The sequence below is a fragment of the Galendromus occidentalis genome, unplaced genomic scaffold (assembly GCF_000255335.2).
Source record: "Galendromus occidentalis unplaced genomic scaffold, Mocc_1.1 scf7180000077233, whole genome shotgun sequence".
NCBI classification, from domain to species: Eukaryota; Metazoa; Arthropoda; class Arachnida; order Mesostigmata; family Phytoseiidae; genus Galendromus; species Galendromus occidentalis.
The window spans coordinates 159,541-231,186 of record NW_003805221.1 but is presented as its reverse complement, the minus strand read 5'-3'; the positions used below and the strand labels follow the sequence as shown (position 1 = coordinate 231,186).

Below are 71,646 nucleotides of genomic sequence, written 5' to 3'. Positions count from 1 at the left end.
TAGCCTCATCATCTGACGAGCAGGCAATATACGCTCCCTTCTTTTTCAAGGCACTTGTTCCGTATCAGATCGCTGATGAGTTACACGAGAGACGCTCCTCAACGCCGGGCCCACTCGAGGCACTATAATACTCATTTCCTCAGATCCGACTGGGTGAGCATTCGTGATTGTGCATCGAAGCAATCCGATCTCGGTCGAGGTAAAGTTCACAGAGCCCCGTTTCGCTACCCGACCTGATCTGGCTCGTCTTACGCGGAGGGGGACAAGATGGAAATCGAGCCTCGTATCTTTGATTCTCTGAAGGACAAAATCCGGATCTCTCGAGAGCCTCGAAGAGGACTCGGGAGGAGGAAGAGGAACTCCCTCCGGTACAGAATACTCGGTGATAGACCCCGCTTATCCCTCACAGAAGCTTCGCCTCCTACTTCGCCTCGTATCGCTCTGGGTGAACCCGAATGGGCACGGAAGGACAACTAACGACCAACTCTGGGTCAGAAGCCATTTTTCCTGAAGAGGCCGTGGACCTAGCGGAACTGAATTCAGACGACGGAGACGACGAGGAAAAATCCGTTGAAGCTTGGAGAATAGCACTTACGCTTTAGGGGATTATGGATGCAATGGATTTGGAGAGGTTTCGGACCCATGTACAAACAAATCGAGCGCGCTTCCGAGGAACACAAAGTGAACTCCACAGACAGGAGAGCGAAGCGAGTCGAACGCGCTGAGAACTCGACAGTCCGTTGGTATCCATTTCAGCGTCGGCGCTATGCGGCAGGTCTGTCTTATCCTCCCTCCAACCAAGTCTGTCCGGCGACTTTTTCCTGCCCTTAAGGGCACGGGACACAGCAGACGACGCTGGACAAAGACTCGTTCCACTCGAAGACGCATCGAAATGTTCCGTGATATCCGCCCGAACTTGTAGATGCCCGCTTAGCCAGCGAAGCGGCTCGGAAGCGCCGGAAGCGAGACCCGTGCAGCTCATATAGGATAGGCGGACGAGAGGCTCGATTTCCATCGTGTCCCCTGCCATCATCGAACGAAAAGAAGAGGATCTTCCGTTAATGAGGTGCCGTACCGCCAACTCATCCAGGCGGAAAATATATCCTCCTCGCAGACTTCTTCTTGTTTCCATCTGAGTCCGTATCTTATTATGCAGATTCATCGCCACTGCAGGTTCTGCAGTCTCATGACGACTGGAAGTACTTTGGAACGAGAATAACTCCTTGTGCCCGAAATATTGGTGACTCCCCCGCGATGAGCTGCCACGAGCAATAAGAGAAGTCTTTGACGCACACGGACGATTTAGGGAGTTCCGCTAAAGACATTTAGGGCTAAAGACCGAGTCGATTCCCGGGACACGCGTCTCCTCGGCTCGATTGGAACTATTGATCCCAGATGAGCTTTTCGGCTCCGCAGATGCTTCCACGCTCGGATAAACCAATCGTATTTGGGTGTTTCGGCCATGAAGGCAGCGGGATTGGTTATTACTCTCTAATTGCCGGTCATCAACCTGGTTCAACGAATTGATTTCTACTCCCGCAGCGAAACACCTAGTGTATCTTCCCGAGGCGGCTCGCGTTCTGCCTTCTCCTTGGGTGGAGAGGGGACCTGTTGTAGCTTTCTGGGCCCTCAGTTTCCCTCCTCGGCGTGAGTTAGCATTACGTTCCAAGACTTGTTTTCTACTCTAGCTCCAGACCTTGCCGAGGTTAATTGCTTTAAGCCGACAAGTCTCTCCGTGTGAAATGATGACTAATAAATAAGCTCTCCCCTGACAGTGCAAGCGCTGTTGTTGTTTCTGGCGCATTCGCCGTCTCCACAGTGCGTTCACGGATTCAACAGCCGACTTCTATCCACAATGTAGGAAACTAGTGTGAGAGCAGCAAGTAACACTCGAGTAGGCAAGTCAGCCAGCATTTCGCCAATCCGTCCTCCTTTGAAACTTAAGCTCGTTTGTACGAGACCCTCAGGAAAACGGTTGCCGCCACTGCGATGCACTCTTCTCTCCCTAGGAACAGAACGAAAAGTCAACCTGCGCAGAAATCCTGCTCGGCGACAACCACTTAGAATCCATTCTGCCCTCAAGTCAACTGGACTAAGGAGCCGGGAAGGCGACCGGGATCTGTCCGTCCGAAGGGTTGGATGGATTTTCGGGCCAACCACAATTCCGGCGCTCCAGGAAGCGAAACGCGGTCCGGCTAGTCGGCCACAGGGCTAGGTCTCTCGGCGACAATGCCTGCCAGAGCTGCCCCGTCTCGTCAGCAGGTGTGTCCGATATTGACATGAGTAGGGGAGCCGAGACAGAAAGCGCTGGATGTAGAAAACTCGCGACAGGATCACCCAAGGTATTAGTAAAGTCGTCGATTAGAAGGAGGGGGATTCCTGGATCGAAAGCTCCTCGAACGACCATGAGCATGATGATAACGTAGGCTAGGGACATCCCGGGGAGCCAGGCGCGAATCAGCGGCAGGAGCGATCCGTTGGATTCTCATCCCGAGAGCGGTACCGCATCAATGCTGTGAGACCATACAATATTCGCTCCATACTCTATATGATGAGTGCGAACTTCCGATTCCCGCGTCCACGAGACGTGGAAAAAAAGTCGAGCACCTCATTGACACTTCGACCACGAGACTCAATCGTCGATCGTTGCCCAAGTCGGCTCGACTCTTCCGGAAGCGAAGAGCCCAGGGAAACGGGGCCCGACGGGTTGTCGATCCGTAGAGTACAAGAATATCATTTTCCTAATGAGACCGTCGATTTCAATATGTCCGAGAATGATCATGTCTGTATCAGGGTCCCGCAAGCAATAAAGCCTTATGGTCGGATCGAGGGCGTTGCCATGATCCGCAGTCCGCTCTCCACATCACGATTAGTGCGAGCCGAAATGGAGAGCACCGCCTCGAATTTCATGAATCTTCGCCGCCTTTCCATCGATGGATGGGAATGAGGAGGGTTGTGCTGAGCGGCTCATGACGACTAATGCCGAACTTCCCAGCTTTTCGGTATGCCTCCATTAAAAAATGGAGATACTCAAGGAGACACTCAAGTCGTTGGTCGCATGGCGGCGATATGGAGAGAACGATGTCTGGAAGAACTTCCCCGCGAGCGCTGTAGCGATGAGGATCGTCCCGGACACACATTCATGTTTGCACGGAGAAATTCATTCGTGTATTGAGGTCGCTCCGACCGCGGCGACGGAATTCCCGCCTAATATCGGACAAGCCAAAGCGGCGACACATCGTGAGGATCGCTGAGTATCAAGAAACACATTCCGGCTTCCACAGTTCAATTTTCTTTTTCTTTTCTTCTTAGCCGCCAGCAAATGGCCCCGAATATTGACTTGGGACTCCGACAGCATTCAAGTCGGAAGTTGATCATGCCCTCTGTCTGAGCTCCTGGGTACAGGCGACAGCTGAGATTTCCATTTCTCATAGAAGATCTGCGTATTCAGGTATCGTATAAAAACGTCGCGGTCCTCCATTTTATCTTCGACGTCGACGAGCTTCCCCGTCGAGCTGAAGAGAATAGAGACCAGGCACGAAGACGACGATGATGTATTGTTTTTCGGATCATTGCTTGTTGTTTGTGCGCGAGATGCGAAGGGGAAGAGAATATGGAACAATGGGAGCTCAGAAACACGAACGGACATCGCGGAAGCAGCGGGACAAGATACAGGCATGCAGAAGGAAAGGTTGAGGTGGCCGAGAAGAGGACCCGGGGCATCACCGGATGCAGAAACCTCATCGGGAGAGAGAATCTTGCAGAACAATTTGCACCGGCGGAGAAAATCAAACATAATGTACAGAAAATTTACATCGATGCACCATTCCCATCTTCCGGCAAGTTAGCCTGATGACGCTAAACCTACTATGGGCGACTTGGGTGGTGGCGAATTATGCATGTGATGACGGGGACTCCAGGGGGAGAACCCCCACTGAAGTTCAGCCGGGCGAGGGAGTCGCAGGTCCCCAGTTCCGCACCGATGCGGTCTTACAGAGACATCAATTTTTCACAGGGTATCCTCTCCCTCGAAAAACAGAGTCATCAACGCGAATAATCATGGGATAAACGGTCAAAAGAGCATGAAATTCGAGAATTCTCCTTCTGCGTCGCCTCGTCTCATCGAAAATTCCCAGACTTGCCAGGTGTGCATATGGGTTATGTCCGGCCCCTCAGAGATGCGTTGGATCTTGTTGTCGGGCTCCGCCGTCAGTTTTCGTTGCTGTATATTGACGGCGCTGTCCCAACACTGTCTCATATCTCACAGCCCATAACAGCAAGGCCCTCATCGTACACGGAGAACCTTTCTGCCTCATGAGCTACATTGGCGTAAACGACATCGCAGACCAAATCGACGGATGGACGATATTACCGGACGACCGGTCATTGCGGCTCTTTCGGCTTGTGTCAAGAGGGAACGTCTTCTGCGGAGGAGGAAACCTCGCGTAGTTCCCCGTAAGAGTAATTCCCGCATCTCGTTGTCGATCCGCAGGCCATACATGGAAAAATAGCCCAGCAATCCTGCTGATAACGCATGCTAGTTTCACTGTCGGGAGAGCAAACATTCGTTGAGGGTCGGCATCTTTCTTCTCTGCTGGCAGCTAGCCGACAGCGCGAGCTCGAACCTCAACGCCGACTTTGTTGGCGCAAGCTGCGCTGCAGATCCTTCCGCTGTCGCGACTCAAAGAGATCAGACTCGAAGCAACCTGGAGCTTTCTGTATCTACATACACGGTCTTACGCAGAAAGTGAGCGCTTCAGATTATTCGGGAGCCCAGGTTGAGTTCCTGAGTTTACTTCGGCTCCAGAGTGGAAAGAAGACGATAAAATGAGGTCGACACGATGCGAGAGCTCTGGAAAATTAGTTAACCCCTGTTTGTGACCTTCCAAGACGTACGGAGCCAGAATCTCCACGACTGGGATTGGTTGGGGAAGCCGTACGGCTTTACTCCAATCAGATAAGAGCGGGCAGCAACGAGCCAGCCTTCCTTATCGCTATCCGCACGTACTTAGGAACTTCTTGGCGAGGACGAAAGATATCCAGGCGAGTGGTAATGCGAGCGAGAGTCACCAGATATTCGTAGCAGGGAATTTTAAGGCAATAAATACAGTTTAAAGATCATGTACAAGAAGATCAAGAGCTCCGATTCGGGACTCGTAGTTGCACATTATCGACAAGCCTAAGCGGCCTGACGAGAAAAAAAAGAGTTCCTCGTAAACTCAGCAGCTGTAGGCTTCTCTGTAGAAAACGTGACTCGGCGAGCCGATCGAGTGCGATAGTCTCCGAGAATGGAGCGCGAACTAGGAAAAAAGAGGATTACAACCACGGCAATGTCTTCAATGACTCCCTATGACCGCGTGGGAAGTCGTATAAGCCCCGACGACGGCGATCCAGGCTGGTAACAAATTTAACACATCGGCGATCCCCTCTAGAATCCACGTGATGATGGTTTTCGGGGTCAGTCGAGCGAGGTTATAGACTGTTCGCGATGCTGTTTGCCATTCCGATGATCAGAAGTCAAATTTCAATGGCCTGGAAATGAACGCTGAGCGGTCCGGTTACAAGCCATTGAGCAAGACTTTGACTGCACGAATCCATCATGAAGCGGCTTCCGATGGTTATTGAGCGATTGTTACCGAGCGATATCCGAGGGCCTTCTTCAGAACTCGCGAGAATCGGCGCCGGCGCGACATACCGATCAAGGAGGCGTAGGTATCGGTAATCGTAATGAGGTCGATGTATGTATTTGGCGCGCTCACATCGGATTCGAACTTCTCGGACCGAGTCTGTCACAGACTTCCATTGTTTCACGGGGAGGAGCCGGACGCTGCCACGGAGTCGAATAGTCAGAGTAGGATCACTCACTGTCAGATTGTCCGATCGGTGACCGGGCCCCTGGGTTTTTCGTCGTCCCTGGTGCCCTCCGATCCACCCGGGGCGAGATCTCTGCGATCACTTTCTTTTTCCGAGGTTTGCGAGCCGAGGACCTTGACAAGTCCGTTCCGACGCGTTCGCTGTCTCCGCACAGAATCGCTAAATGAGCGATGAAGCAGATATACCGTACTCGGGCGTTCCGATCACGTTCCAGATCAGCCCCAGGGGAGAGACGCGTCTGTATCGGAAGGGACCAGTGTCTTCTCTGATTACGATTCTTTTGTTTACCCTCTGTATTTCTCCGGTCTCAACAGCGCTAACCTTGTCCACGTCCCTTAGAAGAGACTGCCGATGTTTCAAGCGGAGGGGAGGACGGGAAAGTGTCTCCCTGATTGATGGTACACGTCTGGACTTCGAGCCCAACTTCTGATAAAGCTACACTCTTCTCAGACAGATTTCCGCAGTGAACAAGCTGGTGTTTTTTCGCAAGCCCCCACCTTAATTCGTTAGCTCACCGTGATTCCGACACAAAGAATTGCACCCTTGGAGTTTTCTGCTCGCAAATCACCCTCGGTACAGGCGGAATGATAGCGGAGGCAGAGCCTGAATGGAATTTCCTTGAGGCCCACATCCAGCGCAACATAAAAATGAAGAGAAACGAAGGATGCGGCCGGGAGCCTTGCTCCACTTCATGGCCTTGAGGCCGATTTCGTCGAGGAGCGATATGAGGCTCTAGGAGAGAAATGAGCGAAAGATATATTGTTTCATTGAACGACCCGACCGGAAGCTACAGTGTACAGACAGCCCCGCTCTGATCGGATTGCGATATCTGGCGCGGAGAGTGCCGGCATTATTCTGACGCGATAGGTCAGCCTGAATATCACATTCAAAAACTGCAGCGCCTCGCTGAAATCGGGTGAATCGTTCCATCGTGGAAGTCAAATGTGCTATGCCGAGTCCGGAGGTCCACAGATGGAAAATGCGGCACCCCGGGCACGGAAAGTACATGTGTCGGACAACGGCGTACCGCGGAAGGATTACTTTTCGAATAATTATCGTTTCTGATGCGATGGAGACTGATCCCGGATGTCCTAGTGAAGATAACCTTCCTCTGCCTCCTTCGTCAAAGGCAGTGATTGGAATGAGATACTGAAGCAAGCACCGGAACCGCTTGATATTTGCGTCCAATTTGCAAAATGGAGACCACCCGTTATCACAAAATCAGCATTAGAAGCAGCGCAGGCGGCGACGACACAGCCGACGCGTCGGTGACCTTGCGACGCTGTCTCCGGCGCAATGAAGGATGAAAAAGGTCGAGACAAAGCTGTAGCCTGGAAAGGCCGAGTCTTTGTCTAATCTACGGCGACAGTGACGACCTAGCAAAGATACGCTCACGAAGCAGTCAATATTGAAGAGTTGCGGCGTCTGATCGTACTCCAGAGGAAGGCCGTAATGGAGGTCCGTTGGGGAAATTTATCTTTCCCCTTTCATGACCTCGTAGGGGTCCCCTCTGGCCCAGAGCAGGATTTAGGCCCCTAGTTTTCATATTCCGTCTACATTCGGTTTTCATGATCAACGCGACTCTGCATCCGAAGTCCGGTGAAAGGGCCCTCGTAAATATCGGCCGCGTGACAAGAATACTCGTAAAAGGTCCATATCATTGACCCATCGGATCCCCAGCGGTTGCCTCCGATAGAAAAACTTGATTGGCCGGAGACTTCTGAGGCCTCTCGCCGGAAACAGCTGGACGTTTGTTGTCAACCCTGCGCCGACTGTCGTGGATTCACTGTACCGCGATTGCCCTCCATTCGGGAGGCTGCGTTTCAATAGACTTGAAACCTTGAGTCGTTAATTCTTCGACCGCTGCTTGATGCCATCCTGTTGTGTATGGCAGACGAGGCTGTCTGACGTTGAAAGCCCTTGAATAGGAACGATGAGGCATGTTCTAGTTTCTTCCCTTCCTGAGCAGACTGGCCGTACAGCGAGGCTCCTTTCAACGCCAATCACTCGCTCCAACCACTGTCCTCCACAAAAACTCTTCTACTCAGCGGGACCACTCGTTTTTCCGGTTGCGAGGGAGCGAGTGGATGAGGATTTTTGAAATCTCGCGCCAACAAGAGCCTCTCGGGGGAAGCATTCGTGCGGTGAGCTTCCGCTATGTGTGCACGTCGAGAGCCGCACTGATCCCCAATCCCGATGATTGAGTGGTCTATTCCGGAAGATGTCTCCTAATCTTCTTTCAAGAGTCGGGATCCTTCATACGTCTCCGCGCACATCTGAGGTACAAGTCCGGGGAGGAGCTCCGCCGAGAATGATTACGGGGTGCTGCACAGACACACTTAGCACTTCGCCGTGACCTCGATGGATACGGTAGGAATAACAAGGCCAGCTGATAGATATATTATTCGACAGTCGAAGCATGAATTTGCGTCCGGAGTGAGTTCGCACCGCATCCCAAATCACCTTTTCCGGACTCCGCAGTCTCGCCAGACTGGATTCTTGGACTTGATACCGCAGTTGAAACCGTGATCGAAAAAAAAGACCGCATTCAGCTCAAAACGAGGCAGCTTAAACTCCGCGGAGGGTCCAAAGAGCTTCGGGAGCTTGGTTGCGTGGGACGAAAATAAAGAAAAAAACTTTCCGCTTACGTCGTATTTCGTGTCGAGCAGACCGAGCCACTTCGATGGGAGAACCAAGGATCGGATTCCGCCCGGGTCGGAAATACCGCCATCGTTGTGGACTATTTCTCCAGCTGGAGAGGCGAATGAAGCAGACTTCGCGAAGGCTGGAATGATCCGGAAGATGAGGCCAAGAAGGAGCGGCTCATCCTAGATTGTCTCGCCGATCCTTTCCTTCGATCGATTCCCAAATCGAGTTCGAGCCTTTCGAAAGCTCGCGAGTATGGAAGGAGGCAGTGTAAAGTACTTAAGGATCGCCCCATGAGGAGCGAGACGCCGCGCCGTCGAGACTGTGACCGCCGCAAGATGAGAGACCTCTGAGAAGACAGTTAGTCGATCGTGATCGAAGTGCTTCGACAATGTTGGATAGATTTTTGGTAGATGATGACCATCTTCGATCGTTTCATGGAGCCGCGGTTCGGCTCACCCCGTCCACATGGCTAGCATCGCATCACCGCAAAACCCGCGGTCATTCAGCTGAGCTTCATTAGGGCTCTTCACAGAGGCGACAGTATCCTCTTCCCCGAGCGTTCATGAACTGAATGAAGGAGTAGAAAACGCGTTACCGGGGGTTCCTCCGCGGCTCTTGAACGATTTTCCCATCAGCTTACGACGAAGGAGGGACTTGAGCGCGCTGCAGTATTAGGGAAAATTTTCGCGATGCCGCCAATATCGCCGAGCGATTGGTTTTCCTGTGCACTGTCCGCAGCTCGGAGAATTCATTCCTCATTTCTCCCCACCGCGTATCGGATCGCGTCCGACGTAAAGTTCGATTTGTCGTGAGACGTCTAGAGTCAACTAGCTTTGTGAGCAACTAGAGTCAACAATCTCGTATTGACTCGGTACGGAAATGAATTCAATCCTTCTGGGGAGCCCGCTGTAGAGATGTGATTGGATTCGAAATTGGGAAAGTATTCCAATCAGAATACCCAAGGTATCCAACTGCACGGGGTATTTCGAGGTTCGGACAAAGGATCAGAGGAACATCTATCATAGAGCTCTCTTCGGAGGACGTCCGTCCGCCGACGCGGAGATCAGTCGGTAATTCCGTTGCCTGCAGACACGGTCGGGTACTTTCTGATAGCGTTGAAGCCGGAGAAGTTGGTCGAACACTTAATGGGATAATGAAGAATATTCCGCAGCACTCATGTACGGGTACTTACTCGGAATGTCAGTTCACATGGCCTGGCACGGACGCGATTGCGAGTTGCTCAGCGGTTGCTCAACAAGTTAAAAAAAGTTTGCAGTATTGTCAAATTCAGCCAATCATGTCTTTCCTAGACACAGCCTACTCCACAAGTGTGGAGAGCTCCGGCAGCCGCCAAACTTTATACCCTAGGACGGCAGCGCCTCTGGTGGATGCGGCTGGAATGAATGAGCGAGCGAGCGAGCAGGCAAGCTTGCACGGAAGTCGAAGTCTTTTTTTCCCCTCTCCTCTGCAGATCATTCAGACCACACCTTGATTTGATTGCGATGCGCCAGTGTTTTTAAGATAGGAAAATGGGACTCCACCTCCGCTGAGGAACTGAGCGCCTTCGCACGGAAGACTCTGATACGATCGAATCCGACACCTTCCGTTGCGTGGGATATAGGAACGCGATTTCGGAGGTTTGACTGAATGGCTTTGGCCATCGAAGTCAATATGCCATCGGAGCATCGAAGTCAATATCGTTGGCAGAGATCAAGTCGCCCAAGAAGACACATGGCGATCTTTCTGAATAATCTCGGGATCCGAGAACGGCTGAGGGGGGGGGCGGGTTCTCTTCACTCAACCAGCAGAATCAGAGGGCTTGCTCCTTGCTCCTGAACGGCGTTGTTCGCATTGTCTGCACGATGAATAGAAATGGGTCTACCAAATCTCTTACAGTTGCTTTACATTGCACGCATGCGTGGTTCGAGATTCAACCGGACGGAAATGACAACTTGTTTCTCCCTTCCAGTGGAGGGAATTCAATGTCTTCTTGTTGCGTGTAATTCTCGGCAGCACCACGTGTCTCGCCCGGAAAGGAGGGCAGTAGAATCCGAGCTTTGACGTTCGCAGGGAAATTAGTTTCTTCCGCCTTGTGATGCAAGTATGCTTTCATACGCAAAGACAGGAATGTCACCTGGGCGGGCATCCTATCGCGTTCCGCGGATTGCTCTCCCGTTCTGCCAGGTCTTTGTTTCTTGCTCTGGAGGTCGAACCAATTTGGCGGATGATTAGTCGTCCGACGTGGATCCCCGCCCTTCGGCAAATTGAGAATAAAACAGAATTGGAGGTTCGCTCCACGTCGTAAGAAAAAATGAAGATGACAACTCAATGAGTCATGCTGTTTTTCATCAAGCGACTCACGTTCGTTTTCGCACCTTGACACTCGGGCTAGACGGAGAGGCTCGTCTTTTGATCTTTCAAAGGAATCTGATCGACTCCGTCGAGATGTTTGCCGTAGGGAGACGTCGCACAGTGGTCGGAAACCACGGAAAATCATAACTTCTGAACGGCTAAACCGATTTCGCTGAAATTTTTATGGTGGGTTATTGGGCCTAAAACGCAACTTTTGAGGATATAACTGGGTCTGGGTTTGACCCCGGTGACCCCGAGAATCGAAATTTTTCCACTAAATCGGCGATTGCGACTAAACGGCGGAACCGATTTTGGATATCTTGGTGGCGTTGGAAAGCTGAGTGAATTTCGCATCTTTTTGTCTCTTGAGAGTTTGACCTATGACCTTTCGTAAGCGAGCTAGCGGCCGATTCTTAGAAGCGCCGATATCTCCACGAAAAATGCTTCGTTTTTTTCTCGCAAAAAAACGATTTGGTGTGGAATTGGATGATCTACCCGTTTCTGACGATATTACAATCATTTAGTAACGACGGAAAAAAATGTTTTTTTTCAAGTCAAAAATCACGTTTTTTTGCAGTTTTTTCACGAAAATGCCCCACCCCTCTAGGTCCGTAGACCCACCAACATATTTTTATGATGCCCCCCACGCCCCCGCATCCCATGAAGGTCATGTTGGGCACCCCTTCCGGGATTATCTACCTTTAAATCCGGAAAAACCCTTTAAATGGCAATTTTTCATAGAGAAAAAATTCTTGAAATTAATTTCAGGGCTAAAAATTCGCTGGATCGGCTTTATTCTTGTGAAAACCGCGCAAATCAACTCAGAACTTCGAATTCGCCGCCAGCGACGCCATCTTTGGTGCCGCCGCGGCGGCTACATAAACACCGCGCGGGACAATCGATTCGCCATACGTGTTAGTGCTTGTGCTGTTCAACGGCCGAAAACTCTTGCGATGAAGTCGTACATGCTTGTGATACCCTACGGGGATCTTATGGACTTCTTCCTATCTAATCAATTCGACCTGGACCTCATCATGGAAGATATCCAGCATCGGTCCCACATGATTCATCAAGACGATTTCAAGGAGTTCCGGGCTCATTGAGCAAGTTCACTTGCCGAACTTCTCGAAGAGGTGGACTTCTTCCGGTTGCTTCTGCATCGACCGGTTGCTTTCCAGCTGTTTGTGAAGTTCTGCTCGTGTTCTTGCTCGATGTGCTCTGAGCTCCTTGAAATCGTCTTGATGAATCATGTGGGACCGATGCTGGATATCTTCCATGATGAGGTCCAGGTCGAATTGATTAGATAGGAAGAAGTCCATAAGATCCCCGTAGGGTATCACAAGCATGTACGACTTCATCGCAAGAGTTTCCGGCCCTTGAACTGCACAAGCACTAACACGTGTGGCGAATCGACTGTCCCGCGCGTTGTTCATGAGGCCGCCGAATGGCGCCAAAGATGGCGTCGCTGGCGGCACCAAAGATGGCGTCGCTGGCGGCGAATTCGAAGTTCTGAGTTGATTTGCGCGGTTTTCTACAAGAATAAAGCCGATCCAGCGAATTTTTAGCCCTGAAATTAATTTCAAGAATTTTTTCTCTATGAAAAATTGCCATTTAAAGGGTTTTTCCGGATTTAAAGGTAGATAATCCCGGAAGGGGTGCCCAACATGACCTTCATGGGATGCGGGGGCGTGGGGGGCATCATAAAAATATGTTGGTGGGTCTACGGACCTAGGAGGGGTGGGGCATTTTCGTGAAAAAACTGCAAAAAAACGTGATTTTTGACTTGAAAAAAAAATATTTTTTTCCGTCGTTACTAAATGATTGTAATATCGTCAGAAACGGGTAGATCATCCAATTCCACACCAAATCGTTTTTTTGCGAGAAAAAACGAAGCATTTTTCGTGGAGATATCGGCGCTTCTAAGAATCGGCCGCTAGCTCGCTTACGAAAGGTCATAGGTCAAACTCTCAAGAGACAAAAAGATGCGAAATTCACTCAGCTTTCCAACGCCACCAAGATATCCAAAATCGGTTCCGCCGTTTAGTCGCAATCGCCGATTTAGTGGAAAAATTTCGATTCTCGGGGTCACCGGGGTCAAACCCAGACCCAGTTATATCCTCAAAAGTTGCGTTTTAGGCCCAATAACCCACCATAAAAATTTCAGCGAAATCGGTCCAGCCGTTCAGAAGTTATGATTTTCCGTGGTTTCCGACCACTGTGCGTCGGAGCCGCGTGCGTACGTGCGCGTGGACTTGCCGTTTTACTCCTTTGTACCATCGTTCTTCTGATGGGGAGTACAATAACGCTCCGATCTGCATTTGTACTTTTTGGAGAAGCCAGGAAGGAGACTTCGCAAGAATGGTATCTGCAGTCGTTTTGTTCCCTTCCGTTTTCGGTCGAGCGGCGGCTGTCCTCGTTCACTGGTGAGCGCAGGGGAACTCGAGCGAAGAGTATACTACTTGCGGCCGAGGTCTCTTCGTCCTCATTCGAGTCGACTGCTGTATTTTCGAGTCTTCCATGAATATTCTTCTCGACGGCGCTCTCTAAGGCATTCAGACTTAATCAAGATTCTGAATGTAGCGCTACAATAATTACGATTTCGACTACCTACTCGACGTATGTACACAGTCGAGTACGAGATTTTGCTCAAGTCCCTCCCGAGAGGGCTCAGTATTTGATGGAAAGAACATTCGTGAACTCCGGCCGCGGGCTGAAGAATTGTACCGGGCTCTCTACGTTTTGGTCTCCTGATCATGACGCGGTGAACCAATCCAATCAGCAGAAGCGTCTTGTTCTCTCCCTGAATACACAGTTCCACACAAGCGTGCGTTTACAGAGCTCCGCCACAGTGATGGTAGAGTTCATCGTGATGATGACGAAAATGATCGAGCGATATCGGAGCGACGCCTCGGCGGAACCCGGCTCATCAGTAGTCAGGAATAGAGCACTCTAGTTTTCCATCTCACGTTTGTTGAGCCGCGCGCCGTTGCTGAGGGTCGAATGTCTGATGGACGGGATGTTAAGAGAACTCGAGTATCCGATTGACGTTCCGTCATGGATTCAATCCCGATTAGCCTGTGATGATCCGCACCGGTCGATCATAGAACGCTTCACGGATGTACGATACCCAGCGGAAAGCTTTCTCTTTCCGAATGAGAGACGCTTTGATTTGGAAACAAGCTTGCACCAGCCCTCCATCTGGGAGACGCTAAAAGGGTAATCGTCGGAAGCTCCCAAGCTCGGGGCCCAGCGATATCTGGGTCGATGGATCCACTCTCCCTGCACTCACTCCTACATTTCGAAGCCCGCTCTCCGGGCTCTCGCTCGTTCTCCTCCAGAATGTGAGTTAGGTAGTGAATCATCAGGACTTCTCCCTTCGACATCGAATCAAAGTCGCTCCTGCGCTGGAGACCGCAAATCTTTGCTGCTGAAACGGTTCGAGAGTCGAGTTAGAGAGTCCGTCTCTCGATTCATCAGACTATTCTCGATGGCTCGCCGGTCTCTCAAGAATCCTTTCGGCTCTGACGATGTCCCGACAGCCTCATCGACGGAGGCCGTGAGGTCTGTGCAAGTGTTATCCATTTGAAGCGATATGACGCGCGAGATCGCAATCTGTTTGTTTACGCCTCTTGAAAGTGCCTGACCTGCATCAGGGATCGAATCTGTTCGTAGGCAAGGACCGGCCGAGCTTCATGCCGATGAGCGTTATACGACCCGAATCTAGATAGTACACCAGTCGACCAAGCGGTACCTCTGAGTTCTCGGAAGTTTGAAGCACGTCCAGCCGCGCAGAAGGTCGACCTTGGAGTAATACCACTCCCCGGCTGAGACATCCTTTGATCGGAGCTGGTTCGAGCTGGCTCGAGTATTAGGATTCGGACTCGATCCGGGGAGGACGGGGCAAACCTCCATCCCTCTGCGCTCAAAGGCATCTGTCTCCGATTGCAGTGGAGCGTAGTTAGCATGCGGGAATCCGCATGACCGTCCAGTCCATATACGCATGGAGATCAATGGACGCGAATACGCATGGAAATCAATCAATTCAATGGACATTCATGAGTGTAGGTACATATCTCGGAGAAGGTTTATGCACTCGTTTGCATTTGTGGAGGTCTGCAGAAACTCGCTGACGAAAGTTCAGCTCTTCCTCCCCGAGGTTTCCCAAGGCCGGCAAATAAAGTCGGCAGTGAGGAACCCCGAGCGACTCGTGGAAGCAATCAAGGAAGGGAACTCGCTCCGATTGAAACCACCCAGCAAATCGAGCTCGAGCTCTCCCTGAGCTCGAATTTCCGATCCAAGAGAACCCACATCGCTCTGGAGTCGCGACTTCCGCTCGAGGCTCCGAGAACACTGGTGCGACGTCGGCCGCTGCGAGGTCTGCGAGAATCGCATGGGAGATTCGGCGCACGGCTTTCCCGGGAGCGATTCTTCTTAAAATTCAAGGAATCATCGTTCCAACATTCCTGACTGCAACGCGCTCCCTCGGGTGCTCCGTGTAAGCGCTCAGCCTCCTTCCCGTCCTTCATGTGTCGAGATTCAGATTCCGGGGAATATGCGCGTCTCGATAAGCTCTCTTCTCAGACGACCGTCATGTCTAGGTGGTCGGGACGAGAATTCCGGGATCCTTAATAAGATTGTGTATTCATACTTACATGACTCGTCCGAATTCCAAGTTCATCCTTCGGGGAGAGCGTGGTTTTTGCAGAGAAGTGTGTCTCCAAGGGGAGCGACAGCATCGTGATCCTCCAGCGTGATGTGAGCCCGCTTCCCTAGCGACTCAAGTTTTTAGCGACTTCATGTTGGCCTTGACTTCACAATAATTAGCTCATCATTGGGTCGGGTAAGGAGAAGGGACTCTTCCCCAAGTTTTTTGCTCCATGGAGACCGAGAAAACAAACCCAAGCGAAGGATAATTCTTCCCCGAATGGTGGAGAAGCTGGGAGGCTCAATCCTCCCGGCCACGCAGACAGGAGCCGCAGAACGTTTCCACCTCATTCGAGGAGCAGCATCTCTGAAACTGTTTCGCAGTTCGATCTGTCGCCGAAAACCATTTGTGGTAATGCACGGAGAGGGAGTAAGTAGAAACTCGTTCGTGCCTGAGTGTGCACATCCACTTGGAGTACCCCAGCGTGAGTTCGCCCACCCTATGAAAAAGCGCGGCCTCGTACGTATGTGACAATGAATGGCCGTCCCTGCGGTATGTCGTAGACATCTGGAGGAGAATAATTCGCTTCGCGCACGGAACAGGCTTTCTCGTTCTGCGGAGAACCATCAAGCGTCGAACCTTCGCCCGGGACGATTCCGCGGACATTCCGTGAGGTGGAGACAATTACTTGTCTTCATTGAGATTCTAGAACGAGAGCAACGCAATTGACGATCTATAGATCGACAGGGGCGCAGAGAATCCGATCGCTCTGGGTTCCACCGTTGAGGAGCAGAGTTGGGACCTTATTAGGATTGACGAGTCGCAATTCCTCGATGACAGGTGTGAGCTCCGGCTCTGGGAGTCATTCCATTCTGAAATTGCGAGTTTCTCGCTGGTTCATAATATCATTTTAGACAAGCAAAGCTAGCTTACTCCAGCCGGGGCAAGTTCGAGCCTCCGGATCAGGCTCTCATTGCTGCATGCTTATCTATAGCGGAGCCATTCGCGATTGCTCCTCGATGACAAATGCAAATTAATGATCGCCCCGAAGGAAAACTCTCGATAGATACGGGAGCAAGGAGAAAAAACTCAGATTGTCGGTCTCATTGTCTGCGAACACTTTTAATTACAACAGCAATGAACGAGACAGGGATTATTATGGCGCACCATGTTTGAGCTCTTGGAAAATTCCCAGCGAAGATCAGTCGAAATCGCGAGGCGCGAGGCTCAGTAATGAATCCAGACAGGAAGAGCAAAGACCTGGACTCAGGAAACCTGGCAAACGCCGACTGATGAGCCGTGAAAACTTATCGCTAAGGATAGCAAGAGCAGTAGAGATCTAGGCCAGCTAGGATCAGTCGCGGATCGGAGCCCGCTCTGTTTATTGCAGCAATAGGACCGTCACAGCGTACTTGTCAGCGTAAGCACGAACACTGGATTCGACTCCCGGGCTGCCGCATTCTGATGATCTCTTCACGGCGTTCCGGCTCTCGCGGTATTCGATCACTTGTAAGTCGAGTTATATTTTCTTCGCCGTCGCTCAGAGCGCCTGCATCGACACCCGCTCCGTGTGTAGTCTGACGATTTTCTTTGGAGCCCCTCAGTGGTCGTGTAGTTTACGGATCCGTGACATTTTCACCTGCGTTCAGATGATGATGTCTGCTGTGATATATGAGCAGCGAATAATCGAGCATTCCTTGAGATGCGAGGATTCTGTACAAGAGTTATGAATCAGTTCACACTCGAAAGATTCCACAAGCTTGAATGGGACGAGGGATGAATGTGGACTCGCGTAAACTTGAGGACGTCCATCGGAAAATCAAGAGGGGAATTTCGCTCTGATTTCTATGAGTAGTCACGATTCCGGCCAACGCTACTCGATGCACCAGTAGCTGAAATGAATGAGATATCCTTCGTCCAGATTCATGAGAATAGATGCGGGACTTTTTACGCGCACTACGGATTGATAGCTTAGCTCTCGTTCATCGTTCGGTACGCTTAGTTGCTTGTCTCGCAGGAACCCATTCGAGCTGGGGGCCGCGACAAGTCGTTAGCCCCCGTCCAACGCTCTATTGATCAAGTTCGGCACGAAGTGACATCAGATGCGCAGTAACACACTGAAGGCGGGCTTGACGCAACCCTCTCGGCGGCACGGCCAAAAAAGTTGCCCCGTCTTAGAATTAGGAAATTGATTCAGCCCTGTATTCTTGATCCGCTTATTGATCTCGGGTCAGGCTGAAACTTCTCAGAGATTGACCGCAGAGCAAAAGTTTATTAGGGAGAAACCTTATTCGGACCGATGCAAACATCAGGGACACTGATACAGACAAGTTCTAACGAGCGTTCCCTCTGCTTTAGCGCGGAGCGTCGAGCGTCTCCTGTATGTCGTCTGCGATTATAGCTCGCCATCCGATTTTAGCCGGGTCGTGTGTCGCGTCACCATTGAATTCAGGCTTGACCTGAGATACGAGGGGTCGTGGATTGCTCAGAGCGGCGCGCGTATTTCGGCGAAAACAGTGGTAGATAAAATTAAGAGGGCCATCCCACCCGGAGTCAAGCCATCGGGAACGGTGACATTGGGAGTCTTCTGCTCCGGAGAGAAATGCTAAGGAGTTTCGAAAGGAGCTAATGGAGATCGTGATGTCTTCGTTTAACATTGAGAGAAAATCAGTGTGGGAGTCGCTGGAGATCATTCATTAGAAACTGAGTGATGCAAATTGAGTCATGAAGAGCCTTTGAAAGAAGCCCCCGCCGCCCGCTCTTTATTAGCACATTCTCGTTACGATTGATAAACGACTTGGCGTTCTCAACGCTGCCGCCGATAGATGCTTTCACAACGAGACTCTAAGGCTCTAGAGTTTACTCGGGGAGCTCCCCGCTGGTGGACCTTTCAGATCATTGATCTACACTGTCCGATGAGTCTGATACGCTTATAGAAGCTGATCTCGTGAAATGGAGTCTTTGCAATAGACGATTCGAAGCTGTCGACGGCACCGATCCGAGTGACAAATATGAGACGCGTACTTGAGGTGCCCCGATCGTGTCTTTCCCCCACTCTCGCTCCTTGTCGCTGAGTCGGAAACCGAAAATGACCCTCGAGGGCCTAGAGTTTAGGCCCTCGAGGATGCAGTGGGCGAGGGCTCTGGAGGATTACATTCCGGCTTTTCCCCGGAGCATTGGCTAAGGCTTTCGGCGGAGAGTCGAACCGAGGTACGGCGAGGCGAATCCTGGTGCCAATATTCTCCGATATTATATAGTTTTTGGTATCTTATACGCTTATAGATCTGAATACCCACATTATTGTGAGCAGTCTCTGAAGAGCTGTTGGCATCTCGATGAGAAGAATTATATGGCCCGGAATTATTGCGCCGACGAGGGAGAAACGTGAGGTCTAGGACCGTCCTCCTCCCGAATTCAGATCGAGGATTTTTCACCGGAGAGGAAAAAACCTACATTGATCGTTTCTCTCTGATCGAACTGACGTTCGAACCTGCCCGGAAGGTTCAGCCGCGGTGCACCACAAAAGCGGTTTGCTAACTCAGTTGGCCCTATTTTAGAGGTCGTCTGACAGGGAAACGATTCGAGTCGGTCCCTGCACTATATGGTCCAGTTACTCAGGTTACCCCTTATGGTCCCCTTAGAGGGTAGTCCGCTTCCACAGGTTTCACCGTATGTGTATGCTGGATTGTTCGAGTCTCGTCCGGGAACCTCCTTATGTGGAAAAAATTATCCGGAGTGAAGTGGTGATCCATCTATCTATCGATGAGTTCCGGAGTCAAGAGCAAGCATTTCCTGGGAGATGAGGAAAGTCATTGGGGAGGCACTGACAATGAGAGAATTTGCCTCAGACTTGAACGGTTTGCAGTCCGAAAGAGAGAGTCCGATTCCGTACTCCTCTCAGTCCTTCTCCCGCAGGTGGAATCAGACCGAAACAAGGACGGGTATTTTTGATCGCTCCCGTTCCTAGGTGAATAATTCCCACTCGGGGTAGACATAAGGGCCGCGGAATTCCGGATGGCACGGACCAAACACGATTCGGTAAGGCTCCCCATAGATCCGCTCCCCTCCCTGCTGGAGAGAAAAAGATCTCGAAAATATAGGATACAACAAAGCTGGGATGACTCGCAGCTCCCACCACGCACGGCTCGAGGACACCACACAAAGATAGTAGACTCGGAGAATCGTATCGAAACCCGGATGCCTCTCTGTGAATCGCCTGACGACCCGAAGAGATAGGGACAGCCTGTGTGAGCCTAAAAATGCCGCTAGCCGCCCTTCAATCATCCTCGCTGGAGAACGAGATCTTCGGGAAACGTATGAATGGGGAGAAGAACGGCCGCTGGCCGAAGGATCCTCGGACTGAAGCCTCGAATTTCATCAGTTCTATGATGTTCGCATCATCCGCGCTGATGGAAGGCTGTCTCGCAGTCCGGCGGCGCGGCGGGTTCACAGCGCGGCAACTTGTAAGCTGTCCTCCTCGATGAGCGGCCCGGGGCAACTCCGGAGCGCTCTCGATACTTCGATCCCAGCTCATGGACTCGCCATATCCGCTTCGAGAATAAGAAACTGCGCCGTGCGGGTGTCTGAACAGTAGAGCATCTGATATATCGGTCTAATGAACGCTCCGCTTCTTCCGGACAATCTCCGTCCGGCAGAATATTCTACGATCTATCGATCCGGACTGGTGATCTTTCGAAAACGGATCTTTTCCGATTTTATTCTTCGAGTGGAGCAGCTCGTTATCCGGGAGGTGGTTAGCGATGCCCATCCTCAGAGTGTATTTCAATAAATCGCAAATTCAAAAAGTCGAGCTCCAGAGCCTGTCTGATGCGCAGCGGCTGAGTGAGAGATCCCCGAGACAAAACCAGATCCTGTAGCGGACATTCGAGAGACAATCTGAAACTTGAACAGAAAAGGACCAAATGATCAGAGCTCGAACATTTCGAACGAATCCATTTGCGACAGAAAGGATTCTTAGATAGCCGTAATTCATGCGCTGTTCGAATGATTCATCATTGAGGGAATCCGATATCACGCCCACACCATTTCTAGTGCATCAGTTGAGTGAAACCCCCGCCGGTGTCGCGAGTTGGCAGCGTCGAGACAGCGTAGATTCATGACAATTTTCGTCCTTGATGACATTCAGCCAAATCGACTGCGAAGGAACAGCATTCCCGATGGGCGAAGCAAAGACGGAGACTCCGACGGTCCTCTATAGAGTGACATCCAGAAGTCCCCTTGAATGAAAAGCGTCAGACGCTTAGCTCTCCATCTAACCCTGCTCCGCTTCATCTCGATATCCCCGAGCCCGGGGAAGATCCATACAATCTGTTATCTGCGAGAGATAAGAGGGACCGTTCATCGGTTCCCCGCGGGTTAATCATTGAGTGACACTGGGGGAGCGTCCCAACTATCCATCTGACAGGTATGCTACTCGAACTCCAGAGCTATACCACCGTACGACCCTTCAACTGCTCTATCGGATCTTGTTGTCTCGAGCTGTCACGCTACCCTGAACCGTTTACGCCTACTGAAAAGCACGATTAAATGCAACTGGGTCAGTGCGTTTCATCCGCGGCCGTCGCGGCTCCTAATCACGTCGCGAGAGTTAGATCGCATTTTATATGAACTCGTTGCCTGGGGCGTGAAGGTGTGACTGACGGAGATCACTTGAGTGCGACTATAGCGCAAATGATCTTATCCCCGGTTTTCGCCCACTCTCTTGCAAACTATTCCGTCTGTGGGCGGAAACTCTCAAATGGCATGGAGGTCGGATCAGGCCCCGATTACACACAGGTTCCGCTGCCAGCTCGAGAAATACAGACCGCCAGCTGGCAGAGAATCTCCCCATCAGGCCGATTCCGACGTAGTCTCGCCTAGTAATTCACCGAGATCCGGAGCCGATGGAACGTCAATCATGTGCCATCCTAAATCCGTGCCAGACTACAACGAACGGATGGCATCCGCGCAACATGTCGGTCTGCGATGAGAAGGGGTCGCAACAGCTGTTTTCGAACGGAAATGCACCAACCTCAGAACTCCTCCGTGGAAATAGATCCTGCAATGGATGTCGATTGATGAGCGATCCCCGTGGTGGTCATTGCCCGTGTCCTTGGCGAGCCGCAACCTCGCGGTAATCAGAAATCGGGCACCAAACTTTAGAGATATGTTCAGCGCTCGGGCGATCTGATCCGCCTCTGGAACATATGAGCTAACGCTAGAGTCTATAACATCGGAGCGGGTCCACCTCGAGATCTGAACCATTCGGTCCGTCTGGAACTCATTGGTCAGGCCGGGTTACAATCGATCGGATATAATGCACGATCACTGATCCCAGGCAGAAACGAATATCTTACTCACTAAGCTCATGCCGTTCTCGATTCGGAGGAATCAACAGAGGAAGAGCTCTTCCGGCATTTATCAAGCTGGCGTACAGGGAATCCCTCTTTAGCTAGATCTGGGATGGAATAACATTCAAGACAAAGTCCTAAGTTTGATTTTCGAATTTTTATTGAATATTTTCATTTTTGTCTCCTGGAGCCGCCGCATTCCTGTGGACGGTGCTGTTCGACACTGTACATGTTGATGTATACATACATTTGCACAGTCTGTACAGATGAATTGCTTTCCAAATGTAAGAACAATACGATGTATCGCGAAAGGATGGATAATGTACAATGGAATCGAATATCTCCATAAGATGCCGATCAGAGCAACCCTGTATGGTATTTGGCACTCACTTGTCGCTGGGGCTGCCACTGACGGCAAAACTACAGTTTAGATGTCAATGATTATAATACTGCTCACTCAGTGTCAGTCAGAGTTGCCGCTTGAGTCACGTCGATGACGCGCAGATGAGAATGTATTGATGTATAAATGGATGATGATGATGATTATTAGCGTGAACGATCGGTCAGGAGCTGCCATCCGCCACGTTCCACATCACGGAAACCAATTGACGTGAATAATACGTCTCGCAACCTCGTCTCGGTCTGAAGAGGAATTCACTAGGCACCTATGACACGGTATCCGAGACCTCCAGGCCGAGTAACAAAACCTTCGCCGATTTCACGACGGTCCGAATCGGCTCCAGAGGACGAGTGTAAATAGCCGAGGAGGAAACCAAGTCGCAACCACAGCTTCTTTGTGGTTCACGCCGAGGACCCTGACGACCGAGAGAGTCGACAGAATGAGAGGTACAACATGGAGCAGATTTTCTGCTCAGAAAACCTGCGCATGTTACAAAGCCTTAGCGAATATTACACGTTTCAATGATCACAACGACCGGCTCAGAGTTCCAGCTCCTTGCAGGAAGCTCCGAGCGGGGGAAAAGCTTTGAGGGAGAGTAACGAAGGAAACCGACCTCGTCTAAGACTCCGTCGGCTTTTGAAACCGCGACATGTAGAAAGCACAGTCGGAACAATAGGTAGTTTCGGGAGGAACCGCCTGAACGTGGCACAAATTGCACATTTCCGAACTGGTTTCGGTGGCCGCAACCGGTTCAGTCGCTGCTTGCTCGGTCGAGCTCTCAATCGAGGAATTCAGTTGATCTTGAACTCTCTCCTTGTGTTGTTTGAGCACTCTTTCCAACAGGGGATTAGGAACGAAATCGTCGACGACCTCTTCAGCGCACGAGACCAACTCGACCTGATCGCTAAATGTGACACTCTTCTTTTTCGAGCTGCTACCCGTGCTGCTCGTTGAGATGCTCCTCGTTTTGGCTTGGTCTTTCACCGGGGCGGTTTCTTTTCTGCATTTGGCGGAAACCGCTGAGTCCATGCAGTCTTTGAGAGACGTAATTGAGCCGATACTGGAGACTGATTGCAGATGCGCTCTCGCCAGAGGCGGTGTTGCGAGAATATCGGTCGCAGGAGGAGGCAGGTTCGAAAACTCCTCATCGATACTCGACGATACGGAGGCTCGCTGTTTTTTCATTAGTTCCCGCCGTTGGAGAGCTGTTTCGTAATCCGGCGGTCGCGAGGGTCTGCGGAGTCCATCAGATCCGGTGCTCCCCGTCGAAGACGTGGAACGAATCGAGCTGGAACGGGTGAATGTTGCCGACGGAGGCGCGGTGGGAGGAGGAATCGGAGCGTTCGCCGACTGACTAGAGGCTTGAGTGGCGGGAGGAGGTGGGGGCAGAAGTGGTTTCGCCAAAATATCCTCTCCGGGGGCAGGACAGAAATCGATCTCATCGCAGCCATTGACTGGAGGGATCGAGAGGATTTTCTCAAACTTAGAAGCGAGCTTCTTCACGGTTTTGAGCGTGGTGTCCGGGTCCGCCGATTGCGAAGGAGCCTGCAGATAGAGAGGGAATGAGATTTGCAATCACTGTCACTCGACCCAGCACGAGCCTGAGATCGAAGCTCAACGCTCGAACTCTCGGATCGGAACAAGAGCTGGAAACTATAGATCAATCTACGATATGGAAGCCGAGACACTCACCGTTGGACAATGGTTCGCCTTATTGCTAGTGGCTTCCTGGCTCCTCTTCTCGTGAAGTTGAGCACGCTTCCGCTGGAGTTCTCCAAGGAAAGCTTCGCGCTGCTCCTCGGTTCGGGGCTCCTCCACCTTCAGCTCTTTACGCACAACATTCAGAGCCGCGTATTCGGGATCTTCGTAAACGTCGATTTCTTTCTTCTCTTCGACCTTGGGCAGAGCGGGCAACGAATTGAACTTATTTCCATTAACGTCCGGAAGAACCGCGACTTTCGGACAGTTGACTTTCACCAGTTGCGGTCGATTCGGTCGGCTGGTGGTTTGGTGGAAGCCTCGCAGTGGTGAGATCTGAGCCGCTTTGGCCTTCTCCGAGATTTTCGTTGATGATTCGTTACAGGATTCCGGTGCAGAAATAGCTCCGGAATCCTCGGCGTCTCGGAGGTCGGGCAGCGATCGATTTTTCCGTCTCATGAAGCCTCCCATGAGCTTTCGTTTGATCTTGTGAACCTTTTTTGCGTCCTTCGAATTAGGTCCTTCCTCACGACTCTCGTCTCCGCTCCGAGCTGCTATGCCGGCGGGGTTGCTGTTGCTTCTCATGAGAGGCGACAGTTTCTTCTCTTGTTCTCCTTCGGCGTCGAGGAATTCTCTGACACTGAAATTTTTCGGTGGAACTCTCGGAACGGCTTCGGACCCCACACCGTGGTATTCCTCGGTGTCGACAAGTCGTTTCCGCACGGATTTCTTCGGGAGCGTCGCGTAGACGGCCACCGACGATTCCATGGGATCGGAAAGCATGCTATCGGGAGGAGGGGGCAACAGTTCGCGGCTGTTCTGTCGGCTGTGGTTAGAGCTCCGCCGACTGTCCTTCGAGCCCTGACGGCTATGGATGATCTCCAAATCGCGCTGTCTCTTCTTGCTCTCCATCTCGATCTCCTTGATCCTTCTGTAGAGCATGTTGGATCTCATCACGCACGACGAATGCTTCATTCGAGCCGCGATCAGTGTCTGCCCGTTCCCGTAGGGAGCCTCCATCGAGACCCGAGCTTTGGAAGCGGCGCAGTCACTGAGGAAGGCCGAAACCTCGAGATCGCCCGTCTGTTCTTTTTCGTAGGATCTCCTGATGAGCCAGTCGCTCTGAGCCCACAGTTTCTCGTATTCGGCCGGGCCTCTCTGAGCGAGAATTTCTTCGACAAACGGATCCAACAGGGCCCTCTGTGCCACTTGTTTTGGTACGTGTGTCATTTTCGAAATGTCCACATGCAATTGAGATTCCTCTTGGATTCCGCCAAGGGGTTTGTGCGGTGAGCCGGGCGGACCCGGATAAGAGTCAGTACTGCTGATCGAGTACGAATCGTAACCTTTATCGACGACAGAAGAAGCAGCGCCCGCTGCAGAAGTCACGCCGTTGGGGAAGCATTCCGTCGGATGGGGCATGATCGGTCTCTGGAGACGCTTCACGTTCGGCAACGCATAGGGATTGTCGAGCGAAGTTGAACTCGAGCTGGAACTAGAGTTCCGTTCTCCCGACCAGTTACCGCTGTCTCGACGTCTGCCCTCCTGGAGTTGCTCGAGCATCTTCTCTCTGAGAGAGTTTTCGAACGACTCCAACGAGCTCGAGCTCGTTCGTACGCCTCCCTGTTGCGGGATCATGTGATGCGGGTTGTGGGTGGCGTTGACGATGGCCAGTCTCTGATGTCTTTGATGCATTCTCTGTTTCGTGAGGACATTTTCGACAGTTTGTCGATTGATATACTCCTGACACATGAACTCGTCGTCGTAGTGGGGTTTACCGATCAGGCCATTGACGTTGTTCCCGCCCAGAACCGCACCTTTCGATGGCAACAGCATCGGGCCGTCGGCGACCACGCTACTGTCCGAATAGGTTCGCGGTCGGTAAACCTTCATGGTGACGTTGGCTGGAATTTCGCCAGTTTTGTGCCAATTGTTCTGAATCCACTGCTGCGCATTAGCGTAGTGCGACATCGCCGTCGGAACTTCGGTGTTTGCCGCGATGAACTTGTTCAGTTCCGACGGGTGCTTGAGCCCGTTCGAACAATGGAGGACGGCTTTCGGCGCGCCGACAGTCTGCACGGGGCTGCCATTCGGATTGGCGTACAACAGCAACAGGGGTTGGAAATGACCTTTGCGACACTTCTCCACAACTTGCTGCCAATGAGGCCCGATCTGTAGGAAAACAAAAGCGAATCGGTTAGTTTCATCGTGGCCGCTATTTATTCTGTACCGTTCCCGGCCTTCTCCCCGACCCTGCAACTTGTCTCCGGAGCGCCCCGCCCCCTCCCCCAGTCTCAATTTATTTCCCACGCGCGACCTTCGGGTCGGACGCGAGCGTCGAAGCCTACGTACCTCTCGAACAGTCGCATCGTCAAAGTAGATCCAGACTCGGAGCTTGGTGTGGAAGAAGAAGGTGGAATAATGCTTCCCGTAATAAGTTACGATTCCGACGAGGTTGTGAGTTGTACTTTGAGCCCACTGCTGGTCGACGACCGCGAAGAACATTTCGGTCATGGCTAAAGTAGTACCGATCGTATCCAGAACGTTAACTATGTGATCAACAGTCGGCTTCTCCGAGTCCCAAACCAGGCCGAGCGATACGATGTCAGGTTTATTTATTAGCGAACGGCGGATCTGGATTTTCGCACCGCAGGAACTCTGAAAATGTTTGAGCTCGTCAGCAATTATCTCATCACTTCTTTTGGCCGGGCGGCTTCCCGCAACGATCTTTAACGTCGTCCAATGACGGCAGATCCCTCGGCGCGCTGACTGACCGGCCGGCCCGTACGAAGCTCATGGGAACGAGCAGCCATCAGAGCTGGTGGCAATGCGGTCAGACGTCGGAGAATCCATGACGACTGTTTGGGGAACAACTCACCGGACAGTCGCGAATGTCGCCCATTCCACCTGCTTTGTAGAGGAGCTCTCCAAACGAGACGGTTTTCTCTTTATTGGCCTGTGCGCACAGAGCCGACGCCGAAACGTAGTGCACCATCTGAGTGAATGGCAGCGGTTCCGAAGTCGCTCCGCACATATGACATATCGTCTGTTCGACCAGGGTCATAGCAAACTTCTGATGCGGGATACAATGTCTCACAACGCAGATTTCCTCGAGGTCGTGGCTCGCCAGATGGTAGTGGATTCGGAGGAGCATGTTCTCCTGCAAGGCGGAAAACACGGGGAAATGAATTGGAGGGGCTCCGCTTTGCATCTACCGCCGGCGCTGGTAGCAAACATGCCGTGGGTACGACAGTCGACGAAACCATAGATCTCGAAAGTTCAAGAGAAAGACACTCACGAAACACTCGGCGGCATCGTCCATGAAACCAAGCTGGAATCGCCTCTGATCGAAGAACGTCTCCGCCAGGGCCCTCCGTAGAGCGTCGGGAGGCAACGCTGACTCCTGGCTGTATTGGAACTGTGCGAAGAGTTCTTTCAATGCGCAGAAAATGCACGATTCTGCCATGCAGACATGACCGACGAGATCGCGAAAGCTCCGTCGGAAAATGTCGAGATGCCACAACACCTGAAATGAAGAGCGAGCGCTTCAGTACGGAAACGGGTAGAGTGCGGAATTACCTATTCCCATGTGACGTGTGACGCACGGTCGCGATCGGAGCCCGGAGACCCGGGATTGGTATATTCTGTCACGCGTTGGAGTGAAGGAATTCGAGCACCTGCCGGAACTCGTCCATCCGATCCCTGATGCATTCGGAAAATAAACAAAACATCCACCGAAAAATAGGATTCTCAGCTGTTGCTGTTCTCGTTGAATTGTTTGTCCATTGTTCGGTGAATGTGTTTCATCGTTTCTTTCTATGTTTCTCATGCTTCAGTCAGATTCTGGTTTTTCTCGATCCAAATGTCGTTTCTTCTCCCCGCCTCTGTCTCGGAGCCACCCTCCGACATTGGAACTAGTACTTATTTGTCGGTTGAGCCGCACCGCCAAGAGCAATGCAGGTACTAACAATTATTCAATCGATCGCTGTGTTTCTTCCTCATCTGTTTTTTTTCGTCTCCCGTCTTCCCTCGAATGGAATCGGTTCGGCGTTCCGATCGTTCAGCTCTCGCCAAATGAACCTCGCGACTAACTTCGTACAGCCGTCATTTCTTCAGATCGCCGGCCGGGCCTCAAAGCAACAACGTTCATCGGCAATTACAACTGGTTCAGCTGAATACCTACTTAGTTAGGTAGAGGATTCGTGGAAGCTGGATCGTATTTCGAAGAGTTCGATCCGACCGTCTTCATCGCCGATGCCGCCGCCGTTGCCGCTACGGCCTCCTCCCAACGGCCGTCCGCGCGTGAACTCATCCTTGATTTACATCCGCAAGGACCACGAGCTCATCGGAACATCACGTCAAAAACGACAGCTCGATGTCAATTACCGATAATAATGCATTTGCATCCAACATGAGGAACGCTTGCGAGTCGAACCGGTGAACGACATACGTACAAGGTGTACTTCACCACCGAGCACCATGAACGATCGCCACGGCGACGTAAACGTCCCTCGTATTGCGCAGAATGCTCTACGATGCGAAATCGCGGAATGAAATATTTCGCTCGAAACGATAGCTGTCGTCGTAACAGCAGCCACGACACAGGTTTGGGAGCTGGATTACACTACGTTCTGGGTGATGATCGACATTAACTTCATAGAAACAGCTGTTCGTCGGAGAAAAAGACGGACTGATAATGTCGAGCCCTCCGGAATTCCTGTCCGATATCAGACGGCAGATTTGTATCTATGTTCTTCACATGGCCGGCTACCGTCAAAGAAATGTATCTTCAAGAGCATGTCGAGGGGAGCCGTTTCGGAATGCCAATCGTCAGGGAGCACGAACCTAAACGTCGCCTTCTCAACGAGAACCGCTATTAACGGATTTGCGACAACGAGACGGCGACGTCTGCGGCAAAAGCGACAGAGCCCACCGCAATGCTTCTCAGTCAGCGAAATTGACGGGGGCCCGCTGAGTGAGTTAACAACTTTTGGCTGTCCGCGCAGTGAAGCCCGTCTGTCCGCTCATCTATGAATTATTAGCGGGGATAAATTACAGAAATGAGCCGCATTCTGTTTGGCCTAATGTCCGAGGAGCTCGCCCTACCCTCAAAGTTACTTTTCTTTCGTTCTGCTGCCAGCCGGCTAGTCGGCGGAGCCATCGCTCAACCCCCTCGTCGAGCAAAGCTTTCCCCGGAACGCCGTTTGTCCCGACGACCACGTTCCAAATGTACACGGAGGACGATGGAGCTCCCTGCGGACTAACTTCCGTGTCGTGCGAGCTACGATGTTTCGGCTCTTGTTTTTCTGCATTGAAAACGGAACATACTCGATAGGAACATCAGAAGCTCGACGAGCTCAACCGATTGTAGGACGGCCGGCAATACAATGCCGCTGCCACATTCATCGCTCTGAAAGTTCGTCTGCATACGCGTGTTGGTTGGCAACAGAGTAAGCGAAAAAAAAAGTGATAGCGCTCGCTTCAGCGAAATTCGCTCGCTCGGAAAGAACGCGAGCCGTGCTGGTAGTAGCGGATCAGAATTCGACACCGAAGAATCGGGAGTCGACTCGGTCGAGACTCGGATTCCTCGTGTTAGAACTGTTAGTGCGTCTGATGGTGATGAAGGAAGGCGGTGATAGGAGCAGCCTGGACGTACGCAGACGTGAAAGAACGTACGAAGCGAACGCACGCAGCTATCTCTCTCTCTGAGGGGCAGCTGAAGTCGACTGGGGTTCAAAACCTTTTCGATGGGAAAATCGAACAGCTGGCTTCTGAACCCCGGCTCGAAAAAAATACTCTCATTCTACGAACTGGTAGCGCTCGGCTGAATCGAACAGCACCTCCTCGACTGGGGCATGTAGGCGAGATATTCGAACTGGGAACAGAGAGAATATCCGTCTACAACTTCGCCAAGCATATTCCTCGATCAGCAATACTTGCCTTTCAGATAATGAAAATGAGAGGAATATGTACATGGAACATCACGGAAGTATACCCCGAGACGAAACGCTTTTTCTGTGTCAGAACGTAGAAAGATGCTCGATCAATTCCAGCCGGCTTAACTAGATCGTGACCTTCGATCGTGACTCTAACATGCCTCGTCTCCCGCAGAAGCTCCGTCTCGAAGCGCCGTAGAAGGTTCGGGGAACAAAACAAGGGTAAGAAAACCAAAGTGCGCAGCCACTCTCTGTTCACCGGAAACGAAAAATATTTCCGATTTAATTATTCCATGAATGACCTAGGTAATTGAACATTTGCTCCCTCGGGGGAGAAATGGGCTCCTCCTCAGCCCATCATGTCAAGATGGCTCCCGAAACGCTGAATGCACATAATCACGACCATGAGAAGTACCGCTTCAAATGGGCATTTAATATCTGTTTCCAAAGCTAATGAATCGATCCTCATCGATAATTATCAAGAGTCCTGTCAAATTATCGACCCAGTTCGCGTCCAAAGTCCGGATATCTTGGTGTTTGGCTCGGTTGCCGCCAGAAGGCGCCACTTCTCACCACGGATCTTGGCCCGCTAAAGGGGGCGCTACGGTCAGCGCCGAAGAATCGCGACTTCACCTTTTCTTTCTGTCATGGACCCCCTCTTGCTTCGCTTCGGAGAGCATGCCACGGAAACGAGTCGGATAAATGCACGAAAGTCTTTCCTGAATCGCAAGCAATCAATTATCTTGAAAAATACGGAAGGTTAGGCGTTTTCGGCACCCGCAGCTCGCTATTGAGCGCTCTTGCCGAAGCAGACTCCCTGAAACGCATCGAAGCCACCCAACCCCCCCTAGAGCGGACGTCGATCCGAAGCGTACGACCGGTCGCTCGGTCGACGCCGAAGAAAGACGCTGCAACCGAGATTTGGTCGTGTCGGACATTCGAAGCCTCTTCGGTTGTGGAGAATAATATTTCTTTCGTCCGCGCAGCGAGCTAACGAAGCAATACGATAAACAACGAAATGAAAAGCAAAATTTCACAGAGGCAGGACAAAGGAGCCGAAGCTATCATGGCGCTCCGCAGATGTCGCAAATGTCACCTGGACTGCGATCCCTTGAGCGAATCGCAAATAAGTCTGATCATCATAAAATCCGTTGTTTTTCGGTTTCTCTTTGCGAATAATGATCGAGTTCTTTCTCATCAATTCGAATCCGAGAGGCAAGCATCACGGATTCATATGTCTGATGAGACACTCGGCAGTCAGGCCATGCTGACGAAGTCGCAATCCTGCTCCGACAGTCGTGTCGTCTAGTCACAGTGACATTTTCCGCCTCATCAGATCTTGCTCAGAGAGCTCATCTAGATTTCTCGGGTCGCACGGTGCCCCGGAGGCTGGCTCCCGGTGAGCAATACGCGATGATCGCCGCGATGTTTCCTCAAACCTGCTGCTCCCGGAGGAGGTGCGGCTCCGGGACATGCGCCCGGCAGATCGCTCAGGAACTTTGTCAACATCCCCTTCCCGATTTCCCAAGATGGCGACTCCCGCGAGAGCCAAGCCTATTGGAAGTCTAATAGGAAGCTTGTGGCATTAGAGGTACTAAGCCGAGGGGGTCGCGGATTTCGAAAGAATTTCACAGAACGACTGTCCGAGCTGATCGGATCTGTTTCCGGAGTTTTTCAAAGATAATTCCGAGGAACCTTGTCATGGCCGAAACAATCAATAATTGAATCTAACGATGGGAGACTTTCCGTTTAATCTTCGTAAGAGCGCCCTCTCCGTCAGCACAGCGAGGAGCACACGAGCCTTAACACGGTCGGGTTTTCCCTACGCTTCGTTTTTTCCACTGACTGAGGACCCCTTGTGAACAATTTGCAGAAGTTTCCAGTCGGCGCAGCGACGCTCAATGAGAATCAAGGACCACGCTAAAAGAGCAAGAAAAAAAGTGCGATAATCCAGAAGTGTCGTCAACATGTCGACGGCAGCGGCAAGCCGTCGCGACCCGGTTGGCTTCTTCATCTTTCGCTTGAGGGTCACTGCGCTAATTGAACGCTTGCCGGCTAGCCGGCCACCGAAGAGTCGCGACTCGCGGCCACTCACACACGTCGACTCTGACAGCCGGGCGCCCGGCACATATATAAAAAAATATATAAACATACATAGCCAGCGCTAGAAATGCTCACACTTTGTGATACAGAGAACCTTACGGTTTACACGTTTACCTCGGACGGATGTGGCGACATACGAATGAGATATCTGAACATTCGGCAGGTGAATACTGAGTCCTCGCGATAGTTCAGATATTTCCAGAACCTGCTACTGCCCGTAGCCTTTTCAATGAAATGTCTCGTAGCGAATACGGATCCGAAACAGAGCGCGTATACTTGGATCAGCGGATTTCATTAAGACGTAGCCTCGGGCTCATCGAGAACTCGCAAATGTCTGTCCCATCCTAGGGACGAGATCGCGATCCGGAAAGACGATGCGAAGGGCTAACGAATCCCAATCATGCAGAGAAACATCGAACACCTGTCGCTTTCCTTTACTTGTCGCCTCCCGTCTCCTGACCATGTCGAATACGGGTCACAACATTCATTCCTGACAATAATATCATTCGATCAAAGCAATCCTGATAGTCACCGCCGCCATTCAGCTCTCTCAGGCGTAATCTGTCGAATGTTGTTGGATCGGAATTCCAATCATGCGAAAGGTTCGGTGTTATTTCGTTGTCCGCTGCTTCCACGAAGCCTTCCGATGCCAGTTGGCTTTACACCAATGATTCTATGTCACAGCGGGGATAACGTCCTTCGAACTAAATCCTTGGATGATTCCCCGCTGGATGACTTAACGCGCTGGCGATGATGACGTCTAGCCGATCATGTGGATCCTCATGCGGCAGCCGCCCGTTCCGGCGACGGAACTGCACACCGAACGGCCCCTCCCCAAGAGACAAGAAGAAGAGAATCGTCAAAAAAATATATACGGGGGAATTGTCAAAAAATGAAAGGCGGAATCGTTGGCGGTCGCGGTAGCGATGCTGGGAAGCGCCACGGTTTGTGCCGACCACAAAACTCGCCCCAACGTCAATTCGACAAACTGAGGCTTCAGTGACGTCGGAGACGAAAACTCAAATCCCACGCGTCATTCGACCAAATGTGTCTCTCGAGCGGCACGAGTCGGAAATGAAGAGTTGGAAGCCTGGCTCCGATCTACCCAAAGTTCGGAACGAAAGCCAGATGAGCGAAGACCTCTCTCGACTCTTGAAAGCTTTACGAGGAAAACCCTCCAAGAGGAATGGGCAATGACGGATGCCGCGACGACATGGGAGCTATCTGTCGTCGGGAGCGTCTTTCTGCATTTGCGGCCGAGCCGACGTCTGAGCGACCACCAAAAGCCTCATTTCGCCCTTCATCCGCCCTCTCAGAAAGTAGGAGAGATAAGCCCCATTTATTAGATAACGGGTCAAATTTGTCAGGAGGCAGCGACCACAAAGCGCCTCAAGGTTCGTCATTGTCACTGTCGGAGTCAGGGACTGCATAGCTGCTCCGGGCTGAGACGAGACCAGCTTGTTAAGGATCACAGATCACGTGGCTGGCGTTTTCTATCGCCGGGCCAAAGGAAGTCCAACTCCACAAACCCGGGGCTTCTTCTGGGTTTCGCGTCCTCGGGGCGATACAGGGAACGAACGTATCCGGCCGGACCGAGAGCCTGAACATTGCGCCGGCCGATAGCCGGATTCGAACTCTGCCTCCTCCATCGTCGATGCGCCCATTCGCTTCTCGCTGGACACGTCAGCCATAGGACGATTTCCGCGGTCCTTGGAAACGATTGCCTTTCCTCGCGACGTTTCTTCCCCATCGCTGCCTCTGGCCGTTGTCGTCGACGTTGCCTCATCGCGATCAGCTCGCCGATCTACTGGCTCATCGTCAAACGTCTTGACCGTCCAATGGTCCGTTAAATTACTTCTGGGCGTTAAGAGAACGACCTGCTCGGATCGTAAAGCGATAATTTCCTCCGTAGATACAAAATTTGATAAATTTACATCGCTCTTCAAATCCCTTCCACTTGCCATGCGTGACAGCTGCGCCTCGAGCGCCGCATGGGAACGGTGTCATAAAGTAGATTGACATACACAGCAGTTGAAGATTTTCGAGGAGAACATCAAATCTCGGAAACGTTCTCAATGGTCGAAATTCTCGCTCGGCATCGTCGGAGACTCATATGAGCCATAGCTCATTCCAAACCAACATAAAACGGCAACGAAACAGGCACAAACTGCATGTCGTTTGAGGTTGGCCATCGATCGAACGATGCGGAGAGCTCGACTACCCGTCGACTTGGGAACGTAAAGTGGATGTTCCGCGCGAACCGATGAAGCGCACAGAGCGACGCGCAGACGTGAAAGGAAAAAACAAACATAAAAAAAAGAGAAACACTTTCGTCTTTGATACATGGCTCAGGCCTTTTCTGTGAAGTGAGATTGGGGGGAGCCAGAGGTATTCTGAGAATAATCTGATGCAAGAAACGAGGTAGCTCCGAGCGAAAGTTGCTCTAATTACGGTGATGGGTGAAATCACTGAGCCGAGGAAGATGCCAGCAGAAGAACGTGGCGGGAAAACTCACCGCGAAGCACCTCCGTCGACGGGTGAACCAAGCATCGCGAGCGCGAACTCTCGTTAAAAGGGCGAATGACAATCGAATCTGTTGATGAATCAGGGAAACTCCGAGATTTCATGGAATTCCTTAGATACGTGGGAAGAGAAATCGGGAATCGGCAGGAAATCCCAAACCGAATTGACGCGCAACAACAAAGGGCGGCACGGTCGAGTTACGGAAGCGGGTCCTTCAATTCCACGGTCCGCTAGCTCCGTTCGGCAGGAGCGAATTCGAATATTCACTCCACGACAGACATAGTGCTTCCGATTGATCTACGGGTATGCTTACAGGGGAGTAATCTCCTCTCGCAATTATAACGTTTGGAAAAACGAGGAAAGCTAGACAAGGATTGAATTTTTCACCGAGAATGTGATAGAAATCTCGCACAGCGAAACATAATTATGAAGATATTGATGACCGCCCAGCCGAAGAAATCGATGGCGTCCAGAACTGATGAAGATGTTTCTGCACCTGATCGTCCGTTCTGATCTATCGTCAGTCGAGATGTCATTCCTTTCGCCAAGACCACGAAAGAATATCGTGTTTTCCTCATTGCATTTATCGAAACAAGGATCGATACTTGTTCCATACCCCTGTCCATTCACGTTTTTATTGCAGTTATTTTGATGCTAGAAAAAATCACAGATGATAGCACTATATCTTATGCATCGGGCCATCGAGACTAATTACTGGCCTCGACGGATAAAATGAGGGCCGTGTCCTATGTCTGGGAAAAATTCCCCCTAAAAAAATTATACCGTTCTCCGATAATTTCTGGCGTATAGCATGATGTTTCAGAATCAGGGTATCGGAAGAACGCACAAGCCTCCGCGTCATGGTCGCCGAGCCCTGATCTACCCAAAAAGCTCATCGCGAAAAAATCTGCGTCAAAACTTGAAAAACAAGCTCGCCATCCCGACGAGTAAGCACAGTAGCCGCTACGGGGAGCGGGCGGTAGCCGGGGGATGACTCGGAGAGAGAACGATGACTGGACGAATCATTTGCGTCTACCGCATTCGCCTTGCTGATTCTTCTCTTCTCGTTTTCAAGAGATGAAGGGCCACCGAAAGCAGACAATGTCACGAATCGGCGGTGTGCCTCTCAAAGTGCGCTCAGGCTCACAGAGAGGGAAACTTGAAGTCCTGGGTACGGCAGTATCTTCAGAGTAGACGAAGTATGGAGTGAAGAATCGACACCATGAATCCAACCCTTGCCCTGTCCATAGCACCGCTCTAGACTGGAATCGCGGGATGGAGTTCGATTTTAGATCTACGACGGTCATCTTCAGGATGTTCATGAAGTTGCCATCGGCGATATCCAGTCTCCCGGACGCCGAGGTGAGGAAGGACCTGTTAGAGACTGTCGAGAGAATCTCCCCGACTGCATCTTCCTTTCCCCCTCTCAGCCCCACCTTAATGTGATGAGGGAAACGCTGGCTCAAATTAGTTCGACACTCATTTGTTCCATATGGGAGATGACATCGTCCACTGGGAAGCCGAACAGGTTCCCTCTCTTTATATCTCTACTCGAGTGTTTTGAGAAAATGCTCAATGTTCGTCTCGATACAAAAACAAGAGCGACTCAAAGTAGTATGTGAGGGGCCTTAGTCGCTGAACGTGACCTTTTGAGATGGATGCACCCTTGTGTGCTCGATCTTCGAGGCCATTATTCTGTTGAATTTATAGCATCGACTAAAACTTTCGACGCGTTCATTTAAGCGCTCTCAGCATAAATCTCGCCAGATCCTTTCAATTTTCGATCGGAGTTCCCCCGGCTGCCTTGATTCGAGTCCCGTCGTCATCGTGATCAACATCGCTTCGGAGAACGTCCCAGTCCTCTCGTCGGTCGCTTTTCTCGATGTTTCTTTGTTTTTTCTCTTCCATTCTCTCTCGCTCTTCCATTTGTTTATCTGAACGTCGAACATTGAGCCTCGGTCGCGCCGAACGGCCAGAAGGCAAACAGTAGCCGGTCTGCCGAACCTGAGATTACAGTTTGAAATCTTCGAGGGGGCATCGCTTCGAAAAATGATGCCATCCTACGACGCGAGTTCTTTCTCCTTTGAACGAAAGAATCTTCGAAAATCGCTCTTTATTGATGTAAGCTGATTAGACTACCATTGGATCGCAACGGAATGAAGCAACAGCATACAGAGACGAGCGGAGGGAAACGTATCCGAGGGGCGGAGGGGGAGAGAGAGGATCGGAGGGGGACCCGTGCTCAAAGATATTACGTTTGGGGATTAACTGAACGAACGGAAATAGAAGACATACTTTAGGCTATTCATCCGACAGGTGTCTCCGAAAATCCTTCGATCGAGAAACAGAACCTCAGTCGGGAAGGAATTTCGGCTTTGTGCGCTTTCAATGATGCTTGAGCGTCATCAGGGGACTAATAAAAGGAAGAGCTTCGGCAGGTAATAAATGAAGAATGCTCTTGCGTGTGTCCTCTTTTCCAACGCCTCCTGTATTTACTAGCTTTCGTTTTCGGAAGCCTACCGGTTTGATGATGGACGCACACACACTGTGCGCACATTAAGTCTCATCGACAACAGAAACAGAAGCTTCGAAATGAAGGAATGCACTGAGCAATCGGTGCCAGTAAACTCCTATGTTATGAACGAAATTGTCCCGAGCTGCCGATGTAATTGGGCGTAGCCAGCCGAGGCATTAAGGGGCACTAACTCGCCATCCTATCCACCGGGAGAAAGCAACCAGGGTTTCTCGCGGAACCGCTACCTGCCCCAATAATTAGTCTCTGCCCGGCCGAAGGGTTCCACAGTTCGAATTGTCGGCGAACCATCGCCGTGCTGGTCTTGCTCTCGCTCGATCTGCCTCATTCGGTTCTCAGAGTTGCTCTCAAATCAGAAATCGAACCACGAACTCATTCGTCCGACAGGGGACTGACGACTGGGCGCTTCATGAAAATCCTCCCGGCGGCAGATAAATTCTCAAAAATCGATATCGAAGCCGTTTTCCCCATGTTTCCTCTTTTAAAATCCGGTACGGGACAGAGGATCGAAGGATGAACAGAAAATGCATCGAGCAGACATCGGAATATCGAACAGCTTCTGGCAAGCCGAGTGAGAGAGAGCGAGAGAGAAGCATTTGTCAGGGAACAATGCAATGCGCCACAGTTAACTAATGGAGGCCCCCGGCTTGGACATTCTCGGGGTCGATACGCGGCCCCCCAGGACGGAATGAAGCGATCTGAAAATGTCATCTGAAATGGTCAATGTTTCTTGCGGTCGTCGTCGTCTTACGTACGACCGAAAACGCGAACGACCAGCGAGACGGCACAAAGAATAGAAGAGAAAAACCATCGGAGGGAAGAAGCTCCGGCCAGTAACCAGCCAATCCGATAGATGGGCAGGCAGGCAGACCGATCATCCGGCGGACCGACCGACCGACTGAGGTAGAGCCCCCTGGCTTGCTGAGAAACAATGCATTGTTGTCTGAGGGATTCATTCCGACGGTCTCTTCGATCACGGCAGAATAGAAAAAGCGGAGCAAGCTGATCTTACTTTCCAAACCCCCGAGGAACGCGTCGAGAACGCCATCGCGGTGCCGTAGCGCCGTCGCTAGCTGCTTCGGGCACTCGACGACTGTCCTCTCATTCGAGCCGTGGTCTGGCTAGGATTCGAGCTCGGAGGCACAGAGGGCACCGGCGAATTAGAAATCCTCCCGAGGAATCGCAAAAATTGAGAGGACAGCCGACGTGAGGGATCGGAGGCGGCGAATGGCACGATTGGTCGCGAGAAGAGATATAATAGAGGAATAAAAACTGAAGGGGAGAAGCAAACGCCAAAGACTTCTGAAGCCGTCGATCGGAAGATGGAACGATGGGCTTTTCGCCCTTTACCAACCAGCAGCAGAAGTCACAAAAGAGAAGCTCATCTGTATCGGTTCTCTGTTTTTCCCACTCGGCTCTGTCCCCGATACGATTTTTCCATCGATGCAAGGTGAAAAAAATCAATCCGCACCAGAAGACCGTCGTATCGCTGGAAGTTTTTGTTCCCATCCCGCAAAGAGGATCCCGCGTGAGGCTCACTTCCCCGCTTGTATCCTCTCCGCTACCTCGGGTGCTGCTCTGACGACTCTATTCAGCGGAGTATCCGGGCGCTGATTCCTCTGACGCCAGGCTTCTCGGTCCTCTGGCCACGGCGGGGTTCGCCCCCAAAGCCCCAGGATGTCCGTCGACGAGTTCTCTGATTCGACATTGTAGGACACTCGGGCGCGAAGACAATGTCATTTTGTAGAGATGGATCGGACGGCTTGTGTGACTAGCGTACGGCCCAGTGACCACTAGACGTCCTTATTCGTTTTTTCCTTCCCGGCTCCATTCCCGCGCAGCGCTCTGCTCGCTCACTGTTTCGCCTTACTTTCCGTCCCTCGATCCCTTCTTCTCATCAACGTCCTCCGGATCGTCATCATCACCATCATTATTGTGAAGATTGTTATCCTCGGCCCTGCTCCTCTGATTGGCAGACTCGGCGTGCTCCTGAATGTCCTCATCTCCATCAATGTCTCCTTCATCGTTGTCGGTACCGCGGCCATTTCTGAGTGTTCGCACGAGCAACCACGTGTCGGCTTCCAGGGCCCGAAACCGCGGCTGCGGAACTTTCTCCGTCGGTCCCGTAATGATGTCCTGGCTTTATGGAATCGTCCCAAAACAAAGAGGGAGATCGGGCCGTCTCGCTCCTCGAGAGGACCGTCAACTCCTCAGGGCACGTCCATTCAGGAAAATCTGGGAGCTGAATATTTCCCATTCGACAGGAAGTTGAGATGCAATTCTCTGATTCGATTCCGAGCGCGTCCGATCGAGTGTGCGAGCGATCGAGTCAAGAGAGGAGTGACCCGAAAGAAGAATTCCCCAGTTCGCCTCGCCGGCCGACGCTCATTTCGGTGGTTTTGTCTTTTCCATCATTTCTCGCCATCCACGATCGGAAAGATCTCCGCGAACGAGCGAATGGTGAAGCGAAACAAGCAGCCCGGCTGGCCGGTTCTTCAGTCAGTCGGTGAGCTCGCCAGCCCTCCGGGCGCTTGGCTGACCCACTTGCAATACGTCTGGGCCGCGAGGTCTACCCTATCGAAGGAGACGTCGACGACGACGACGACGACCAGCACCGCCACGACCAAGATGACTATGATGGAGGAAAAAGCTGAAGAAGAACCGTGGCAGTCACCGCCGTCGTCGCAACAGCAGCAACTCTGACTACGGGCCACACATCGAAAAGAAGGAGAGGATGATTCTTGGCTTTGGCTTCCCGCGTCGTTTTTAGTTAGGACTCATGTCGCACCTCCATGAACGTATCGAGCGATGAGATTCCAGACAGTGATCTGGACCAACTGTGGGAACTTCACAAAACTCGGAACGGATATAAAAACACGCAAATAAACAAAGACAACACACACGGCAATGCCTCCGCTCACTCAGTGAGATCGGACAAATCGCTTCGACCGTTGGTCGATCGCTTCGTTCAGTTATTAACCTCATTTTTCCCTCCAAAACAGTGATAGCACTAACACTTCGCGAGGAAGCTTCGGACACCAGAACACCTGACTGTGATAAACAGCATCTGGAATCGATCTCATTCTCTCTTCACTCGGACGGAGGAATGTGTGAAGTCATCCGATGAAGCTTTCCGAGAGGATTTTTCCGAAACATTCTTCTCGCGGAGAAGCGGTATAAGTCACACACGATGGAGGGCGCGCAAACGTCTTGAAGTGCGTCGTGAATTGATGTCAGAGTGGTTTGTCGTATTTTTTCGGGGCGGAGAAAATTCCTCTTCCTCGGGCAAGAACTAGAAGTCTGCGAAGACTGTTTCGTGGTGCATCTGAACGCCGCGCCGTCATTGGCGACAGCATCGGTGCAGTCCGTCACTGAATGCCAGTTCCCGATTCCGGAAAGACAACGGTGACACCGACTGTTGCACCGGTTCTGAGACCAGCAACGATACCGATAGTAGTACCGATGCTAGGAGTACTGGTAGCGTCTGGTCGCCGGAAAATAATGAGCGCCAGCGTGGAATGTGATCACTAGACGGCGTTCCAACCATTAGTGGCGGTTGGCGGTTATTCATTCAAGTTTCGTGCTCGCTGCGCAGCTTCCGAGGATTCACCTCGGGTCAGCTGATCGACTCCGTAAGCCAGAAGCAATAAGTAGAAGCGGATTGAAAGGAACGGAGAGAAATAAAATCTCTCGCGGAGCCGTGGCTTCAGCCAGAAGCCAGGAGGATAGCAACGACTGCGGCCGCCGGGAGGAAAATCCGAGTCTGGGACGGTGGAGATAAGTGCACAGAGTTCACCTCCACTGGCCGCCTCAGTTGCTCAGTTTGGACTTTTCGGAAGTTTCGCTCAGGACTTTAAACCTCGAACGAGCTTCACGTGGCTGTTTGAGGTCGCCATCATCGATATGATCCTACGAATACGGAGTACGAAAACGATTCGACAGCACTCAAGCATTCGTCTCGAGCCCCAAGTGGTCAGTGATCTATGATAATTGATCAACAATCAGCGAACGAGAGCTAGGATTCCTCTACTGGACGAGATACGTTCAATTTCTTGACAGAGCCTAAAATGAACGCACGATTCCACTCGTCGAGAGGGAAACGTGATAGATTTCGTGTTTTCCGATGTACGCCGATTGTTTGACGATTGAAGTAGAGAACTCTGGCTTTTGCAAGGGTTTCTTTGAAGCCGAACTGGAACAAGAACAAAAGCCAGCTATGCCAGCTGAATATCTCGCGACTCCGATATTCGCGCATCGGTCGAGCATGGATTGAATAGTTCCACGTCGCACGCAACGTCGCTCATCCGCAACATCTTGAACTTGATCAAGCGATCGTTTTTCTTTCGGCTCGAGGGTCCATGTTTCGAGTCGCGCGACAGAGCAACATACGATATGGAGCCTCGGGGATCATGAAGGCTGAGTGACTCCTCTCTCTCTGAGAAGAGCCTTCCCGCCGGAAATCCATCACTCTCATTGCTTGGAACCTCGAACTTGTTCCGCGTCGGGTGAGGCGATCAGGATTGGACATGAACCGCTTCGTAGAGGGCTTGCTTCTCATTTCAGGCTCGTCTTGTCGAGTTTCGAGTTCGACCGACCCTGTTTCTATCAGCGTCTGTCCTGATTTTCTCCGCCATTCCCAATCCGATATTCCGCTTCTCCGGAATCCTGAGCTCTCCGAATTTGTGGGATTTGCGTAGGGAACACCGGTGGACTTGGCCGAGAAAGGGAGAATTTCCCCGGATTTCTCAATTTTTCCGTTGAAAAAGTGATTTCAGTCATTGGTTTCGGGAGAGAATCTCACCGTTCACAACAATTCCTGCCCGCTTCCAGGATCGTTCGAGCCTAGCACGAGCACAGTTGTCGCAACTCGAGACGTATTCTCACGAAGCATGAGCAGGCTGGCGTCATCAGCGGACACTATTTCTAATCGTAAACGATCCTTACCTGGACGGCCGAATTGAGGAAACAATTGTTCTGGCCGGGACCATTTAGCAATCCCTTCGTTCGCGTGATAGACATGGTACAGCGTGGCGTCATCATGTGTTTAAGGGCCATCTGTTGAGTCTGTTGCATGTCGTGGAGGCCTGCGGGCCCCGGAAGTCCTCCGGGCCCTGTTTTCGCGAGGCCTAAGGACATCGTCTCCTCACAGTGCACTGGACCCTATCGCGGGATTCTGAAAGGAGAAGGAGTCTCGAGCTATTAAAAATGAATTTCTCATCGGCTCGACTACATTCCTTGTTTGATTTTTTCTCGTTCGCGAAAATCAGGATCATCGAATGGAAAGTACGCCGCGGTCCCGATCGGCGAAGGTAAATCGATAGCGATGGACATTCGAACGCTGCCCTCGTCAACTGAATTCACTTTCTTGATAAGATTACAGTTCTCGCTTTCTGGAGACCTTCCCCGGAACGGACAGACGCTTGGACAGACGCCGGACGTCTGACTGACATTGATTGGGTGCAGAATACGTGCTGCGGGCGGTGACGCCGGCGTCTCTTCGATACGAACGTGTTAATGAAGGGATCGAGGCAAATGATGAGATAAAAAGCGCACGAGGAGTCGCTGTAGCCGAAAGTTGTGCGGCCCGGAACGCAGCACGGATTTTACAAGTGGAGCCCTCTATATACGGACCGGTCGCCCCAAACGCTGTCAGAGTAGCTGGCAATAAAAAATACAACCCAACGAGAAGATGTTCAACCGCAGAACTTCGACCGAAGGTTGTGTGGCTGACGCAGAAGCCGAACCGTTGTCTTCTACGGCGTAAAACGCCGAACCCACAGGGCCCACACAGGACGCTGAGAGCCTATTCATAGGCCTCTTGGTTACGTCAAGCCGACTTTAATACATGTTCACTGCTCCCCTTTTCTGAGATAGCGTCTAACGTTGAAATATCATCATCACTGTCGTTGTTGTCATCTTTGAAAAGGGGAAGGCACGGAGCATCAGCAGCAACAATAATCGGATCTGAACGAAAACTCCGTGGCACAGGGCACGGCGTCAATCGCTCGGAGACTCCGTCGTCGGTGCGCCGACCTGCTGCCGGACAAGATATCTGCGCGAACATTCACTCAAGCACACGGAGCTTTTATCCGCCAATTTATTAAATGGGCGAGAAGAACAGCGCGTGCCGGGGAACAGGTTTCGCTTTGCACTCTGTTCCAGCTGCCATTCTTTACGTGGACCGTAAATCCCAGAAGCCGTCGCATCGAGACGCCGCACGGTTTTAAGACGAGGTGACGAACGCTGGCTCGCTGACAAATCTCGCCGAGGAAATTCGACGCACAAATTTCACTTGTCGAGTATTTTATCCCGACGAAGAGCTCTTGACACTTGGCCTGAAACTTCAACAATCCCCGGCTGGCTCGCTTGCCAGAATGGGCAGCGTCTGGGCGGTGGAGAAGTTTGACAATCCATCTCCTAGACGACAGGTCCCCGCCGTAAGGAGAAAAATCAACTTCCAGAGGCCAGTGACGCTGTCTCATCGTTCTCCCGCGGTCATGTTCTCCCCGAGTTCCCCCCACGAGGAACCCGATTGTCTTCAGTGACATGGATCACATCGGCCACGTAAAAGTCCAATAATACCTGTCCGAACCTAGGTATTTGAAAACCTGTTCGACCTGACTGTCGTCGACAACCACCCCTGAAGCGTTGCTCGGCAGGAAGCTATATCGATCCAGAGGAACTGCGCGCCATAGAGCGCGACGCACGCCGACGCGCAGGCCGACGAGCTAGACGTCGATTGACAGGCTGAGCGAGCGGACGTGACGTCGAAACACAAAGACGCGAATTAGTCGATGGAATGTCGTTCGGATGATTGAGGCGTCCTAGTCAGGTGGAATTTCAGGACTGAAAATTCCCTCCGCTCAACCGAGAACAAGCGATGGCATTCACACTCAGTCAGACATGGGCTTCTACTACAACGCGAGTTGTCCTACATCGCGAGAGAGTGGGAGGTAGACGAGCCAGTGCCACCTGCGGTCTCGACAACGCTTACGACCTCAAATTATCTAGATAGATACTAAAGGCAATGATGTAGCTATTCGCGCTCCGTCGCGTCGGATGGATACTCCACGAAATCGAAACTAGAGAGGGATCAGAGCAGGGATCGAAGGGAACGAAGGACACGACAGGATCAGTCAGGGCGCTCCCCGAACCACTCCCAGAATGGGTGGAGTTCGAAAGTTTCCTTAAGCTCTGAAACAGCCTCTTTCGGGTTTTCTTTTGTCTTTCATACCGACATCGATCGACGCAGGATGACTTCGAACGATTCCTACTGTATTCTGCCATTGGAGACGCTTGCAAGCTCGTCGACACGGAGACCGCCGTCCAGGTCCAATTCGGATCATCCGTACCCGAGCACCTCGAAGACTGAAATCATATCAGCAGCTGCAGGCATAGCTCCGAACATCAAAGAGTGAGATATCCTTCAAAAGCTGTGGATGTTCCCTCATATATCGACGAATCGGGCGTATGATTCCGAGAAGTAAGTCCTCCACCACTTTGCTTCGAAAGCTTTGCGAGAAGGGAACGCCTTCGAATTTGCGAGTTATCCCACAGTTCTACAACACAAGGACAGATTGCATCGCTCCGGGACGACGACTCGAGAACATCGGTAAATATCTGTAGAGGGGGCCGCGCGCATTTGTCAAAACATAAGAGTTTGATCACGAGATTAGCCAGCCAACAGATCTGTTCAGAGAGGATTGAGTTTGCTCAGCAACCGGCTCGTCACGACGCTATTTGCAGTAGGGACTTCCCGCAGGAACAGGTGTCCTAAGCTGTCAACATCGATCGAGAGAGTCAATCTCAACAGACACTTCCCTTAGGCGGATCCTCATTTCCCTCCCGATCCCAGAGGATGGAAAGCCGTTCGCGACCCCTGCTTCGGATGACATCTGTGCCCATAAGCATCCAATACAAACAGGAAGCATACTCTCTCGGGAGTACATTCCGCTCCCTTCCCTACGTGTTTATATAGGTAGGTAGGGTAATTGCTCCTCGAAGCTGTCTGCGATTGAGTTCCATGCTTTAAAAGCATTCTCGTACGGGATTTCCGTGAGTTCGGGCTGAAGTCAATTGATCCCGATCGGAGGAACCAACATCGAAAAGGCAATCAGCATCAGAGACTCCTACGAACAGCCTGCTCGCTAACTGGTCGGTCCCGCTCCAGCATCTGACAGCGCCGAGTCAGCCCTACTCAGGACAGATGGCAAATCGAAGTTCCTACTCTTCCCTGACAGGGACGACTCTTTCTTCTTTGTCGACTCCGTTGAAAAGCCATCTAGCCAGGCGTCGACCGGCTTGCCTGGTCGGCTTTCGCCCGTCTGCGCGCTTGCCCGCCTGCCTGTACGGAAGTATCTGGTCGGCGGCGGAAAGGCGAAGATTGTCGGACTGGTGTCGGTCGCGGGACCATTGAATAGATCGCTGCTGCGCCGAACACACAGAATGAATTCCACAACAACACCCCCTCCCACAAATTCCCTCCTGATTTCCTGGCTCCCGTCCACGAATCGTCCGTTGCTTCTCTCAATCCACCGACCGGTCCTCGGTCGTTGTCATTCCTCGAGTAGTCAACCATCTACCTATCCTGGAGTCCCGGAGTCCTGACAACCGATTTCGAAAGCTCGTCTTACGAAGTCGACGGAGAAGACGAGTCGCTGCGGCGGCCGCATCGGCAGCCCGCCGGAGCCGCCGTTGTCTGCGATGACAACAAGTCGAAGCCACACGCAGCAAAGGCGTTCCGGAGTTCTGGATCGACACTTACAGACTGTTGACCTGAGACCTGCGCGAGTACAACTCCAAGCTGTGGCTTCATCCCCCGCTTTTCCAGCGGACAGTCCACGTGTTCTTCTCGTCTTTATTCTCTGTTTTTCTCTCTCCCCTCGAATGGTTGTTGCTCGCCAGCTTTTTCCAGGGAAATCTTTTGTGACACCACCATCAAAACAGTCTCTGGCGTTCGTTTCCCTGAACTTTCCGTCTTGCCGATTTCGAATCCGGAACGGCAGCGTTGCGTCGTCGGTCGTCTCCACGGAGGAAACGCCTCGAACCGCCTGCCGGAGGACGACGGCGATTTTAACCACTACGATGATCCGGGAATATCGTCGGATCGCGAATTACCTTTCGGAGATTCAATGAATTAATTATAGTCAGAACCCCTCTCATATTCGGGCATCGAGACAACAGTTTCTACTCGGAGAACCGGAATTCCGTACCTCCATCCCGTACTCGGACCATCGGACGCGAAATCCCCGAATGAACTCCGCTCTCGTCCGCCAGCCGTGACCCGAGCGCGTGCTTGGTCCACGACCTGATGGAAAGGGCAGTCATGTCCTAGACCACGGCCGATCCTCGTTTCCCACCACTCCCATTCGGGCGTGCGGCCACGTCTGTGGATTGCCGCGGCAGAATCGCCACCATGGTCGAAAAAGATTGTTCTGCTACTTTCGAAATAATTCGAGTGCCCATTTTCTAGGCTCCGTGGATCTTCCGGATCTGGCACTCTCAACGAGAGCTCACTTCTCCAAAGTCTGATGATGATGACCCAATCACGGAAACAGTCATTTCTCTTCCGATAAAGAGCCCGGGTCGACGTGTCCCAAAGACATCGATTCCAATTATTATTGAGAACTGGATCTCCGACGGAAGGAAACCTTGGAAATCAGCCATGTGCCTCGAGATAAGATGGTGGCAGTCAGCCCTTTTGAAGCCGAAGAGGCCATTCCACTCTGATCTCTTTTTTTGTTTTAGGATTCAGCCCACCAATCTGGCCAGGGCCACGAGCGGCATCGGTTCTCAACCCTCAATGATAGCGCAATAATTAGGTGAACCTGATGCGTTGGACACGACTACCGGAGCATTCCCTCGTATCGGACGTACTACCGCAGATTCCCGTTCATCTGACACGAATAACGACAGATAACTAGCGGAAGTTGCGTCGATGAGCTTGTCAACAACAAAGAAAGCCCTTCAACGTCGGTAGCTTCCTGTCGCCCGCAGCTACCGAGCGGCAAGCGACTGGTTAATCGGCTGACTGAGCCCGCGGCGATTCGGCGAAAAAAACACTGTAAGCAGAAATCATTACGATTTCTATTGATCATGTACGGCGGCGCTGATGGCAATTACTCGAGATTAGCGCAAACGAGCTTGCCTCCGAGAAATCATCAAAGCAACAACGTCAAGCCGTCATCTTTTGGGCCATCGCTGCCGCCACAGTTTAAAAATCTGGGATCATCCTGATGGGCACCGCTCGTTCCAGAAAAGAAAATCGCCGATCGATTCCGACGAAGTTTCAAGTCACAAACTCGGACGACCACGGTTGAAGCTTGCCTGGCGGTGGCTCGATCAGCTCCAATCGCCGCCGACTCCACCACGACCGAGCGGAGAACACCATGAGAATGGACACAGAGAAGAGATAATGGAATATAGTAATTGTTTGCGGGTCCCAGCTGACTCGGCCATAAGAAGAGAAAACTTACGAAGAATGAGAACCTCCGGGAATCTTCAAAATCATGACCCGCGGGAAACCGTTTCAGGCCGGAAAAGCGGGAGAGAAAATCGAGGGAAACAGGGGCAGGAACTGCATTCAAGCGGAGGCGTCGACTTTCTCCGGATCCGGGACGCCCGAAAGTTATCCGATGGTCCTGGGAGTTCCAGAAGCGAGAAGTTCGTACGAGGAGGAATTCTTTTTCCAGAATACACAAAAAGGAAACACGAACGGTTGGAAGGGGGATCCCGAATGTTCCCTATAATAGAAGGGCGGGAAGGAGGGAATCGGCTTTCGCGATATTCAGGCATCGCCGAACGCGATTCTTTTCCGTTCAAGTTTGAAAGACTTCGGCCTGAACGATAGTTTTCGCATCCGTCTCCCGTGAGCAAACCAAGAATCGTGAGGTAGGTCTTTCGAAACTTTCTTCTGAAAATGGTGCATCCCTCTTTTTCTCCCCTCCGCTTTCACTCGCTTATCTGCTGCCCTGCTCAAGTCCGATACAATTCTGTCGAGGGCAGCACAAGCAGTATGCGTCACGATTAGCAAGTACATCACGATGTACCTTCGACACCGAGCGAGGGGTGATGAAGGGAGGCAGAGGAAGCCGAGGGCAGGGGGGAACGGTTTTATTTGCCAGCGACGACGCTTGACGTGTCCGCTATTTATTTTGGGAATCACAACAAGCCATGAGGCCCGTGGGCACTTCCAACGAATGCCTGACTGGCAATAAGCGGTTGAAAGAGCAATATAGACGAGACAAGAGGAGGAGGAACTTCGAGGAGCTACGACGACCGAGCGCGTGAAGCGTGAGTCAGTCAATGAGTGAAGTCATTCACTTGTCAGTGAAGTCGGAGGTTGAAGCCTCGCTCCTTAATCACCTCCCCCGAAGGCAACGCGCGTCTTGATGAAATTGATTTCGGCGGGCACAGTGAATTCCTCCTGGCGCTTTCACAGCGCATATGAAGACGGAGGTGATGGCGGCGCAGAAAATCAACAACAGCCACAACGACAACAACAGAAGAGTTTCAAGAAACAACTTGCTCGTAGCTTGGCAGAGCAAGCGAGTGGGTAAGAAGGCAAGACAAGGCGCGGCGAGCCGGCAAGCGAGGGATCCGACAGACGTAGCAAGGAACAAACGCTTCTCTAGGCAACCTTGAAAGGTTTGCTCCTTCGTCCCAGACGTTTTTTTTCTGTCGTCGTGTGTATCTTTATGCAGCATTCGCTCCGTCGTTTTGTATTGCTTGCTCCGCGCTCCACCGTTTCGTTTTTTCCCGCTTGAACATCTAGGAACACACGAGCGAAATTTCAGAGCGATGAGCGCTTGATTGCTCTCGCCAATCCGGGTTCCCCGATTCGGAACATCAAGAAAGCAAATAGAAACCAGTCGTCGTTGCCGCCGTCCCTGCAGCTCGGAGGAACGTAAGCTGCGGACTACTTCGGAGATCTTGATACGCTTCTCCTGGATTCGATTCAAGCAAAGAAGAAGTCGACTCATTAATTTCGAGCCCGAGACGACGGAAAATCGACTCGACAGGAGCTGCTCTGATAAGCCCTGAAATTCCAGCTGTGAAAACTCCGAGAGTCCAAGTTCTCGGGATTTCCATTGAGCTCCGAGTTTTTCGCTTCCCTCCTCGATGCGAACTGTGCAAGACTGCGAGTCTTTTGATCTGAGTTGATAGGCTCGAACTCGCTCTCGGAGCTGTCTCCTATTCCTCAATCCTCAATAGTCTAGTCTTTTCTCTCTAATAAAATGCCCCCGAAATTCCTCAGCAGACAATCTGTGCATGAGTAGTCCGTCGATGCCTGATGTCCATTGAAACCGTTATCGTCCTATTAATCCCGGCTGGCATATGTTCAGCGGCATATGGAGCTGAGCTCTCGGTCGTAGGAGGGGTTCTCCGGTCATTCTTTCTCCGGTTCTTTTTTCGCCCCTGGAACTCGGGGCTCTTCACTTGAATACCTCGATTCAGCCAACCAGCAGGACGGTCCACGAGGCAGCCGATCCGGACCTTAAGTTCCTATCTGTCCGCTCGCTCTCGTGTTCTGTCCCATGAAGAGGGCGAAATCTCATTCTTCTCGATTGTCCGGCAGATGCCGAGCGGTCTTTGTAGCGGGTGAGGCAGCTTCTCACGAGAGTGCGGTCTGACCAGGGAGGCTCGGCGATAAGCGATATGCGACACTTATGCGATGCGCAGAGAGAGTTCAGGTGTTGCATCGCTTCGCGCTTCTAGGCTAGGAGCTCCGATCGATAGGACTCCGGCCATAAATATCGAGATTCGGGCATATATAGTATTGCTGAAGGCGGTGAAATGGCGAAGAGAAAGTAGGAGCGGCCTTTTCCGCGATGAAAAAATCGTCGTATAACGCTCAATGGAGCGCGGAGCACCAAAAGCCCACAACTGTGATCGAAACCTGATCGGAATCAGACCACCAAACACCAGAAAGACCTCTGTCAAGCGGCACCGCCGCCACAGCGGCGCTTGGACCTACGACCGTGGTCACAGCCCAAGTTGACCCACTTGTCGTTGAAGAACATAGGGTGCAAAGAAGAGCTGACGACAATGGCGGAATGCAAAGCCAAGACAGAGCGGCGACGGCCTTCACCATTTCCAGTGCCTCGCTCACATTCAGCCTCACTCACTCAGTCGGATCGTTCAGTTCCGTACCACGTTCCCAAGTACACAAGGTATTCGGAAGGTCGGGAGCAAAACTCACCTGGAAAAAAGAAGTCAAGGGTCAATTCAGGCCGTGGAGACGGTTCTTGAAAAAAGATCTCCACCTCAGCTGGAGCGTTTTTGACACCGCGAGAGGCGCCGCCAGACATGGGCAGGTTCAAGTGGTCGGCTTCGAACGGTTATTCGAATGCAGAATGTCCCACAAGAAAAGACTTTCAGACCCCACAAGGGACATTCCAGAACATCTACGAGCGCAGCCCGTTCTCAGCGGGCCCTTGCCATCAAAAGAGTCCACAGGAACGCTAGAACGGGACAAACGTATCTTGATCGTCTCAGTTTTGTAAAAATCCGCACGAAATGCGGCGTCACCGTCTCACTCAGATCTCGTTGTTCTGGAAACGACCGGGGCTACGAGCGAGACACGTCCTACATCTAAGTGCGGGGGTGTCCATTCGCTCGTGTGGGTTCTCGGGATATACACTAGTTTGAAGTCAGATGATCGCATTCGACGGGGAACAGAAACCCAAGCGTCCGACTGAAAATTTCACATCAATCCCTCCGAGCAGACGTTCATCAAATTGTCCATTAATCATTCGCGTTCCCGAACACGCTTCTCATTCCGAAAGATAAAAAATCATGAGACTCAATTTATTCACGGAAACACGTCGTGTTCCCATTCTTCTGGTCTGGTATTTTTCTCGATGTCGAAGAAGTCCGAGCAAATCAAGTAGCGGCGAGTCGAGTGTAATTCGAGTGAATTTCTGGGGGCAGCATATGACGGGTAGGTGTCTCTCTTCGCGAGCAATCAGTCTTCGATCCAGATGCAAGGCGCAATCCCGAAAAATTGCTCGTTTTCGGGCTCCTAACCGAAGCAGCGGACGATGAGCAGCTGTGGAACATCTCATCTCTCGTGATTCCGCCGTGCCACCGGAGGGAGTAATTCCTTCGAGTTCAGAAAGGAGCAACCCATAATTTGCGTTGGAGGGTCTTCTGACTACCGCCATCCGCCCGCCTCCAAGCTGAGTGTCACACCTTCGGTATCGAGGAGTCATCCGACCGCAACGCCGCCTCAATCCGGGCCACTGTTCTGCCCGAGCTTCGCTCGGCCTGGATGAAGCAGAGCTTTTCTCCAAATTCGCAAGTTGGAATCCCTTCCCAATTTGATGGATAGCCAACGTTATCCGAACCAGGATGAGTCGGATAGACTTGGGACTTGTCCAGGGAGCTCGAGAGCCGCTCACAGGATCAGCAGAAATTCGCGGAGAACGAGTCCTGGTCTGACTAGACGAGACAGCACCGAAGTTCCGAATAGTAATCTGCTCCGAATTCCGGATTAGAACTTTCGATGGGACGACTCCTTTTGATGAAATTGAATTTCCAGACTGGAAGTCCGGATTGCCTCGAGCGGTTCAGAAAAGACTCGCATGTGCTCGCGGGAATCCAGCCGGTGTCGCGGAGACCGAACGAGCGATTGTATACAGCCCGCTACCTAGATGAGTTTTTCATGGTGCATGTCTTGGGTTCGGGTCAGCCGCGGGCCAGATGTCGCCAAGGAGCTGAGGCTCGGTCGCAGACGTCGCTGTTTTTTTTCTTTGAATACGAATCGAACAACCAGGGTTTCGTTCCGAGTGCTCGCTCTTAGCCGAGAATACCCGAGAGTGAGGACGCGGATCTGGACCCCGGGCCAGAACTCCTCTAACCAGGGGGGCGAGCCGGACCCTCCATCGTCGCTAGTTCTGCATCCTAGGGCGTAGCGTTTCTAGCGCACGGAGCGTCCCTCCGCATCTTCTCGACGTAGAGACGCGGAGCATTGTTCGACGCACGTTCCGGACTCGGCGTCGAGACGTCACGCTCAAGAGACGGACGTACGAACCGATAAACTGGTTGGCTTAGTGACTGACTGACTGAGTGAGTGAGTGCCTGGCTGGGCCAACATTCTCAGCCGACGGCGCGGCTTCAGGCACGTTCGAGTCAACAGGATGAACAGCCGCCAGGTGCGGGGCCTCTGAGCAGTGGCGGCGCTTGCTAGCTAGCATGCTTGTTTGACTCGGTCAGGTTGGCCCAATGAAAGAGCGTCTGACGCCAGCCACTCGAGCAGCAGCCGGTCTCGCAGGCACCGTCAGACAGCTAGAGCGAGCATTCAGACACCTGTAGGCTATTCCATTCCGATCTAGTGATCGAACGGGGCACTGCCAGAGTGCGGAAACCCGTTGAAAAGGAGTAAAGGGGAAGCCGACAGATGGAGAGCAGCACCGGCAAGGTCGCGTTTCAATAACGGAAGCAACTTCAAACAAAACCTGTCAAGAGTTCTCGCCGTCGAGCGCGACCGGCAGGTAGGACGCCGGGGGTAGGTAGGGAGGGAATGGATGATCGAATGCCAAAAACTGGACCCACCCGGAGAAACACGGGAAGGCCGTATCCTTCCATAAACACAGTCACTCTCCATTCATCTTCGCTCAAGCGAGCTTCGAGTATGGTCGTGAGTCACGACGAACCGGAATCTGCGAGGTGGAAGTTTCTCTCTGTTCTCCGTGTAGTTCGTACCAGAATCCGCACCGATGACCCTTAGGGGAACGTCCCGAGTTCGGAGAAACGTCTATTCCATGGAATAGGAGCAAAAACCCCGAAACTCCACTCAGCGGGAGGGATATTGACTGTGTCGAGCTCGCCCCTGCGATTATTCGGAAGATTCTCGACGACTCCGGTGCCTAGTGCACCCAGACGGATGGGCGAGCAAGCAAAGAGCGCAGACGAATCTCAAGATGAATTTCAAATTCACGTTTTCCCAGGCTTCTGCACTTGAACCCGTTTCGCATTGCAGATTTTCGCCATCGACATTTCGCGCTCCAGAAAGCCTAAATCAATCATTCCGCACTATGGACAACGCCTCGCGGCGTCAATTCGTCTCTTTTTGACAGCGCTTTCGGCAACAGTGACAGCAACAACAACGAGAAAAACAACGAGAATAACAAAAGAAGGAACTCAGAGGAGCGAGATCGAAATAGAAGCGAGCCTCGGTCGCACAGTTAGACGCTGTCGCCCGCGGAGCTGTATCGCGCTCGTGACACCGAGTGTACGAAAGGGAAGAATGCGCTGTAGCAATACTTTTTCACGAAACTCTCGGGGAAAATCTATTCAGAGAGAAGAATCAGAGCAGAGCACGTTAGAATGTTTACTCTACGAAGACGACGTCAAGACAGAAATAGATACGCACTGTTATTAGTGGGGCACCGCGAGATTTTTGCTCGACAGTCCGCTGAGGCACCGGCATACCAGCATACGGGAGGCATCCAATCCATCCGAACGAACGGAGCGACTTCGCAACTAACCAAGCAGCCGAGCAAAAACCACACAAACGTCCACCTTCACACGAGAATAAGAGCAAGAAAAACCCCAGCAGCGTTCGGATACAGACCGACTCCCTAACGATGAGGATGCAATCCTAATGCGGATCCGAGCCTGAATAACAGTTCCCAAGGCAAGGCTAACAACGAAGCCAGACAATTACCCCGTACCCCGTACACCCGATCGATGCAACAATTCGCGCGTGGTGAGGAGGAGGTCATGGTCATGGACGGATCTCCGAAGCAATATCGACTCCCTGCCTGAATATCAATATCGGCATATAGCACAAGTCATAAATGTCTAGAATCAGATGCTGCCTCGAATATGTTATCGTATCACGCGCAGAATGTGATTTTGACATGATGGTACGACTCTTCTCGGAGGAATCGTCGGCCACTCTCGACTGGAGCACTTCATGGGATGATGATGAACGACATGACGATGTCTCCCGTGTCCCGTGGAAGAATACGTCAGATTCGGCCATTCGCACGAAGTGTGTACAGTCGATGGACGTTCTCTTCCACCGGCGAGGAACTCTTTTCCCCTGCGCAAAATGGAATCGAGACGACGTCGATATCAATCCTCAATCAGGGGATGCTTCCGCGACTGACTGAGACAGGCGTGAGCAAATCTACTCATCGAAGTCATATTTCTGCTTCGTAGTTGAGGTCGGGGGAACATCGTCCAACATCAATGATTCGCAGAGCAACACGGATCCACTTTGCGCAAACTTCCAGCGCGGTCCAACGAGCGTCATCTGTCTTCCAGAGCGAGAAATAGACAGTCGAAGGGCGCCGGCATCCAGAGCCGCACCTCTTTTTTTGTCTTGCCTCTATGTAGAGCAAATGCAGACAATTCTCGAGAGGCGAGAACGAATGTGGTGAAATAACGAACTTATTCCTCATGACTCTGGTTCTCGTTGGAGCGGCAATGTCGGCGACGGCGGCCTGCCGACGATTTGTCTTAAAAAAAATGGGAATTCTCTCTGGGACATAGAAAACTGAAGGAAGAGCCGAACAAGCGGCCCGCCGATGGGCAAAGCGAGAATTCGATTATCTCAATGAACGATTCTGAGCAAACATTCGTGCGGGAAACAGAGAGTGGTCGAATGGCAAATGGCATTTCTTTGCGTACCGATAGCGGAATCGACCAATTACTAATTTACACTTGGCCTGAGATATCCCGTGTTTGTTCTCGCTCGCCGACTCGCTTTCCCGAGAGAAGTCCTGCTACTTTTTGCCTCTGATTTGCCTCGGTGTCACCGATTCGAGCCGCGTTCGGATCGCACTATATCTCCGCGGTCATAACCCGCCCACTCGCCTCGCGATTTATCTCTCGAACCGCTGTCCACACAGCTTCGATTCGCCATTAATTCACTTGTCCATTCATTCGATCAGACGACCGCGCCGTTTGGTGCGTCTTGCTGTTTCTCATCATCGTGATCATCTTTTTCCTCGCATCTATTCATGATTTCGGCACGAGGCTTCCTTTTCAAACTCATGCATGACGACGAGCAAAATAGGGAAAACTCGACAGGTATGCGACCTCACCCTGCCCTGCTTGAAGAGACCAGTGGGGCCCGACGACGATTTCGTGGAATCAACGGTAACGAGGTAAAACTATTGGCGCAACGATTGGATTAGCGGTTCCGCTATCCAGTTCAATGTCCACCGGTTTTTTTCGACGCGCGTGACCAGCCGAACGATCGTGCTCGCTTTTCGGTAATGACAAAAAGTATTTCCCTTCCTCCCTGATTGGGCATGATAAATAGTAGGTAGCCCGGTCCAGAAAGCCCATCTCGTGCGTGACACCTCGAGGTCCATTTATTTTTTATCGTACAGAAGTTCGGCATTCGACAATGCGATAGATGAACGAACGACGGAAAACGTCCACTCGAGGTAACTATCCGGCTTTCGTGTTTCGAGCGACTTATGAAACGGTCATAATAGTTGTCGTGTGCGTGCTCAGGACACCACCAATGAACATCCTTCGAGTTTGTAGGTAGAAACGATTTTGTTTGTGTGTGTCGTCCGAGCGCGCGCGCGCCCAAACTTCCAAAAGCCATTTCCATTGTCCACTCGTTCGAGTTACTCCTGTTTCTTCCGTGCCTCGGTCGTGGTTGCGGTTAGTCGCCTGTCGAGGTCCCACCTCTTCGAAGTGCTCTACCGTCGTCGACGAAATAATGAGTTGGATCAGAAAAAGCTCGGAGACGACAACGGAGTCTCCGTTGGCTTTTCTGTACAGAGGCAACGGCCACGAACCGTTCCGTTTATCTCTTACGTAGCACAACAAACGAGCAGGGACAAGTCAGACAGACAGTCAGTCACTCACTCACTCAGCCAGGCGCATCTCAACAGCTTCTCTTTCGACAGAAACCAAACACCAGAAATTTACTCTCAGTCGTTGTCGCCAACGTCGCCGTCATCCGTGTCGTTTGCCGCTTCGGATACCATAATGGAGCACGGCGCGGTGCCGCGATCCAGCATGCTTTTCCTCGCAGCGTCCCTCTATTATTTCCACCGCGTTTCTTCCCCGTCGTCTTCCGAGACTCTACCCCAACCCAAAGTTCGTTCCCGGGTCTCTCGATCGGATCGTGTTCCATTAGATTCCGACGTCGATCCAGATAAACCGGGTGTTTGCAAATTACTCAATTGAAGAGGACGATCACAGCTACTGGCTCTGCCCGCGGTGGTGCATTGCGCACCTGTCCAAAATCGCGGAGATTGCTGTGAGCCGAAGCGATGCTTTTGCGAGGCTGTCATGAGATTGGTGTGATCCGTGGCGAATTTATTAGAGCCAATCGACCCTTTAATCAGATCGAAATGCCAACTAACGAAACAAATCGTTGAGAGTCCGTGATAATTCAGTTCTCCTCGGAAGTATCACCACCGTTGGCGACTGAATTCACATGAGCGTTTGAAGTCACGGCGAGACCTCGAGCTGTTGCTTCGGCTGCCCGTTCGAAGGGAAAATTCATTACGTCAAAGTCGACAGAGATGTCGATCCCTGCTGTTGGAGGAACAAGATGGACCGAAGCCGGACATTTCTGACTTTCTCGTACATGCGAGATCACTCCAACTAGGAGCTCGATACCAATGAACGCTGTTGCTAGCGGCTAAAGACTTCCGATTCACTTCGACCGTTCGAGGTAATAACCGAAGGATGCCCAAACGATCATCGAGTCTTATTCAATATCGATCCCTCTATTACTTATTCTCTTCTCTTGTTTGCCGAGTGAGCACTCCGTTCTTTCTGTTCGCAAGGGGGCTTAACAGAAAAATGCCCGCCGTAAATCGAATGATGGGTACATGACGGAGCGAACGATTATTTTTCTTCATATATACGCCTTTTCTTCCAAGTTTCTTTTCACGAACAGGAGACCTTCCGCAATGCATTCCCTGTGTCAGAGGTGAGCGGTCACGCAACAAGACTATAATATTATTGCGATTCCACTTCTGGGGGACTTCCTTCAGTTGAAATTCTCATTGTTGTATGTATTCATACTGGATGAGAGCTCTGAAAGACATACCGCATCAGCACCACTTGAGCGTTCATGGCTTCAACTGCAAAATGCAGTGATGAGTGGGTGGAGCCTAAATGACCCCATTAGGAGCCATGACCGTCGATGAATTGGATGCTCCTCGAGCGTTTCGAGCTTGTTCGACTCCCCTTGCTTTCATCGTATTTTGATCTTCCCTCGGAGACCACAAGGTCCACTGTCCCCCACGAACGGCAACCCGACAGGCCTGCTTCCTCAGTGAGCGGTGTTCGGCGGACTCGGGAAACCCTCGAGGGATTCGTCCTTTCTCGGTACACGTAGATAACGCGCGATGACCGTGAATGAAACATCTTCGATTACATTTGATAGCGCATCCTTCGTTGTTCGGTGGTGCGGAAGAGTTATCTTGCGGGGTTCTCACCCAACATAGTTGTTCGTGGCCGTAGGATGCAGCCGAAGCCAGTCAGACCCGCGAGCGATCGAGAAAGCACTCCAGCAGGCAAGTCGGCCAACCAGTCAGTCAGTCAGGACAATGGAAGGAGTAGAAGAACAACTCCTCCCCTCTTTGACGAATAACCGTTTGTCGGAACAAGCGAAGGCCTCGATCGGCACGAGTGAGTACCGCCGATCAACCCGATGCCGCGTTACACTTTCCAGAATAATTTCCGTTCACGTCCAATCGCCTTGTACAGCACTCCACCATGCGGTCAGCCACAGAAAAGTACTTTGCTTACGTTGAGGTGGGAGCGCGGTTCCGCGTTCCGCTTGCATTTGACATCTGTTAAGTTCAGTCATTGCTCTGCGACACACATATGTATTGCTTTGCAGAAAATATCCATAGGAGAAATAGTCACGCATAAGGGATCGTTCCAGCTGATCGAAGCGGGGGATACTCGAATAAATGTTGTTCTCGGTACCACTCAATCAGAAGCCGCCGGAAAAAATACTGCGACTTCGGCTATGGATACCCTATCTATGTAGCCGAACGGAATCAATCGGACCCGGACTCTAAGATAGAGTAGCTCATCACGATCACACCACGCGCTCCCACTCGGACCCTTCGTCTGTCACGGAGACGTTCACGCGGAACTTCAGCCTCATAGATTTCTCATATGCGGCTGCCGGATATATGCATGATTTTTCCAACGTAATCTGTAATCTAGAACTCCGAGGGAGGGGGAGTGTCACTCGTTCAGCCAATTCAACGCTAGGCTCTCGAAACCAAAATTCCTTCAGGAATTTTCGCGAGTACAGGGCGACAATGGACAGGGAGAGAAAGCTCGGAGTTTACTCGTGAGGTTTATTTTTCAGAGTTCCCAATACCTCAGATCGGAGTATTGCCCTCTCACAGAGGCGTCCACCTTCGGACGAGCTGACCAGCAGCGCCTGAAATGCCTCTCAACCTGAGCGAAAGGCGGCTGCATACCTCGAGCTCTTCGAAAGCTACCTCCCGAACAACGACAACAAGGAGCCCAGAGAGTGAAAAGAACGAAGAAGAAGAAAGAAGTCCGCGTGCGGGGCGCCTCTTCAGCCATCTTGTTGTGGACGGACTTCTGCTGTTGCTGCTGCTGCCGCCGCCGTTCTTCTTCGTCGCCGTCGTCCCCGCTGAAAGTGCTTTCGCTATTGTTGCTGCTGCTGCTGCTGCTGACGACGACGACGCTGGCTCTGGTGGTGCCGCTGAAGATGGTGGGGTACCCTGAGTGGTGGAGCTGATCTGAGCTGGCCGCGCTGATCCGAGCCGAGTGAGAGAGCTGAGCCGCACAGCCGAGGAGCAGGTCGCAAAAAAGACACTTCTGCTGCTGATACAGAAAGCTAAGCCTCTGGTTAAAAGCGGGACCGCGCCATAAATTTTGTGGCTTGACCGATAGCGGTCGTCGGCTCAGTCCATTGGTTGCAGAGGGATCGTACGAGAAAACAGAGAAAGCGAGACGCTGAACGAGACAACACGGCCGTACGATCAACGTAAGTGACTTCTAAACTAGTCACTGGTGATACGGAACATCCAGAACAACAGAATGACAATGCGTCCCGATACTATTCTGTCCAGAAGATGCATCCTCCATGTAGGGTGTATAAAGAGATAACATTGACGCGATCGGAAAAGACGTACGGCGCAGCCATATCGAGTTTACGCAGGATGTCTGATCACGCCACAAAGGGAACATTTAGACGGGCAGCAAACGAGCGAGATCTCGAACGAGCGACGGAGAAACATCGAACCTTATCGGGGCAACGCCGTCGTTGAATTCTCATAGCGGTCCACGATTTGTGAAAATTTACGCCGAGACATTTAATACATGATTAGTTTTCGTGACCTCCTTGTCCAAGTCCGGCAGTTTCTGAAACAATTCGTCGCCCACTTTTTCTCGGCCCCAACGTGATCGGAACGATTTCGAAGGGAGCGCCTCGTACCTATTGATTCACCCAGTCAGTATTGATTCTTCGTTGATAATCGAAATGGAGGAACACGCGAAGAACGCAAAACGACGAAAACCCTTAGCCCCGGAGCCATGAGAGGCTGTTTTCTCGAGCTCTTAGCCGCCGGGGAGGTGAACAAACGAATGAATAGACGACCGCTTGATGAGTGAATGAACGGACGCTCGACATTGTGTCTTGATTCAGGGCAAAGCTGCTGGAACTTCTCCTGTTAGCGATCGTTTTCGTCGACGCGGACGACTTCGTGGTGTTGAGCTTCGAAGCTCACGGTACCCTGGCGTTGGCCCTTGTGGCCTTTGTTAAGTGTCCGTTCCAACGGTCGTAGCACCGTTTAGGCTGACCATCATTCGAGGCCTTTGGACTTTGTATAGTATTATTCTCCTGGAGGGTACGACGCCTGAAAACTGACTCTGAGGTTGCCGACGGCGAATATACGCAACTCCCGCGCTCGCATTCCGAAAAAAAAGCAGAAACAGACGCATACTAGTTCCAACACAAACGAGATGCCATGCGGAAGAGCCCCTTTCTCATGAAGATGTCGTAGGCATCATTGTGGAGCCTGGGTGGTACTAGACGTTAGACGTATGCGTGAGAACAACCTGTCCTTCAACAGGTTTCCAGGCCGTCACGTTTCGAGAAGAACGTCCAGAGAGCATCGGTCGGAGGGCTCGTACGAGTGGATTACTCGTACTTCCAATCGGATGAGCCGACGGACCCGCGGTCAGAAAATATAGCGGTTTCCCTCCCAGGAGCGCGCGTTGCTTTCTTAAATATTTATATAAGAGGAGGCCCTCACCGGCAACTCTATAAACAGAGTGCGGTCCGGGAAAGCGGCTTCACCGACCGATAATAATAATCCGAGTTCGAACCGAGGCCGGTAGATAGCACGACGCGAACAGAATTCCGCCTCTGCGCTGCCTCTTGCCTCTCTACAGAGAACATAGAACATACGTCTCGAGATTCCGCCCTCCTCACGGTGTCAGTTTGAGTCTTTGTCGACTTCAGTACGGTTTTTCCTCCGTTCCCGGCACTTCAAAAACAAGATATATTCGCGGCGGAGACAGCGCAGACGCTGCCGCTCCCGTTATGTACAGCCCGCAGTTAATGTCAAAAACTTGGACAAGTAGAAATGGGAATCCTTTTCCCCGAGCAGTGGTTTGAAATGCCTGTGGCAGACGATGCGGCAGTTCTTCGTCACCGCCGCATGAAAGCAGCCGCCGCCGCCATCGCCGTTAGGACTGTGTACGAGAAGACGAATAAGAAGAAGGAAAATAAAAAGGAGTTCCACACCGGCATTAGCCGCAACAAGTGTTCGGAAATTCAAAAGTGGGTTCCGACCCCTACTTGACCTCGCGCGTTTGAAGAAAAGCAAGCTATTGCCAGCTGTGGTTGATCAGAGACGTTGGCAGCGCCGACAGCGACGCCACCAACAACAACGGCACCGACAACGACGTTCCGAAGTTCCGCTCTCTTGCGGTATCCGAGGATGAGGGCGACCCGGCCCGAGCCACTCGCGTGCCAGGGAGTCTCGGGTTTCGGAGATTATCATGTCATGCTTGTCCACGTCAGAGAATGACAACAAGCACCGCATCTTCTCGACAGCCTCGTTCCGAGAGGAATGCATAAACCTAATTTTACATGTGCCGGTTAAAAGCCGCAGAAACCGCAGCCTACGACAGAAACCGCATCGGGGACAACGGGCGCTCGAGCGGTGCGTCTCCTACTCGACTTCAGGAGCAAGAAGAGGATCGATATCGGACACGTCCCGGAGTTTTCGATGGCAACGTCTGTGGAATCTCTGACGCCATCTCTCAATTACCTAACGTTTCGAGCGTCTATGACCTGATTGAGATTCAGCGGAAACGAGAAGAAAAAGAGTCGGAAAACTGTTGAGACTTCGGGCAGAAAAATCAGAGCTCGAGTCGGAGACGAGTGTGACGCCCAGCGAGCGGGACCTTCAGGTTGAGTAGATGCGACAGCAGCACGCGAAGATCATCAGATGGCCGTATGCTGTTGGAGCACATACACGACGCGCAAGCAGAAAAGAGACGCGACGCACGAACCCACAGGTATGTAGACAGACCCACAGACGGACGACTCAAGACGCATCTGCGAGCGGCATCTGTTCCTCCCCATGTGCGCCATGTCGTGTGTCGAAATATCGAATTTCGTGTCTCACCGATGGGCTTACTCCCCAAAGGTTTTCGTGATTGTGGAAGTGTTTCTGGGTTCTCCGAGCACTTTTCCTATGAATCTCCACCGAATGGAAGGCCGTGTGGCACCCGTATCCTGCCGTCAGCACAAGAGTTCCCCACATCTTACATTTTTTCGAGACCCATGTTCCGTACGCAGAGGATGTCTAAAATATCCGGCTTGCTATTCCATGACAAATGCAACTGAAGAACAAGTAACCGAATGGGGCAGACGGAGCTCGATGTGCGGTCCGCAAGACACCGGCTCCTGATCCGTACACTTGTCAGTGGTGAGCACCGGCCGGCCGGTCGGCGCCCTCTCGCGATCCCCTGTCACCAACCCACGATCGTCGGCACTAAGCCCACGGAGGAGTGCGAACTTACCATGGATAAGAATGAGCACTGAAGTTTTTCGTTCGGTCGAGAGCTTTGTCGACGAACCACTTGAAAAATGAGTCTTTTATCCAGAGGGCTCACTGCAAGCTGATGTGCTGCTGCTTTCGCCGCTACACCACTGCGCTAGGTATCAACACAGAAAAACACAGCGACGCACTCCCCTCGACAGGCTCAACTATTCTGACGGGGAATTCGCGCCAAAATTTTCACTCGCTCGTGAACAGGTCACGTGATCAGTGCTCACGACGACGCGAGAGCCACCTGGCGGCCAACGCGAGAAGAGAAGCCGCGGCTGTTCCTTGCTTCTCTCTTCAGCAGTCGATCGCTGCTCGGAGCTGGCTGCCCGACGCGGAATCGGCACCATCGACGGCGGCGGCGACGCCACCGCCAGCTTCACCACCATTCATTCTATTTTCTGTTTCTTCGTTTTTTTTTCTGGCGGTAGCTCCGCAACCGGCTGGTTATTGAACTCGGTTGACGCTTGCGCTAGGGAACGACTATAGCCGCAGGTGTTGTCGTCGGTTCCGGCATCGTCTTTGCGCCAATTATCGAATTCGACCTGGATCCGTCAGAGGAATAACCGGATGCCCAGCACCACCGGGAGAAGGGAGCCTCAATCGATTGCCTGACGCTCGGTCCGCGGCCGTCTGTTTCCCCGTCCTCTGAACCAGGAAAGTATTCGCGGAAGGAGTTCCCCGGGTCGGATTCAGAGAATCAGGAGCTTCGACACCGACGATATTTTCCGATAGGGGGCCTTGACGGAGTCTCGACGAGGAGAAAATTATCGTCCGATGAGCACCGGAGTACTCTACGGTACGAGACGGCCGGGAGGGAAGCAGCCTGGTTCTTACATTTCAATGGATGTTGCTTGCTGGTTCCATTAGCGAATATAATCCCGAGCCTCTTCCGCGGCTGTCCAACTATCCTCCATTACGAAAATATTCACGATGAAACTTTTGGCGATGCACTGCACTATTCGTACATAGTCTTTTTTGCGCCCTCTCAGCCAGTCCGCCTGTCTCTCCGTCACATGGAAATGCATAAGATTAGCTTGACAACTCATAGGACGTCCGCTCAGGTCTCGCTCCCGAATGGTCGTGGACATGGCAAATAATTCGAGCATCGAGCCAGCTTACCGAATCTCACGTCGAACTAGCAGTTGAGGGAACCAGAGGGAATTTCGCTCAGTTGCGATCACGTCCATGAATGTCTGCTGGGAAGATCCATAGAGTTTCGCTGCAATGATCACGAGTCGCGATTCATGTGCTCCGCCTTGGAGGAATGTTCCAGGCTCACGGCTGCGATGCACTCGAACGAGTTGACATAGCCCTCTTAGTTTACAACGCTTCATCTTTCAATCCTCCCCGCGACGCCATCGACTCATTCGACGACTTCCTCGCAAGGGGCTCTCTGGCAGACAAGCCCCATGAGCAGCTAATGATGGTTTGTGACGCGAACTCCTTTCTTCCCCCCCCCCACATGGAGAACTGTTATCGCAAAGTGTATATCTATGTATGTACATATATCAAAGACGGGTCACGGATGCATTTGACGGATCGGCATCAGTCGCTCAAACTCGCCTCCGCTCACCCCGGTTCATGTCGTTTGCAGTTGCTCTACTGACTTGGACAGACGAGCGAGTGACCGAAGTGCCTTGTGACAGTCCCTCTTATTTCGTCCACTATCCTTTGCCTCTGGCAGAGTCGAGAGATTCGCCTTAACAAGTTGCCTTTCGATAGCTCGACCACAGGAATCCAGACGGAGGTTGCGGGCCCTCCGTTCACCCGTTGTCGGGGTTCCCCGAGCTGTGATCTCGAAGCATTTTGAGGCTGTTATGAACCTTCGGGAACTATGTACACATACAGAAATTTCTGGTTGAATGATCCGAAAACTGTATGTATGTATGTATTCCTCGTGTAGCTGGGCAACTCATTCATCCAATGATTCGGACTTCAATGCGCGATCGAATGAGTACCGAGTGCTTCCTCCGTAGAGGAGATGCCGCTCCGTCCGCTTCGGCGAAAACCATGAAGGCCGCGAGAAGGTGCAAAGGGCGCCGTGGTCTCGGTTTTCTGCTTCCGTTGTTTGTGTAGATCCTACTCAGAACGGCGACCACATCCCAAAAGTCAAATCTAGGTGTCTCTCTGATATTAGCCGAGTGCAGCAGAGATCGGTAAATTCCCGGAGCTGAGCTCGTCTCGCGATCCCTAATCAATGGCGACACGGACGTGCATTCCGATCGAATCGAATTCGCCAGAACCAAAATCTGGCACAGAATCTTGCGTTGTTTCTTCCTCGAGAGATATTCGAAAAATGTCACCCGCAGAAGAGCCGTGAACGGATAGTCGACGCACGGGAGAAGCAAACAGACATCGTGGCACGCGCTTCACGAGACCTCTCTGTGTCTTTTTTTTTCGGCTGACTGAGGCTCCGCCGGGCCGAGTCATTGATCATAGCACCTCTCTGTGGACGGAGAGAGAGAGAGAGAAGTCCTAGCCGCCACTACAACGGTGCGCAGCATAACCGTAACCGCTTGCCACTCGGGAGGGCAGCCCTTGGTGTCGTAACTCATGACGATTTGCACGGCGCTCACTCAGAAGAAGAGGCACCTTTCAGAGCCTGTCGCGCAGTGGGCGACTTTTTTTTCTTGCGGAACAGCGTGGCTTCTGAGCACCTCACTCACTCAATTCATCTCTTTCTATGAAAAACAGTACGTACCTCACAGGTGAAATTATTAATGCTCGTCACGTTTCAGGCTGAAGGGAGCAACACGAGATATTGTTTCCAGATACCGCAGATCCACACTTCTCAATCCCGTGCGCTTTTTCCTCCCGTCTCGGATGTCATTGAATCCGATCAGGAATAGGAATGATTTTCGTGCCTCATGGCTCGCTCTCGCTATCAGAGTCGATATCTGTCGCTCTCATTCTGGGCGATCAGAGCGGGCGAATCGATTACCGCGGCACAAACTCAGAGACCTCTGCTGAGTGAGTGCTCTGACAGGGGGGGTACACACTTGTGGTCGCAATCGCTTAGCGCGCCGCCGTTGCCGCCTTGCCAGCGGACTTTTTGCTCAATCAATGCTCTCAACAGTGTTCTTTGTCGAAGAGTTTGGCATCAAGGCTCCGAAGCGAGTCGCCCACTCGTTCTGCTGCCGTCGACGACCCGTTTGACAGGTGTCGCCTCGAGCTCCAATATCAGTACAGGCGGCAACACTGTGCGCGAAATCCGAGACAGCATCGGAGGGGGCAAAAGAAGAAGACAGAGGAATACCGCTTTATGTACAATGAGTTGTAATCTTGGCGGAACGCTCCGACTGAGCGAGTCTATTTCTAAAGACGAGCCGAAATTGCTCGCTGATTCGAGTCAATGGGAAGAACGGTACCTGCGACTTGACGAGGTTCCGCCGTCGTAGGATCCAGGGATTCAGTCGAGAGGAAAAGCTTCGAAACCTCAGGATCATTTTCGTTTCGACCCTCAGAAAATCAGATCCTCGCAAACTCTCATCTTATCCTGCTGGGCTCTGGATGACTGAACCGCAAAATCGGTGGAACCACACGACGCATCAGACATCGTCTACATTAGCATTGACTGCTCTCCGACAGATGACAACGCCACTGGGAAAAGATGGAGGATGAATGAAGCCAACATCCATGAAATCGTTTCTCCTCTGAAGGATGTCGCATCCATTCCGGTGTCGGATTCCTGTCGGAATCACGCAACGACGAGCCTTCGGCTTCGATCATTGAGCTTTGTGGAAAATTCGGCGAATATTCACGCCTGAAGCGTAGCGGCGGGAAACGTAGCAGGACCGAGTCAGCCGTCATGGAGTGCGAATCTATAACATACGATGAGGTTCTCCCGTCTAGAGGAGAATTCAAGGATTTTTCGCAGCGGCCCTCGTCTGTGCGTGGGCACGATACTGAGGGCGTTCCTGTTCGAGTACAAGGATGTTTGCCTCGCAAGCCGCCGTAGCTTACCGTATCCATCCGAGTCAGCGAGGCGCCAATGAAGTGTTAGCAACTAGATTTGGCGGTTTCGTTTGCCCGCGCGGCGAGCGAGGCTTTCGGTCATTGCCCGCTCATTGACCATAAGAGCGATCCATTATTTCATTCTACCACTATCACTATCCACGGAGAGGCCTCGAGAATTAGTTAACACTAAGGAGAAGCTTTTCAGGCGAGGAGCCCGCTCAACGTGGGGTCAGGGGTCGAGAGTCAACGAAGCGCGAACATCAACTACTACCACCACAGAGTATGAACCTTAGGAGCTCGGATGTTCTACGAGAAGAACAAGCGAAACGGATACCCTGCCTTACGTCGACGAAACGTGCCGGGAATGCCGCCCCGACGGCGAACGGTACCTGCGGACGCCTGAGATTGATGACCTGGTCCTCTGATTGACGGAAAATCGGCTTCTAACCCTGTATAGAATTAGCGACTGGAAGGAACGGAGACTTCATTTCCTCCATTACAGCGAGTCTCCCCTATTGTGATCGATGGAGCCTCCGATCTATCGGACGTATCAGTCGGCTACTCAGTCTCTCTCTCATGGAGGCTCACCTGCTCCCAAAGTTTCGAGTAACTCATTCCTTATCGTCAATTACTCAGTCAGCGACTCAGCAACAAGGTCCCGGTAGCTCTCTCGCAACGTCGACGCCGAAGGCGAAGATATGAAAGGCGTTCGAAGGAGCTAGGCGGAGCGGGGCGAGGTGAATAGACCGACGTATGCATTCGCCACGGAGGCTTCTCATACATATGTGATCTATCCCGAAATGGAAACGTAGCGGAATCGAGAGGAAGTCGGCCGCCAGACAGCGAATGTTTCTCCCCATCAAAGGATGTTGGCTCTTGCGATAATAGAATATAGGATGAGCGACGTCGGTTTCGCTCCTAGGAGTTTTTTGTGACTTTTCCTGGTCTTGGAGAAGCTGCGTCAGGATTGAGAGCGTTCACTGAACTTGCAAACCCACGCCGGAATACGATTTCCCCCACACTTTGTGAGTCTCGAAGGCAACTTACAGGTGGCGCCATCCGTGGAAGGGGCAAAAATCAGTCGCCATCTTCTGTGTTTACATTTACTCAGTTCTTTGCAACATCTGCGGCAGCTGCGACGCCGAGCAGAAACAAACTCTTCGAATGGAACGTTCCGAGTGCAGTTTGAAGGGACGCGAAACTTCAGCGAAGATGGGCTCCCCGATTTCCCTCGAAAGAGCGACCTCCTGTGGAATCTAAGGAAAAAGTCCCGGGAATCAAGAGGAGCTCCGAGATGCGGCTCGACTTCTATTCGCTCATGCTATTATTTCCGATTAGCTTTGGTGAGGATTGGATGTTTATTTCGGATGGGTCTCGCAGGACCTCGAGAAAGAGGTGTCCCAACCAAACGGGCGTTGTGAGCCTGATTCATTGATGAGTTTCGGAGCGGAGTTGCGTCGTTCCTCGATTCGTACCAGTTCTTACCGGTGTCGAGAAGCATGCAGTTTTCCACTGTCCATCATTCGTCTCTCGGGACCGTTAGGTCACCTGGGAGAAAGTAGATCCATGGGAATGAAAGAGAGACCATCGTCAGTCGGCAAAGGTCGTTCCTACTCCATGCTCGTAGCAGAAAAGAACGGATTGTGATACTGAAGACCTCCAATACTCCGCAGGGAGCAGCGAAGAAGAAAACTTGGAACAACAACATTTCAAAACGCGGCCTCAGAGCGTGCAGCTAATCGAAGGACAAACCACAGAACTTCAATGTCAAATAGGAAATTTAGGAGGTCAAGTACAATGGAGCAAAGATGGCTTTGTTTTAGGTGAGTGAGTGAATCGTTCATTAAATTATGGCATACGAGAACCGCGTACAGCAACGCCCATCGCCCCGATCGGGAGTTCAGCCCGACCTTGTTCACAACTTTCTGGGAAAAGTACAGGGTCTGATTGTGAGGAGTATTCGAAATGAGCTTTCCGATGCGAGTTAAAACTGAGCAACTCCTCTGATGGGAATTTGTTCAGTGATTGATGGTGTTGAGCAAAGTTCTCGTTAGTCCGCTACACAATAATCTCCGATTAAGCAGATGATGGAGCTAGAGTTACCGAAGAGAATGATTGCTTATGTTCTTTGGGGGCGAAGAGCTTTCGTGGCGGACGTGAATTGGACAAGCAATTCGTCTTATCAACGATCCCTTGGAGACAGCGCTCGCGCCCAAGAGTACTGTGTCTCTGGGAACGTTCACTTTTTGGCCAAGAGCAACCTTGAGGGTTTTTCGTCGGAAGTCTCACCGTAATTCGATGATGATTCCCTCAACGGATGCCTTGGGGAGACGATCCCTGTCTGATTTTCGTATTATTCTCAAAGGTTACGAAGCTGACATTCCCGGTTTCCCACGCTATCAAATGATAGTGGACGAGCCCCGGGGTATCTACAACCTGAAGTTGAATAAAGTTACGTTGGACGATGAGGCGGAATATCAATGTCAGGTCAGTGCATCTTCGTCGCTCAGAGGGATTTCCCACCGGTGTATGAAGCCGAAATTGAAAATTAGGAGTAGAACATGGACAGTTGAAATTTTCCCTTTGGGGTCTGCATCGACATTCATGGCTCGACGAGAGTCAGCGGATTAAAGCCTGGAATCAGGCCCGAGAGGATTTCGAAGTTTCTTTGTGATTTCTGACACGTTCAGGTTTTTCATGGTTCAGGTGGGGCCAGTTCCGGATCATCGAGCGATTTGGTCGGCGGCCTACGTCACCGTATTGGGTAAGTTTGACAGTGATGTAGAGGGACATGCCGCTTGAGAATCCGGGCTCATCGTCGCGATTCGTGTTCTATTCTCCTCATCAGCAGTTCGAGGCGCGAAACACCTAGAACGCATGCTCGACGCGACTCGACTTCCGGGGTCGGGACTCCTCTCCTTGCTCAAGAGATTTAAGTAAAATGACCTCGAGGCTTGAGCTTCTCCTCGCGTCGTGGGACTCCTCTTTTCCCTCTCAGCTCTCTGGCCATGGAGCGTATGTCATACAATATCATGAAAACCTGGTTGCAGTTCCGCCGAAACAAATCGAGCTCCGGCACAAAGGAAACGACAGCGGCACGCTGGACGCTGTTGAAGGAGATCAGCTGTCTATGAGCTGCTGGGTGAGAGATACTAAACCTCCTGCGAGCATACGTTGGTTCCGAAACAATCAACCCTTGGAAAAAGGTTAGTGAAGGTACGACCGAGCTCGCTCGAGATCGTTATCACGTCATTCGAGGGTTCCTGTGATTATGCGGGCGCACAGTCTATTCCATCGCAGGAGAGTCACAAATCGAACACTTGCGCTAGATGAGCGAGACGCGCTGAGCACGAGACCACCCGCCGGCGACGGCTCCGCGAGACTTATTGCTCACGCTGGTTCCTACCCATCTTCGATTTCGCTCTTGAACTGCGGTCGAGATACGCAGCACCGAAAGATCGATCCCGAATCGATAGCATTGAAAGCGTCGAATGTTGTCGCCACCCACATGGGATTAGCTGCAGCATCTTAGCTTGTGTTCAGAGCGAATTTCTCCATCAATCAGAACGTTTTGCTTTAAGCGACCGAGAACAGAACCCTAATGGGCCGCTTTAGCGTCGGTTCTAGCGAAGTAGAAGCTTGTAGCCTCCGACAAGATGGAATGCTCTGGTGAAATGGTCGAGTCAGTACACTGCAGCTGTGCGTGGTCTCTCTTATCGAGGGAATGATTTCACTGCACATCTCTCGGATCAAAGGAGATAGACGAAAATACCATAAAGGAAAACAGAGGAAGGGGAATTACCTAGGTAGATTGAGCGAAAGTTCGGTGGAATTCACTCGCCTCCAGCTGGCCCACAAGTAGAGCAAAATCTTAGGTCGGAATACATCAAGACTGCGATGCTTCGACAGTATATTTCCCTTCAAGCCCCGAACGATTGGGAATCAACTTGCTGGAACTTGTACGTTCGAATTCATTCTCTAATTCCAACAGATAAAGTGCAGAAGCGCATCGATACGAACGGTGAACGCGAGCTCAGCTCTGTCTTCACCAAGGTGGAAATCTACCCCAGACTCGATGATGCGAGGGCCGTCTTCACCTGCGAAGCACAACATCCGGCTCTCAAAGCCCCATTGCGTTCCAGTGTTGTTCTGAATGTCCTCTGTGAGTGACTTGCTTTCATTTGGGGGCCGAGCCACCAACGGCGGAAAAACTCCTCACTTGAATCTCCGGCAAAAAGGGATTGAAGGCTGATTCCTACGCTTTCAGATGCCCCGAACGCCCCGGAAATCCAGGGCTATCCCGAACGAGAACTCATGTCAGGAGATTCCCTGACCCTGGTTTGCATCTCTAGAGGAGGCAACCCCCCGGCTCGTTTAGATTGGTTCAAGAACGACACGCCCGTTCGCTCGAGGTATCGACAGGACGATCATGAGGCTATGGCGACTTACAGTATCATGGTGTCTGACCAGGATGACGGCTTCGTACTCAGATGTGACGCCTCCAACGCTGTGGTCCCAATGCCACTGTCAGCCTCTCTGACTTTGACGGTCAAGGTAAAGCAAGGGTTTTCACTGTTGGGAAGAAGGCGCCCTGTTTCAGCTCGTTTGCGATAAGTTTGACTGCGAAAATCCAACAAGACAGACTCTGGAGAATGCTTAATGGTTGTTTGAACTCCTCGTTTTCAGCCTTTTAATCTAGCTATACATCAGAGTCGCCAGAAGAAGCGGAAGATGGATATCAGAAACAGAAAATGAACACCCACGCGACATCAGCAGCGACAGTGTAGATTTTTCTACTTCGAAGCCGTTCCCCTCAACGGTTATCTCCAACGCCGAAATATAAACTAATGTTTTTCTACGAAGCACGGCGTTTTCCTTTCGTTCCTCACTGAATTCTCGATCGAAAAAAAGCTTGAGCAAAAAAGTTGAGCAAAGCTATAACGCCGCGCCGCCAGCGCTGAAGCGATGTTTGTTGTCTTACACTCAACCGCGATAAGTGCAGCGAAGCCTCCAGGAGCTTGCCGATTCAGATCATGTCATTTATCTACAACAAGTTTGGAGACATCCTCTAATCTGAACGTAAGCAAAAGTCATTGCGGTCCCGAGATTACTGTCCCGTGAAGGTTATTTCTGCTCGAGTTGGAATCCTGAGCAGGAGCACAGGAACGATTCGAGAAGCTTCCCAGGACGAGTCACGTATGCTTTCCAGACAATCGCTGTTTAGTTCCTCGGAGATCATTATTTCTCGGCGGAACGTCATTACCCTGTGAGTGTATCTGGTTTCCATTGTAAACTCTACATGACTTCTTGCTCAGCGGATCCCGGAGAGCGGCCGTGTTTTTAATTCTGTAGTCACTCGAAACGCCTCGGCAGCGTTCTCCGGAGAACTCAGCGATTCGTCATGGTCCGTAATCTCCGAGTGTTTACATCAGAGAGAGAGAGATTATTGTTCGTGATTCTTCCACTTAATCACATCGTCATGAGCCTGACGTTGATGAGGGGTCAGCAGCTCCCAACAAAAGAGAGAAGCGACCCGGTGAAAGGACTTGGAGAAAGCGGATATGAGATACAGAATGAAAT

General features: G+C 51.6%; 2 protein-coding genes across 2 annotated transcripts; one reads left to right on the top strand and one right to left on the bottom strand.

Moving 5' to 3' along the window:
- Positions 1-22,582: 22,582 nt before the first annotated feature.
- ec (ubiquitin specific peptidase echinus) lies at positions 22,583-62,123 on the bottom strand. The gene is given in 7 exon segments (XM_029111086.1): positions 22,583-23,848; positions 23,957-26,140; positions 26,321-26,626; positions 26,847-27,128; positions 27,267-27,494; positions 42,008-42,236; positions 62,081-62,123. Coding segments are annotated over 6 exon segments (4,152 nt in total). The 5' UTR covers positions 42,200-42,236; positions 62,081-62,123; the 3' UTR covers positions 22,583-22,888.
- Positions 62,124-67,360: 5,237 nt separating this feature from the next.
- LOC100900060 (nephrin) lies at positions 67,361-70,821 on the top strand. The gene is made up of 8 exons (XM_029111092.1): positions 67,361-67,409; positions 67,740-67,889; positions 68,432-68,553; positions 68,773-68,830; positions 69,117-69,272; positions 70,058-70,228; positions 70,334-70,620; positions 70,753-70,821. The coding sequence occupies exons 1-8, from the start codon at positions 67,361-67,363 to the stop codon at positions 70,819-70,821; spliced, it is 1,062 nt and encodes a 353-aa protein (XP_028966925.1).
- The last annotated feature ends 825 nt before the right edge of the window (positions 70,822-71,646 follow it).

Bases quoted from the DNA above. Each gene is read 5' to 3' on its own strand.
- LOC100900060 (XM_029111092.1), top strand. From the start codon at position 67,361: ATGCGGCTCGACTTCTATTCGCTCATGCTATTATTTCCGATTAGCTTT. The intron at 67,890-68,431 runs GTGAGTGAGTGA...TTATTCTCAAAG, and splicing joins CAAAGATGGCTTTGTTTTAG to GTTACGAAGCTGACATTCCC. The intron at 70,229-70,333 runs GTGAGTGACTTG...CTACGCTTTCAG, and splicing joins TGTTGTTCTGAATGTCCTCT to ATGCCCCGAACGCCCCGGAA.